Source organism: Zingiber officinale, chromosome 1A (genome assembly GCF_018446385.1).
Source record: "Zingiber officinale cultivar Zhangliang chromosome 1A, Zo_v1.1, whole genome shotgun sequence".
Classification (NCBI taxonomy): Eukaryota; Viridiplantae; Streptophyta; class Magnoliopsida; order Zingiberales; family Zingiberaceae; genus Zingiber; species Zingiber officinale.
This window is the reverse complement of record NC_055987.1, coordinates 5,291,014-5,351,961: the sequence shown is the minus strand read 5'-3', so window position 1 is coordinate 5,351,961 and position 60,948 is coordinate 5,291,014. Positions and strand designations below refer to the sequence as shown.

The window sequence follows — 60,948 nt, the reverse complement described above, 5'->3', positions numbered from 1 at the left end:
TCACAACCTCCAAATAAGTCGGGAAAAATATCTAAAAATTCCCATAAATCATTATAGGTTATTTTGTTTTGCCGTATCTCACATGAATACTAACCATAAATAATTACAACATCCTAACGCATGTTACTAGAACCTGTAACAATAAAGATAATTTATTAATCTCATTTTCTCAATCCAATAAACCACTATAATTTAACAAATTAAAACTTTGATAGTACCCGCTATAGATCCCAAATCAAGTTCATATGTGTCATCAAGACTGATATGATTATTATCTTTAATTGATCTGATAATTAATACATTATCATATAATAAATATAATAAAATAAATTTATTTGCAAAAAAAACATATAAAAAAATGAAAAAAAAATGAATCAACACAGACCCTTGTTGCAAATTGGGACAGTTACGCTTGTCATATGGTACTCCTTGTTGTCCACATCCACGACAAAGCCTAGAATTTGATGTAGATTTCTCCTTTGATGATTTTAATATCTTCCCACATCATTTTATTCTTACTATAGAAGGATCAATAATACCAAAGCTCTCATCAATGGATTTTTTTCTTTGACTTCTATTACTGCATGTTGTACTAATGGGCATCTCTTGAATTTTATTGTAGATACAATCGAATTGTTCATCCAAAAAGGTTGACCTTTCATTACTCAAAGATGCATCATCAACTAACACGGAAGCTTTATAAGATAACCTCGAATGCCTCGACATCAAATACCTTTCTGAATCTGGATCATCAATGACATTTTGCTCCCCTAAAGCATATATTGTTCTAACTTTTGCATCTCGTGTTCATCGTTTGAGTATATACGTATCAGGCAAATGAAATACTTGGTTGATACGAAAAAAAGCTAACATATGTCTGCATGGAATGCCCTCAAACTCAAATTTTGTGCAGCTACATGATATGTAATCCCTTTGTTTGTCATGCGTGAGCACTCTTGATTTTAAAGAACTTTGAAATTTCATCACGTGGTAAATCACTGAGGCAACTCCTGTAAATGACTGTTGCATATAATAACTATGACTCTCGATCATTTCACTTTGAAACTCCAGCCATTTCTTTTTTGTGTACAGCTTAACCATTTGAGTTTCCATTGGCCAGGTTGTATTAACCTTGAGTTGCTTATTCATATCAATATGGTCCGCAACTAACTCATTGTGTCTTTGATGTCTCAATGCTCTATTAAAACGTGTGATAAAATCCATTAATGAGTTCTTATTTGAGACATATTTCTTGAAAAATGCATGTGAGCCTTCAGATCTTTGGCTACTTGACATTTCTGCAAAAAATACATGACTAGAATATGTTGGCACCCATCTGTGTCTCAATTCATATATCAAGGACAACCAATCATTTTTCTCTAAGTTAGTATCCTTGATAGTATCTTCCCATGACTTCTCAAAATCATCAGGTGTTGTAGAATTTACAATGACATTCTTTATGCTGTGATAGTGATTTCGAAAAGTCAAAGGGTCTAATTTATCTGGGAATTTATTCAATATGTGCCACAAACAATATCGATGCACCGTTTGAGGGAAAACTTGTGCAATTGCTTTTGTCATAGCAGGATCCTGATCAGTGATGATAATGTTTGGTGCACCTTTAGGCATGACTTCTGAGAACTTTGTAAGCAACCAAACAAAAGACTCAGTTTTCTCATCACTAAGAAACCCACAACAAAAAAGAATTGTCTGATGATGATGATTAACCCCTACAAATGGTGCCAAAATTAAGCCATATTTGTTGGTGTTATATGTCGTATCAAATACAACTACATCACCAAATATATTGTATGCCCTCCTTGATATATGATCAGTCGAAAAATACCTACTAAATCTGTTATCTGAATCTGTCTCATAATCAAAGAAAAAAGCTGAATTTTTCTCTTGCTCGGATGTAAAAAACTCTATTAGTGTTTCGACATCAATACCCTTTTGTTCATCTCTTAGATTTTTTTTCAAATTTCTAATATCTCTTTTTGTGCAACCGACTCCCTCAGGCCTTCCATACTCTATCTCTAATATTCGCATTTGCTGACAAGTTAGTACATTGGCCTCTGAAAACTGTTTTGTCAATGTTTTCTTTGCTACTGAAACATTACGATGTGAGCGTAGCAAATGCACCTTTGATGGAGTCGAGAGTGGATGATTATGAGTTTCTATGAAGTTACTGACAACCCAATTAGGTCCGGTTTGTTTCTGTGTAAATGCAATATTCGACTTACAACTTGTTCTAACTGCGCCACGTGCTCTTTCCCTTGATACATGATCAACTTTTGCATGTTTATTCCACCGCATTAGATCTGTATGACCCTCTTTAAAGCAAACAATTTGTTTCCACGTCACTTCATTTGTTATCTTATTTTTCTTGCTTGTGTTTATTCTTGAACTAAATCCAGCTTCTCGTGCATATTGGTTATAGAACGACTATGCCTCCTCTAGTGATGAGAATTCCATTCCAATTTTTGGTTTTCTATCATCTGCAACTTGGGGAATGAATTCTTGATCATCAACTCTATTTTCTTCCATTTCTGAGAGTCCTCGCATTATATTTGACACTAGATAAGTAGATAAATAAATAAAAACTATAACTTATTTTTTAGAGTAAAAATGACAAACAATTTGATAGAGAAAAGTCCTAAATTGAATAAGAAGAAATAAATATCCTCTATCTATGTTGCATTGAAAAACTATATAAGTCCTTAAAGATATCCTCTAAGTTAAACACAGCAAAGTATAAGTCCTTAAAGATGTTACCCTAGGTTCAGCTTATCACGACGAAGGAGGAAGCTAAGGCGCCTGTGGGTGTTCCTCTTCTGCAGTTGCGTCGCGACGAAGGAGAAAGGGGCAGAAACCCTAGCTTCGGGCGGCCTGTGGGTGTTCCTCTTCTGCGGTTGCGTCGCGACGAAGGAGGAAGGAGAAATGAGGAAGGAGGAAGGAGAACTTTGTGGAGTTTCCTCGCGGCTGTGGGTGTTCCTCTTCTGCGGCCGCGTCGCGACGAAGGAGGAAGGAGAAAGGAGAAATAAGGAAGGAGAAATTTATGGAGTTTCCTCGCGACTGTGGGTGTTCCTCTTCCGCAACCGCGTCGCGAGGAAGGAGGAAGGAGGAAGGAGAAATCTATGGAGTTTCCTCGCGGCTGTGGGTGTTCTTCTTCTGCAGCGCGTCACGAGGAAGGAGGAAGGAGAAATCTGTGGAGTTTCCTCGCGACTGTGGAGTTTTCTCGCGACTGTGGGTGTTCCTCTTCTGCGACCGCGTCGCGATGAAGGAGGAAGGATGAAGGAGAAGTTAGAGCTGCGGAAAACAGTGGAAAAAAACTAATATACTCTAACAAAAACAAGTGACGCGGACCTGTCACGAGGCCAAGTCCGCAGCAGTCCGGAAGAAACGTTCTATATATATATATATATATATATATATACACCTGGTGGCCGGATTCATATTCAATCATTCATGAATCATGAATGTGTAGAGTAAGGATATCCAAGCTAAAATTCCTCTTTCTCTATATATAACAAGTTGTTAACCTACATATTCACGACGATCGCTTAGTGTAGACACCTCTCATACATGGAGGTGTCTCCCATGATCAAAAGTGCCCCGATATATATCTCATATTACTCAATTCATCTTTATTTTTACATGTTCTTTGAAAATTTAAAACTAGTACAAGTATCTCATCTTAATTGTAACTTTTATTTGTTTTCGTTTATACCCGTTAATGTTGATAATTTATGAAATAGCCCTTACTATTTTTATTTCTTTACTACCATATTTTATCATTCTTTGATCATTTTAAACGAGAAATTTCTTTTAAATTAGCTCATTTAAGCTTCATCTTTACTCACGCGTACTAAAGGCACTATCAGAGACATGATCTGCTATCCATATTTTCCTCTCCTGTCCTACTTAGTTAAAGGATAGAAAATATATGTCATTTTGAATAAAAATAAATAAAATCTCCCTTTAAATTTTAGAATTTAGAGCGTGTAAATAATTTTTCTATCATTACTTTAAGTCGCTTTTAAATTCTAAATTTTAAAGAAATATTTTATTTTCTTTAATTTAAAATAATATTTTTCTCCCCTCGTATAATGGACAGAAAAGAGATTATTGGACAGAACATCCCTCTGGCACTATCAGTCTTTTAAATCATTCCTATTAGTTTATTATTATTTTTCTAATTAATAAAGGAAACAATAAACCACAATCTTAATTTAGCTGATATTTCAAATGAATTAAGGAAAAGACTGACTTTTCACATAAATAAAGATAAAAGCCCAGTTCATACACGGGGAATCCACCAATTACACCTGAGCATGAAGGTGACGTGGAATCTAGCGTTACAGAAAGCGCACTAAACTTTCTTTCAGGCGGAGAAGCTTCTTTACAACAATTAAAACACTCAGTTACAGAACAAGATTGAAAAGAAATGAATTACAAGTGTTGTTATGACATTCTAGGACCAGAGCTATATTGATAGCTTTGGTCGAGGCGCTTGTCAGGGCGCCTAGAAGGGTTCTAGGTACCTGAGAGGGGATAAACTTTTATCCCCGTCGCACCGGAATGTGTCACATCATGTTCCTGATAAAAGCTTGCTCCGGGTGCCCGAACCCAAGTAAACATCATGTTAACTATTTGGTTTGGGTTCTTCCTCTCCGACTCCACTTGCTTGGGTACAGGTCTTTCGCTCCGACTCCGGCTCCGCTTGGGTGATCTTGGCCATTTGGAATAGAGCTCACTCGAACCCAACTTCTGACATTCGAGCAAACTTCCGCTCCGGCTTCTCGTCCCTCGGAAACACCGTGCACCTCCTTCTCGTCCGCCCGAGTACTTTTCCGCAACACTTCATATCTCAGACTCACCTGTTGGAACCCCGAGGTGTTTTGATGTGATCAAACAAGTTAAGCTAGGTCCTGCGTAGTTTAACCCTTGTGTCTAAGTGTGCAGGAACTTAGGAACACAGGAAGTCGAGCGGAAGACGCGGCTAGCGAGAAGGACGGCACGGGAGAGAGCCGACGGGCTCGGTGCGTCCGAGGGACGAGGTGTCCGCGGAAGAGTACACCGGTGGACGAGAAGAACGTGCGCGACGTTCGAGTGACGAGAAACCGGGAAGGAAGGCTGCTCGAGGAGAAGGCCGGAACATGGGTTCGGGTGAGCCCTATTCCGGATGGCCGAGATCACCCAAGCTAGTGGAGCCGGAACAGAAGACCCGGACCGAGACGAGCTGAACCGAAGCGGAGTGACCGGACAGAAAAAGTCAACCAGAGTTGACTTTTGGGGTCCGGGGCGCCCGGAACCATCCGGGGCGCCCGGAACCCTCCGGGGCGCCCGGAACCCTCCGGGGCGCCCGGAATGTGGTTTTTGACCAGATCGAGTCAAACTCGATCTGAACGTTGGGGGTAAAGTTTTATCCCCCCAGGGCGCCCGGAACCCTTCCAGGCGCCCTGACCAAGACTATAAATATAGCCTTGGTCCAGAAGCAAAGCAATTAATCAAGAACAACTACTTGTAATCCAGTGCTTTCATTTGTTATTTCTTTCTGTGCTTTCAACGCTGTAAGAGGCTACTCCGCCCAGAGGAGAATCAATTAGTGTGCCTTCTTTGCCTTGGATTAGCAATCCTCTGATTGCAAACCAAGTAATTCCTCCATGTCTATTTTCTGTTTTAATTAGTCTCTACCCTTTTAATTACAAGTTCTTTTAAGTTAGTTGAATATCCAAGAAAGTTTTTTTTTTGTTTTATCTTGTAGGGCAATTCACCCCTCCCCTCTTGCCGGCCTCCAAAGGGACCAACAAGTGGTATCAGAGCAAGGACGCTTCAGGAAGACTAACCGCCGATCGAAGCAACAAGATGGCCGGACCAAGTATCGTCCTACCAAAATTCGAGGGGAACTTCGCAGACTGGAAGCGTCGTATGAAGGTATTCCTAAAAACAGATTTTGAAATTCGGTTTATTATGAAATATGGTTTTATAGCTCCAGTAGATAAAGATGGAAAAGAAAAAAAAGAGAGCGATTGGACAAAGAAGGAGCAGAATGAGTCGGTAGCAAACAACCGTGCGGAACATCACCTGCTGAGTGTGTTACCGCCTCAAGAGGTCAATCGCATCGGAAACTATGTGTCTGCTAAAGAACTTTGGGAGAAGTTCTTGGAACTCCACGAAGGCACGTCCGAAGCAAAGCTCGCTAGAAGGGACATCCTCCGTAACAAACTGATGAACATCCGTCTGGAAAAAGGTGAGAAAGTAGCCAGTCTACACGCGAAGGTAAAAGAACTAATTACTAGTCTCGAGAACCTCGGAGAAAAGGTATCAAATCGGGATACAATACGCTACGCGCTCAACGCATTTCCTCGAACTCCGGAGTGGACTTCAATCATCGACGCCTACTACATCTCAAAAGATTTGGAGGTAAGTACATTAGAGGAATGTTTTTCTACCCTTGAATTACACGAAACTAGATGTGCAGAGACATCAAAGGACACAACCCAGACTATGGCGCTAAACGCAACCAACAAGGATGAACCCGAGTCAGACTCCGAAGACGACAAAGAAGCATACATGGTAAGAAACTTTAAAAAGTTTTTTAGATCTAATAAATTTAAAATGCAGAATCAAAAGAATCAAAAGGTAGAAGAAAGGTGCGGTGCTACCAGTGTCGGAAGGAGGGACACCTAAGGGAAGACTGCCCAGAACTCAAGAAGGTCAAAATGAAGACACCCAAGAAACACAACCTAAAAGCAACTTGGGACGACACTTCTTCATCCGAATCAGAAGCTCAAGAATATGCTGGGATAGTGCTGATGGCAAGTTACGAAGGGCAAAGTTCGTCAGAACCTAGCATCGATGAAGGGGGAGCGACCTCAGATGAGGCAGCGAAGCAGAGCAAGTCTGATATGGTAAGTGAGGTATGCCTCTTACCCCCTGATCAACTTTACTCTGGCATTAAGGCAATGACTAAATCCATGTATAGATTAGAAAATGAAAATACCAAATTAAAAAATGAAATTCTGGAAACAAAAAGAATTTTAGCAAAATCATGTCTAATAGAGGATTTTGATAAATTGAAAATTCACAATGAAAAACTAAAAGAAGAAATAGAAAGACTGAAAAAATATAAAAGTTCAAATATTTCTACTTTTAGAAATTATAGATGTTTAAATTGGTATTATAGATTTCATCAAAGTCAAATTAGAAATATATCAAAAATCTATGTACCTAGGAAATACTTGGTTAACTCTGTAGGTAGGAACCTCTACTGGGTTCCAAAAACCTGTTTAATTTAACTTAGCATTTTCAGCAAGGAAATTAAACGACTAATTTCATTATGAGGCTTTGTCTAAGGAAGTGGTTGTTGCTCCAATAACCAAGAAGGCCTAGTGCTTCGCCACGACCTGGAAGCCAAGTATCGAAATGAAAAGTTTAATTGACTAACTGAAAAAGTATTAATTTAATTTACCTAATGCTTTAAAAGAGTTATTCAATTTATATATTTAAAATTAATTTATAATAATTTTTTTTGGAAATTAATTTTTTTTAATTGACTTAGAAAATTTCTGAAAATTATTGACTTAGAAATTTTCTGAAAATTGACTTAGAAATTCTTTTTGGAAATTGACTTAAATCTTTTTAAATTAACTTAGATATTTTTTTTAACTTAGGAATTTTTCTATGAATATTGTCTTAGACATTTTCCTTTGGAAATTGCCTTAGAAATCTTTTATAAAAATTCACTTAAAAATTTTCTGAATATTGACTTAGAATTTTTTTTTAAACTAGATATTCTCTTTTGAAACATTGCCTTAGAAATAAATATTAATTGCCTTAGAATTTTTTTTTCACTTAAATTTTTTTTAACCTTAGACTTGTTTAGAGAACCCCTATTTTTTATGTGATCAAAGGGGGAGAAGTATGTTAAGTCTAGGGGGAAGTATACACTTATTAAATTGAAATATCTTTGGACTTAATTGCAAATAAATTGTTTTTATTGCATCTGTATTACCCTAGCTTAACTTGGGTTGCTCACATCAAAAAGGGGGAGATTGTTGGAACCCCGAGGTGTTTTGATGTGATCAAACAAGTTAAGCTAGGTTCTGTTGTGTTTAACCCTTGTCTAAGTGTGCGGGAATTTAGGAACACAGGAAGTTGAGCAAAAGATGCGGCTAGCGAGAAGGACGGCACGGAGAGAGCCGACGGGCTCGGTGCGTCCGAGGGACGAGGTGTGCGGAAGAGTACATCGGCGACAAGAACGAAGCGCGCGGCGTTTCCGAGGGACGAGAAACCAGGAAGTGAAGGTCGCTCGAGAAGGCCGGAACATGGGTTCGGGTGAGCCCTATTCTGGATGGCCGAGATCACCCAAGCTAGTGGAGCCGAAGTGGAAGACCCGGACCGAGGCGAGCGGAACCTGAACGGAGGCCCGGACGGAAAAAGTCAACCAGAGTTGACTTTTGGGGTCCGGGGCGCCCGGAATGTGGTTTTTGACCAGATCGAGTCAAACTCGATCTGAACGTTGGGGGATAAAGTTTTATCCCCCCAGGGCGCCCGGAACCCTTCCAGGCGCCCCGACCAAGGCTATAAATATAGCCTTGGTCCAGAAGCAAAGCAATTAATCAAGAACAACTACTTGTAATCCAGTGCTTTCATTTGTTATTTCTTTTTGTGCTTTCAACGCTGTAAGAGGCTACTCCGCCCAGAGGAGAATCAATTAGTGCGCCTTCTTTGCCTTGGATTAGCAATCCTCTGATTGCAAACCAAGTAATTCCTCTGTGTCTATTTTCTGTTTTAATTAGTCTCTGCCCTTTTAATTACAAGTTCTTTTAAGTTAGTTGAATATCCGAGAAAGGTTTTTTTTTGTTTTATCTTGTAGGGCAATTCACCCCTCCCCTCTTGCCGGCCTCCAAAGGGACCAACACCACCGAGCCCGTTGGCTCTGTCTCATGCTGCCCTTCTCGCTAGTTGCGTCTTTCGCTCGAGTTCCTGTGTTTCTAAGTTCCTGCACACTTAGACACAGAGGTTAAATACCAAAAGGACCTAACTTTATTTGGTTGATCACATCAAAATTATTACGGGGCACTTACAGGAGGCGCTCTTAACACTTTATAAAAGCATTGTTCGGCAGCCGCAAAGGAGAATAAACAAGCTACAACTTTTGATTTCAAATTAAAGCTCAAACGCTTATCGTGCGTCTCCGACTTTCAACTACAACGCTGTGTCAACAACTGCACTGTACATCGAATTTTTGTATTATCAATATAATTTATTTTATGCAAACTTGTAATCATCTTTTTATATGTTTTTTTGTAATTATCGAATTTCTAGTGAATTGCTCAACGAAAATAATCGTCGATTACGGATCTTGAAGTAAGAGTTGCCACAAGCCCTGAACTAAATAAAACTAAAAGTGTTAAACTCTGAGTTTTTGTTAAGAAAAATATGAAAAAAAATATGAGCACTATTCATCACCTATGATACGTTTTATCCAACACCAAGTATTATTTTGGCTATGCCTATGGGGGCAATATCATGACAATCATTGTATCAAATCAGTAACTTAGCGATCCTTAGGATAGTCCCACATATTTTAAAAGAAGTTAAATCACAAAGGACTGATACCACGGCCTTTCGCATGACCAATGAGCATCTAACAATTATAAGCTGATAGCTAACAAGTCATAATTTTATTATCGATTGGTTGGTTTCTATTTAAGACTCCCTAATCATAATTTTTTTCCCTTCCTCTCCATGCTAAAAATTGTATCTATCAACTATAAGGGTGCGTTTGGTTCAAGTTATCATGTATAACCTTGGTTATGTGATTACCAGGTAATCACATAACCAAGGTTATGAGGAATAAAACATAATCAAATGTTGTTTGGTTCAACGTAGGTAATGTAACAAAACTTATTTGTTTGAAGGTTTTAATGAATACCTTAGTTTAATATTTTATCATATTACCCTCAGTTACAAAATCAACTATACATAATATTATTATTATTATTTATTTTCTTATCTTTTTTTTTTACTTTTCTTTTTCTTGTATATTTTTTTACTTTTTTATGTTTTTTTTTATTTTTTTAATGTTTTTATATTTTTTTATATTTATATTTTTTATATTTTTACATTTCTTAAATTTTAATTGTTATTTATTTATTTTATTTTTTAATTTTTTAAATTTTTTTAAATTTTTAAAAATTTAAAATTTTTTATTTTTAAAATTTATATTTTTTAAAAATTTTTATTTTTTAAAATTATTTATTTTTAAAATTTTTAAAATTTTTTAAACATTTTTTTATTTTTTTACATTTTTAATATTTTTTTTACAGTTTTTTCTCTTTTTCCATGTTTTTTCTTATCAGAGGGTATTTTTGGTAAAAAAAAATTCGTTAACCCCGGAATCAAGAAAAACCTTAGTTTTCTAAGGTTTTCCGATTCTGGACTATATGACCCTTTTGTTGACGTGTCGGGCATGGAACATTACTCGGGAATCATCAAATACCTAAACCAAACAAGGTTTTTGTTGATAACCTTGGATGGATAACCAAGATTATCAAGAATAACCCCGAACCAAACGCATCCTAAGTATTTAGAGTTATAAACTTAGTCTATGGATAGTAAATGCTCGCACTTTGGACGACCGTAAGCTTCCTAGAATTTTTTCCAACAATGATTAATTTTTTTTATAAAGAAGATGAGAGAAAATAAAAGATTGTAGGTTTGAAATAAAAAATAATGTAAAGGTGAGATACTTGAGCTAGTTTTAAAATTTAAAGGACATTATAAATATATATATATATACACACTTGGTGTCCGGATTCATATTTAGTCGTCCATGAATATGTAAAATAAGGATATTCAGGTTAAAATTTCCCCCTCTTTCTCTATATAACAAGTTGTTAACCTACATGTTTACGATGACCGTTTACTATAGACACCTCTCATACATGAAGACGTTTCTAATTGTCAAAAGTGCCCAATATATATCAAGTATCTCATCTTAATTGTAACTTTTATTTGTTTTCGTTTATACCCGTTAATGTTCATAATTTATGAAATATCCCTTACCATTTTTATTTCTTTACTACCATATTTTATCATTCTTTGATATTTTAAATGAGAAATTTCTTTTAAATTTGCTCATTTAAGCTTCATTTTTACTCACGCGTAATAAGGGGCACTATCGGAGACATGATCTGCTATCAATAATTTTCCTCTCCTCCTGTCCTACCAGTTAAAGGATAGAAAATATATGTCATTTTGAATATAAATAAATAAAATCTCCCTTTAAAATTTAGAATTTAGAGAGTGTAAATAATTTTTCTATTATTACTTTAAGTCGCTTTTAAATTCTAAATTTTAAAGAAACATTTTATTTTCTTTAATTTAAAATAATATTTTTCTTCCCTCATAGAAAAGATCCCTCTGGCACTATCAGTCCTTTTAAATCATTCCTATTAGTTTATTATTATTTTTCTAATTAATAAAGGAAACAATAAATTACCATCTTAATTTAGCTGATATTTCAAATGAATTAAGGAAAAGACTGACTTTTCACGTACATAAAGATAAAAACCCAGTTCATACACGGGGAATCCACCAATTACACCTGACCATGAAGGTGACGTGGAATGTAGCGTTATTATAAGACGTCTATTTAATGCATCTTATAAGATTATATATTCCACCAACCACTACTAATCATTATTCCATATTTACCCTTACTAAGGACCATCTTGTCCATATTACTCGCTTGAATCAATATAATATCGTAAAATCCATAAGGATAGATCAGGAATATGGAATCTTTTTTCGATATGCTCAATTCACAAAACTCTCGTTGTTGTTTCGTGTACGCATGATCTCGTCGGACAGGAAACAGCAAAATAATCGTATCGCATCGTCACTTGTGTGCTAAAGATCGTTCACATTTCCTATTTGACGGTTTGGTTAAATGTCGTTGGTTAGTAGATATGGACCTTAGTTTGATCCATACATTGGATCTGATAAAGCACCATCTCTCTCCTTCGTTAATACCGAGATACCTTCGCCCGCCCTCGCCTGAGAACTGCCATGGCCGCCGACGCCTCGTTTCTCCGCTTCTCATCGCTTCCGATCCGCACCGTAACTCGCCGTGTACCGAGAGGTGCAAACCTCAGCCGCGATCCTTGCCCCTCCCTTCATCCCTCCCCCCGCCCTCTCTCCACCGGCTCCTTCCCGCTTCTCATCGCTCGCTATGCGAATCCTAACCGATCCTTTACCTCCCCTGACCGATCGGGCGGAGGCCCTGCCTTTCCACCAGATGGACCCGGCAACCACGGTCGCGGCGGAGATGGTGATTCGGACGATGATCGCAACCGCGATGAGCCCGCCTCGTCAGATCTGGGAGGTCCTCTGGGTGTCTTCCTAGAGGGGTGGCGATCTAGAGTTGCCGCCGATCCTCAGTTCCCCTTCAAGGTCCTCATGGAGGAGGTCGTCGGCGTCACTGCGTGCGTCCTCGGCGACATGGCCTCCCGACCCAACTTTGGTCTCGGCGAGCTCGACTTCGTATTTTGCACCCTCGTTGTCGGATCCATCGTCAACTTCGTCCTCATGTACCTCTTGGCGCCCACGGCTGCCTCCGCAGCCGGCGCCTCTGCTCTACCTGGCTTATTTGCCACCTGCCCCGCCAGCCACATGTTTGAGCCGGGGTCTTATTCCCTAATCTCTCGTATGGGCACCTTTGTCTATAAAGGTGTCACCTTTGCCGCTGTCGGCTTCGCTGCGGGCCTTGCAGGGACGGCGATCTCAAATGGGCTGATCGCTCTACGCAAGAAGATGGATTCAGGGTTTGAGCCACCTAACAAGCCCCCGCCGACCGTGTTGAATGCGCTGACCTGGTCGCTGCATATGGGATTGAGCAGCAATTTCCGGTACCAGACCCTTAATGGGATCGAGTACGCAATGGAGAAGGCATTGCCTTCATCTGCTTTCAAGGCATCAGTGGTGGTGCTTAGGTGTTTGAACAATCTGCTTGGAGGAATGTCTTTTGTTATGCTTGCAAGGATTACCGGGTCTCAGAAGGCGACTGCAGATGTAGAGGCGGTAGAAGAAATCAAGGAGAAGTTGGTCAGTGACAAAGCTACAATTCCTGAGAACGGCGATGATGAATGAATGAGCGCAAGGTAAGTAAGGGTTATCTCGTGTTTTTTTCTTCTCGATAGTTGTTGGTAAGATAATGTTAGAAGAAAGAACTGATCTTGGCATTTCAAGGAAGGTAGAGGTGTTGCTTTTTTCAATAATGAGAAATGCTAGTTGGGATGGATGCATCAATAAAGCAGAGTGAGAAGCTTCACATTTCTATAAACTGCTTAGGTTGTCTATTGAATTTGCAGCACTATTAGGATAGTGATTTTTCTCTCAGCTTAATGTTGTTTTTTTCTTTTTTCTAATAATGATTCTGATTGTTGCCTGTTGAATCCTTCGCTTTGCAAGTGCTCCCTCGTTAAACGATCTCTGTTCCATTGCTTTTACTTTTTCTTTTAAAGTATAGATGTAGATACAAATACATGCAAGTGATAGAATATTTTAGTTCTTAGAGAAGCTTTGCAAGGCAGGGAAAACATTCCTCCCACAAGTTTTGATTCCCCATCACTGATTCCTAACGTATTGACAACAGGCCTGCACACTGATTGTACTGATGTGACATCTTGCTGATCGTTATGACTAACTGTTTTGTTATGCTAGTGACAATGCTGATTGTAATGCTATTGACTTGTTTGCATCATTATTGTCAAAAGAAATTGGGTCCTTTTCCTACTTAACCCCGACCTTTTTGCTTAGCAGAGATAATTAGAAGTTTATCACAGCTTTACGTGAAACCTCAAATTCATCACTACATTTAAAGGTTTCTTTACTGTGATAGTTTTAATATAAAAATTTGGTATAATTTAATAATTTATCATACCATATTAATATCGAAATTTAAATATAAATGGTATAAAATTTATAACATATAAAAAATTAATAAATTAAAATTTTAGACTGATCGATATGATAAAAATATGGTTCAAACAAAACCTATCAAAGACTGAATAAAAGTTGATTTATAAGACTCAATTGGAGATAAAATTATCAGAGACAAAATTTAATATTCATAAATGACTAAATTAACACCAACTAAATCATTTTAAAAAAATATTTTTTTTGAATTGCTTAATTAATTTTCTATTTTAAAGTTATGTTTTTTACTAACCTAAATAAGACTCATTTACGAGGTAGAAATTAAAATGGCCTCATATTTACCTTTAAGATATTTAAGTTGAAGAATTTTATGATTTCAAATGCCAAAATAAAATAAATACAAATATTTCTTAATCTTATTACAAATTACAATTTGTATTTTTGAAATACTGGTAGCATTGTACAAAAGCCCGTTGATGTTTCCTAGCAGACAATGAGTGGGAGTCTCTTTCGTAAGTGGAGATAAAATTAGACAAATATTTATTTTCTGGAACACATTTTCCAGCACATACTAAAACTGGAATGCATCATGATATCACTAGAACTCCAGAGTAGAGTTGAAAAAAAGACGAATTTTTGGTAAGTAAAAAATAGGAGTGAGCTAATCGATTTATCAGGTAGATATCAACAACGTAGCCAAATTAAAATGTCTATCTGATATATGCAAGCGAATCCAACTACATCAACAGTTCAAACATTGCCAAGTTCAAAACCTAGCAATAGTATAAACGATGCCAGAGCTGCAGATATCGGTGACAATGAAAGGGCAAACATTATTTTGAGAAACAACCCGTAAGTATTCTACCTTTCAACTCATCAGTTTAATCAATACTCAGCTGAGGAGAACACTTCATTTTAGGCCAAGGAACCTGCATTGTAGAGGGAAAGGTTAGCTTAGATGATCCTCCAAAATGACAAAGAAAAAGAAACGAGGTTTTCGTAACCAAATAGCAATATGAGGCATCAACTTAAACTACATTTTTTTTTAAAAAAAAAATGTAATAATATCAATGCTACATCAACAGTTAGCTTACACTTGACGGCAGTAATAGAAACCACAGAGGACCATAATTTTGAGGCATAATATGTTAGTTTTGCTATGTGTGGTGAAAGCTACTCACCAATGTGCAAAATTGTATTGATCTGAATAAAAGTTTACACTAAAACACTCTTGTTCTGTTGTCACTGTTTTACCAGAATGCATGGTATTGGATGATCAAGTTACTAACATTATTTCCTTCTCTAAATTAATGAAGGAAATGGAGATGGATTGTTTTTACTATTACTCCGGATGAAAGAGAGAGAAAATGTAGATGGGTTGGTTTTAGTATTTACTTCCGATGAAAAAGATAAAGACAATGGAGGATGAAGTAACTTCATCCAAACAATGGAACTGACTTATAAGGTTCAACTAAAAAGATTCTACATTCAATAGGACAAGCTGATTGTTAAGCGTGTAATACAAAAAAGCTAATAATTTATAAAATGACATTTATAGTTGCCTACCTATTTACTTAAGCGATAAAATCATAAAAGGACCATATCTAACTGGCAAAAAGTTACGGTGAAATTGAGTACAATTTTTTTTATTGCAATAACGTGGATGAACCATAATGAATACTTAATTTGATGCTCCATCCAATTAAACTGACAGAGGCAGCTAGCCCCCCAAATTATTAGTACTTCTCTCAATGTACTTCCTCTCCTCTATTCCCTCTCTCCAACATTTCTCCTCATCCACCAATTGCAATGTAGCCAGCACTAAGTGCAAAAACAGCCTCATGAAGTTTTTGATTTCAAACTGCTTTTCTCACTTAACCACTTTAGATCTTGCAGAGTTGCAACCTCTACCACAACTGTCCACAATAAGATATAAGAGTGGGAGAGGAAGAAGGAAAAGAAAATGAGGTAGGGGAGAAAGCAAGAGCAAAAGAGAGAAAGAAAAGAGAAAAATATGAGAGAAATAATTTAAAAAGAAAGGAGGAGAATTAGGGAGGGATAGAGAGAAAAGGAGAAAGAAGGGTTTGTTCTTACACGAAATAAGAAAAGGGAGAAAAGCAAGGGAGAGATTAAAATAGTTAAAAAGATTTAAGAAACAAGCCCATATACTTACAATCAAAATTGTTCTTACAATCATAATTGCTCCAATAATTGTTCTTACACTAAATCAAACAACATAAGTAGCTATCTTATATTAGACACAATTTACGGCACTGGAGATACAAAAAGTTATTTACATTTCATGCAAGTAAGACACACAGAACATAGCAATAGTATAATTGAGTGATTGGCCTTGCTTGCACAATATTTCATGTTCGACCACAATGGTCTCTAAAATGTTGTGGGAAACCCACAAACTAAACCCAAGGGTAATTAAGATAATTAATATCTCTGACTCACATGACAAATCATGCTTGACACTCCAAGTTAAACAAATAGTTATTCAAACTTGTTGCATATTAGAATTACATTACAATCAATAAATGTTCAAGAATAAAATAGTATAATGATGCAAACATAAACAATTTATATCCCTAACCCAAGAATTATGTTCAACAAGACATGGTCACAAAGAATATGGTTCAAAAAAAATTAACCCAACCATTATGAATATTTAGATTAGAAGAATATCTATTCATGTGCTACAAATCACAGTCGTTAGTATCTAGGTTAAATCATGTGATACAAATCTCATGCATGTAAGAGTTACCTTATGTGAGGGAGGGGTGAGGGGAAGCAAAAGTTTAAATAATGATAATGATAATAATAATAATAGCAACAAAGACCTGTACAGACAATGTTTCTAACCAAATATTTATGTTTGTACATGATGCCATAGAATATGCTCTGAGAAATACAATAAACCAAAGCATTATATATCCTAATCAAAAACATGATCTCTAACTATGGACCTGCCCGTCTCTGTATCTTAATATTAATAATATCTCTAATTTTAAAGATACAGATATTGTTCCCTGCGCAAGAAGTTTTGGTTGGTTAAGTTTAAATCTAAATATTGTAGAGCAAATTACCCTTTCCTTTCCTCTTTGTTGATAAGTCCTAATATCAGCATTTTTAATTGCTCATACTTTAGCGATCTGAGCTACCATAAAACTGGTAAAATCACTTTCCTGAAATCTTGTTGATGAAAATACTAATAATATCGTAATCACATGTCAATTAATCAATGGCATGTAGACATCAGATAGTATCTTTTTCCACAATCAACAATTAAAGTATGAATTCTCAGTAAAACCACAGATCAAGACAATGCCATATTCAGTTCACAGAGGCCATAGATTATCTTACCTAGCGCCCAAAGTACGGGGGTAAGCCAGATTGTGAATTTGTCCTGGTTGACGAAGGCAAATAATTGCTATGGTAGGTTCCCAAGCCTTGCAAAGCTGCTTGTGATTGATAGTTGCCAATCACACTGGGACTGAAGCTGTTAACCCCCAACCCACTTCCGCTAAGGCCTAATCCCGCTCCATATGGTGGAGTCGTGCCACTCCTGTTCAAAGACGATGACACTCCTGCAACCCCAACATTCTGCCCTAACAGTCCCACTGCTGGATTCAGACTCTGCCCTACCAACCCGATTACTGGATTGAGACCCATCATTGACTGTGAGGCGTAAGTCAAAGAATGGTCATTTGATGGTAACCCCGCAGGCAAGGAAACTTCTGTTGCCTGGCTCTTCGGTTTCATCCCCTCGACAGCCCTCTGACAGTTCAACTCGCACCCATCAAAATACTTCCTTTGCTCCTCCAGGGCATTCTTGCACCCCTCCTGCGTCTTGTAGACAAAGAATGCAAACCCGCGAAGCTTCCCCGTTGTCTTGTCATACCCAATCGGACCATCCTCAAGCTCCCCGTACTTGGCAAAGAAGGCACGCAAACGCTCAGGATTTACATGGTCGCCGATGTTGTTAACAAAAATCTTACGGCCAGTGGGCTCAACAACAGGACCGTGAGCACCAGGGGGACCAAATGAAGAAAGCTGGCAGGTTGCCATACGGTTACCAATCTTCTTCTGTGGTTCACAAAGGGCCTTTTGAGCGGCGGCTCGAGTGCGGAAAAGGATAAAGGCGTAGCCTTTGCAGCGGCCAGTATTGCGGTCAGTGGGAACCCTGCACTCCTCGATGTCACCGTAAGTAGAGAACACTGCGTTGAGGGTTTCGGAGGTGACATCCCAGCCGAGACCGTAAACAAAGAGCTTGCGCTGGGCGGGGTCAGATTCGGAAACGGTAGTGATGCGCGACAGAAGGGAAGGGTTGCGTAGCGCGGCTTCCTTGAGGAGCTCGACCAGCTGGTCCTTGCCGAAGGGCTCGAGAAGACGTCGGATAGACTCGCGGTCGTCGGGGTCGATTTCCTCTTTCACTTCTACCTCGTCTTTCGTGAGTTTCACAGTCGTCTCTAATTTTACGTTTCCGGCCACTGCTGCTTCTTCTTCTGCTGCTTCCTCTGCTTCCTCTTCCTCTTCCTCCTCCTCTTCCTCTTCTTCAGGATCTTCTTCTTCTTCCTCCTCTTCCCCCTCTTCCTCCTCGATTTCTTCAACCTCTTCTTCTTCCTCTTCCTCCTCCTCCTCGTCGGATGAATAGTAGGATTTTGGATTCTGGACGGCTGGTTTTCGCTTCCTCCCCATTTGCGGCGCTACGAAATGGGAAATTAGGGTTTTGAAGATCTGAGACGGAGAGCTACGATTTAACTTCCCCAGTCGCCTCGCATGATTTATGGTAACCGACCCTGAATGTTAACTCGGGTTCGGATTAATCTTACTCGGGTTGTACGACCAATCATAATAATTTTTATTTTCTTTTATATATATATATATATAATATTTTATTTTATTTATGTGAATAAATGTGCAGAATTCAATGTATTTAACGTCGATCCAGTGGATTAGATTTGACTCGACATTTTAGATACCCGTCCGAACCCAAGCGAACCGGCTCGGACCCAGTGGATTAGAGTCCTTTCGCTGAACCGACAAAGTCCCAGATTACCGGCGGCGGCGGCCCTTTCTTCCGCCGCTGCGATTTATTTCCTTGTTTCGTTTCATCCTCCGCCGCCGTCGCCGTCGCCACCTTCTTCCTTCCTCCGTCACACTCCAGCCGGCCAACATATGATAATATCCCCTTGACATCCTTTAATTCGCCTCTATCCTTACTCAGCTTCGTTCCCTCCACCTTTCGGCAGGAATGCGACCATCTCCGCCACCCAGGTCGCCGCGGATTATAGGGCTTGGATCTTCTGTTGAGATGAGTAAGTTCGCAGATTAACTTTGTTTTCGTTTGAGTTTCGGAACCCCGATGACTCCTGATGAGAAATAGAAGCGAATCACCCTTCGCCTATCTGGACGGATACCTAATTCGAACGAACGCGTAGGAGAACTTGTTTGTTATCACCAACTCCAGCGTTCTTGATCGTACAATTTGGAATTTACAAAATATTAATTCGTCTTATGTTCTGTAGTTGATTAAATCATCGCCGGCGAGTGGTCCTCTTACGTTCTTGCTCATATTTATGCTGTATAGCTATGATTGTCGACATGTTAGGTCAATGTCACACATTGAGTTTTTTTGTCAATGCGAAATATATTGATTGTTCGAATATGATAAATTCCATCAATGCTGGGTTATTGCAAATTAAAATGGATCATGTTTTGTAGATTATGAAGAAGAAGAAGAACACGAGGAACTGAGGCCGAAAAGGCATTGTAGCTCAGGAATGCAGAGGATGATTTTCTTCTGTAATTTCAATAACTAAAAGTTTAGTCTAATCATTGTTTTGTTTATCATGATGTAAACCCGAGAATTGTTGAATGGATAAAAACAAAAAAAAATCTCTTTTTGATCAAGTTTCTGGAGATCTCCATTATTTGTCACGAAATAAAAAGCAACAATTGATTGATTGCCAACAAAAGTTGATGGAAGACATTAAGCAAGACCGTATCAATTTAATGCTAGACACTCTGTGTAAGTGGACACAAGTGTTTCTGTTCTGTGTTTTTTTAGTGCTTGTAATCAACTAAACAACAAATATCCAAGCACTAAGCTAAAACATTTATGATTTCATTAATGCCCTTTGTCTTATCGCAGGTTGCAATTGCAATAGATGGATTTCGATCTGTCCAATAAAAAACGGACAACAAGAACAAATAGGTGAGGCTGTTTGTTGTCTCATTGCAATAAACAAATGATGAGAGTTGTTTTAAACACATTTAATAAAATTCATGTGCGATGTTTAGAATTTAATTTTTTTGATATTGGTATATTTTCTAAAAAAAAAAGGAAATAAATAGATTCTTGTGCAGTTGCTTTTTTAATTATCACTAGGCATTTAACACTGTAAAGATCGATCATGGCGGCAGGGGGTCAGCGGGGAGGAGTAAAATGCTGGTCTCGTTCTCCCACTCAATACGCATGATGGGGAGGAAGACATGGTTGATTGAGCAGTCATTATTAAATTCCTCTGGCGTTGATTCCTATTCTTAGCCATTTGTTTCCTCCCCCTTTCCTTTCTCCACTTCGCTGTCTCGAAATCATCAGTGCGCCGTCCTTTTCCTGCCGCACTGGTTGTTGATCTCCCACATCTGCTGCGCCCTGCCTCTCGCTGCTCTTCCGGCTCCCGATCTTGGTGATTCTTTCCTTTCCCGGCTGAATTTTGTGATTCCTTTTCGCGAAGCCCTAAATTTGGCCACTCGAGATGTGTACTTTCCTTGCATCGGTTGGGTCGTGACTGTGCGCTCGCTGTCTGTGCCCAAAATTAGGTTTTGCCGTCCGAGGCTTTTGATTCGAACTGAAAAAGGTGCGTCTTTTGATTGAGAAACGCGAGGATGAGCAGCAAGAAGGAGGATGAGAGGAACGAAAAGGTCATCAGAGGCCTCCTCAAGCTTCCTCCGAACAGGAAGTGCATCAACTGCAACAGCCTGGTAAGATTGCTTTCTTATGCTGTATTTTTGTTCGCTAGATTACTTTATTGTGCTCTATTTGTTTCGCTAGATCTCTAGATTCGCTCTTTTCTCTATGATTCTTTCAGTGCGTAGCTTATCGAGTTCATTTTTTTTTTATGGCTGTTTGTTTTGTTTCGGCTAATTTGGTCTCTTTTTTATTTTCGTTCCCAGGGTCCCCAGTATGTGTGCATCAATTTTTGGACTTTTATCTGCGTCACTTGCAGTGGCATACAGTATGTGATTCATGGATTCATTTTCTTTTAGTATTTGCTTCTTGCCTTACTGCTTCATTTAGTAATCACCTAATATGTTTGGTCAAAAGAGACATCTTCGGTTCATGGTCTTCAAAATTTTCCAGTTTAACAAGGAGTTTCATAGAAAGATTGATTTGCCAAATTTAGAGCCACTTCCTTCTAATCTAAAACTTCAACTAAATTTGATTGCAAAGAGTAGTGCCAAATTGATTCAAACTAACTTTATACACTAATGGAACAGTCATTTAGAGTTTTTAAGGAATTTGTCTCGAACTTGATTATTAATGGGCAAGTCTTGTTACCATGTAATATATTAAGCTTTAAAAGAATCTCACTTGTCAAATGAGATTCTTATGGAGATTCATGTTGAAGGTTCTTGAGCAATCATTACAAGAAATCAATAAATTCGCTCAACTATGTATGCTTTTTCTTATTTGTAGTTTTTGATTGCATTGCAGTTGGGACTTCCTTGACCATCGATAGTTTATTGACTGTCTCTTCTCTAGGATAACTCTACGCCAGTTCTCATACATTACAATCACCTTTGTTTTCTAGTTTTTTATGCTTAATATATTTTTTTACGTTACAGTCGTGAATTTACTCATCGGGTTAAGTCTATATCTATGTCAAAATTTACTTCTCAAGAGGTTGAGGCTTTACAGAGAGGAGGCAATCAGGTAGCATAAAAAGTTCAGCTACTGTTTGTATGAAATAAGCTATGCACTTTTTACAAACTTTTCTTTCTGTTTTTTTTTTTTTCCTTTTTCAGCGCGCTAGAGAAATCTTCTTAAAGGATTGGGACACTGAGCGAATGAGGCTGCCTGACAGTAGGTAAATAGAGAACCTACTTTACCACGATGAATAGAGAACCTACTTTACGACTATGTTGTGTTTCACATTCTTAATATTTATTTGAATACAAATTACAGCAACCTTGACAAGCTGAGAGAATTCATCAAAAAGGTTTATGTGGATAAGAAATACTCCAGCACGAGATCCTCTGACAAGCCACCTAGAGACGTGCAAGTAATCTACACCCACATTATTTTTCTCTCAGTTTTTCCGTGATATAATGCAATGTTGGTAATTATATTTGTCTTAAAAATTTCTTATTGTTTAACGATATTTTATTGCCTTGTCCTTTTACTACCCTGGACAGAACCAGAAGAACCATGAGGATCACAGAAGAGCTAGTTCTTACCATTCCTTTTCTCAAAGTCCGCCTTATGAAGACCAATATGAAGAAAAATATAGTGGTAGAAAAACTGGAACTCTAACAAGAAAACCTGGCTCAGATCGTGGTCTTTATGAAGGCAAAATCTCTAACTTCATGTACAGTCCTGCTTACCAGGGTAAGCAGCAACAGCAGGACAGACTTGGTAATATGAGTCCAAATTCAAGGAATTCAGACTATTCAGTTACCAGTGGAGCAGATTCATCTATACTCCAGTCTCCAAATATTCAAGATAATGGTCATAGTAGTCCTTTTCGACAAGTAAGGGATATCTTAGTGCAAGATACACAACCCCCTGAATTGAACGCATATTCTGGTTCAAACACTGGGATGAATTCAGATGGTTTCCCATGTTCGCAGGTCATTTTACCATTATGTCTTTGTAGATAATGAACGACTTGTTTCTTTTGATAAGAAACAAATTAGCAATGGAAATATAACTCTATTCTTATTTTGTTGTCCAGAGGACCGCGTCTTCAAGCAGCTTTGGTTCCTTTGACAGCAATTCTGCATCTTTGACACCGTCTAGTTCAAGTAACATAATTGATCTTGTTCTGGAGCCTGATAATTCTTCTCTACCTAAACATTCAGAGATACCAATTCATCCATCTTTGATGCATACTTCTGCTTCAGCACATACTGGGAGTCAGGATCTTTTTAATCCATCGCTTATGGAGCAACCAGTTCCTTCATTGGGTCCATCTACAGATATGTTTGCTTTTAATCGTCAACCTACATCTACAGTCGGTCCAGAAGTAAAAGAATTATCCAAACCATTATCTGAAAGTGTAGGGTGGGCCACGTTTGACTTGCTTCAAGTCAACATGTCTCCTGAACTGAACCTGGACTCAGCTGCAGTTTCTCAGGCAAATGTCCATCCATTTCCAGAAAACACAACTGATAACCTTTTCTTATTTTTTGAAAACCAGAACACCAATATTATGCCATCTGTTACTGTCACAAATTCTCAGGTGAGCATGTTGACAAAAAGCTAGACAAGTACTATTTCATTTAATAATTTTGCTGATTATACATTAACTGTTTCAGCTTATGATACTCTGATCTGTGTTTTTTTTCCTTTTTCAGACTTGGGATGCTTTTGGTTTTTCTGAAGGAAGTTTTCAACCAAAATCGTTTGAGAATATATCACAAATCAGTGAAGCACAAGTTTTTGCAAATGATCTAACTCCGTCTAAGGTTTTATTTGCCAATCTAAAGGATCAAGAATTTTTTTTTTCCAATTATAATGTTCCCTGCAAGCTTATGCCCATCAGAATTGTATGTTTGAAATTTAGTTTCTTACGAGCATATTTAGAAAATTGTCGATATTAGTTGCAAAGTAGGATCATACGAATTTGTTGATCTTAGTGTACAATTAGTTTAATTGTATGATATAGTTCAAGGGAGGAGAAAAATTTAAATATATTGTCAGATTATGGTTGGAAGTATTTAACAATACTGTGGACTAGAATTGCATATAAATGAAAAAACCCTATCCGCAATTATAGTTCCAAATAATCCATGAATTGTGAAACTTGGCAAATGTTACAAAAATCACCATTAAAGCAAACAATTAAGGCTTTTAGAAATCAATAGATCAGTGGTAGATAGTGGAACTCTCACCCACTGTGACATGCCACTTGGATCACAATCCTGTCAGAGATTAGCCTTTGTTCACAAACACAGCCGAGGAGGTTTAAACCAAAGTTATAAACTTCCAATTATTTTGTTGTTGTTGTATAGTGACCCAGGTGCCTTTTGATGGAGCACTTCAACCAAAATAAGAAAACAGAGGTCTTGGTTAATTTGGAAAATAGGGCATGGCAGATCTTTGAGACCGTTCATTATTGAACAAACTTTCATTATGAACAAGCTTTCAACGTATGACAACAATGAGTCTAACCTGCTGAAAAACTTCCCTTTTAGTTAGGTTTACCATCTTGGTCACAATCAATTTGGTTCTATTTTCAGCTCTAAAATATATCAAATATTTAGGCTGTTGATGATTGGAAAGAATATGAAATAGAAAAAAATAAATGAATCATAGCTGACTATTTATAGATAGCCATGATCCTTTTGTAGGCTTCATTCCATGTGGCTTCATTCCATGTGGAGGATGAATCCATTATTTGTTTGCTTCAGTTCTACCTTTGAAGGGCCATTTCAAGTTTTTCTCATCTTTGTTTTATTTATCCAGAATGTCCTTCGACATTCTTGCCTTTTCTGTCAATAAAGATTTGGTAGAATTGCAGCCAAAAAGCTAAACAAAAATTATATTTGTTACCCTGCTATTACCAAGTTGATGAAGCCATCATAAGATCTGCAAGCAGTATGTATTTTTATTGGAAAGGAGGAAATAAATAATCAGAAAAAGTAATGCATATTTGATCTATTGATAACTAGGTTTCTTGTACATGTTATAACATATCTTGTAAAACATATTTTTAGTTTGATACAATTTTAAAAGGAAAAATCTACAAATCCATTTGATGCATTGCGTTTGCTCAACAAAATTGTCAATGTGACTACAGGGAGGGGATATTCAAGTAAGGAGATCTAAAAATCCATTTGATCTTCCATTTGATTCAGAGCCTGATGTGAATGATAAGGTAAGTAAGCACTAAAACTATGTAAAAAAGTTTGTCAGAGCATGACCTTTTTTTTTATAATTTTTTAAATGTTATTTTACCATAAAAAAAATAAAACTTTGAACAAGTTGAGATGGAATCGTGGGAGCAAATTCTGCGAATGAATGCTCAAGGAAAAGTTTTAGATGGCTTGGTGGCAGTTGACTGATGAATTTGGTCCAAACTGTTCTAGTTAACCTATGATCTTGATCTAGAGTCAATAATTGGACATGCACAAAAATGGTTATGCTTCCGGATAAGAAGCTTCGATCATTTATATACGCTTTTAGTTGATTACACAAAGTTAGAACAATCAGTTTTAATTATAAATGATGCCTTACATTACCCTTGCTGCCTTTTTCAGTTTCTGGATCTGAGCCAATTGCAGACTACCTTGCCAGATTCGCTCCTGCACACTGATTTACTTGGATTTCCACAAACATGGTTTCCCCAGAATCCAGATGCTTCATATGCACTGCCTGTAACTCAAGGTAACCTTTCAGTAAAAAGATTGATGATTCTATGCCTCCGATTAAAATTGCCTTTTCCTCTTCAGGAAGCCTTAAATATAATGGAGGGGAAGTGCCCAGCTCTCAGTTGCGGTATGGTTTGGTGAATCCCTTTATTCTGTTATCGTGCTTTTGAAAGTAACTCAATGTAGTGTTGCTACTGCCAGGGACATAACTTCACAAGGTCCTATTGCGTCAGTTGGCAGGAATCCTTTTGCTTAACATTAGTTGAAGCCTATGTTGCTTAAGAGGCGTTACGATCGGTCTGGTCCAACTTCATGCCCCATCTCTGGAGTACATAAAGGGTGCACCTGTGTTGATACTATTTCCATTCGAACCTCATGCCGTAAAATCAAGTCTGAAGGTTGTGTATGAAGGATACCAAGTCTATCTAGTATTCTTGATTGATCAAGTGGAAGTGCCTAAACTTGTTGGAAATTGAAAGATAGCTGATAAGTATGCATATCCAACGCCCGAAAGCTGTTGCATACTGGGCTCTTGTCTTGCCTCGATAAGCACTTACATTTTACTGGGGAATATAATTTAGAGTATGCTGATGCCCAAAACTGGTCTGTCTAATCATGGTGGCTTTGTTTCTTTTTGCTCAGCAAATGTAATAGTAATGCTATTATTTGGTTTTCCTAAATTGAATGCTGGTATGGAAGAATACTATTCAGGTCTGAAACACCATAGCTTAATTACTTGTGCTTGTTGTTTTCAAATGTCTTATCATCTATCCATCTCTTGCGATAAGTCAATGGCTGTGTGCGTCTCTTGTTAATTGTCTGAAGTGTTGAGTTGATGTCTCAGTTTAAATAATAACAATAACAATCAAGATTTTTCTTATTAGATGAGGTCGGTTGTATGAATCCTTTTATGTCATTGAGCTTTATTTCCTATTATATCATCATCTATATTTAAATAAATTTTATTATATTTTATTATTGCTAACTAAGTTTTTTTTGGTCTTTCTCTTTCTCGTTTGATATGTATGTTTATCATAGTTTCACATCGCCCAACTAGAGTATTTATTCGTCGTTTAAGTACATGTTCGTACCATCTTAAACGTCTCTCGGAGTTTTTCCTCAATAGATATAATTCCGATTTTTTTTTAATATTCTCATTTCTTATTTTGTTCATCCTCGTATGTTCATACCTCCACCTTAACATCCTTATCTCTGCAACTCTCATCTTCTGCTCATGTACTCGAGTCATAGTCCAACATTCAACTCCATATAACATAGTAGGTCTAACTGCGGTTTTATAGAACTTACCTTTAAGTTTAAGAGGTAGTTGACGATCACATAAAACACTCGACGCTCCCCTCCATTTCACTCATCCTGCTTGTATTCCATGTAAGACATCTCTCTCAATCCCTCCATCATTTTGCAAAAATAATCCTAAATATTTAAATCTCTCGGTTCCGGACAACTCGTCCTTTCCTATCTTAACAATTGTTTCATTACTTCTAATATTGTTAAACTTAAATTGTATATATTCTGTCTTTAATCTACTAAGCTTAAAATCTTTCCCTTCCAGTGTTTCCCTCCAAGATTCTAGTTTAGCATTTACTCCTTCACGTGTCTCATCTACCAAAATAATATCATCTGTAAACAACATGCACCACGGTACTGTGTCTTGAATGTGCGGAGTGAGTTCATCTATAATTAGTATAAAAAGATGGGACTTAAAGCTAATGCTTGATATAACCCTATCTTTATTGGAAATTCTTCAGTTACTCCACCTAAAGTTTTTACTCTAATTGTTACATCCTCATACATATCCTTAATTAGTTCAATATATGTTATGCTAACACATCTCTTTTCTAAAATTCTTCATATAATTTCTCTTGGGACTCTATTATAAGCTTTTTCTAAGTCAATGAATATCATATGTAGATCTTGTTTTTGCTCCCGATATTTTTCAATTAATTGTTTAAGAAGATGTATAACTTCTATTGTCGACCTTTCAGGCATGAACCCAAATTGATTTTTTGTTACTGTAGTATTATTTTTTAATCTTTTTTCTATTACTTTTTTCCAAAGTTTCATAGTATGACTCATTAGTTTAATACCCCTGTAATTTGCACAATTTTGTACGTCTCCCTTGCTCTTATATAAGGGAACTAGAGTACTTATCCTCTATTAATCAGACATTTTTTTCGTTTTCAATATCATGTTAAATAATTTTGTAAGTCATTCAATACCTTGTTTCCCTAAGCACTTCCATACCTCTATCAAAAAATCATCTGGTCCAACGACTTTTCTATTGTGCATTTCATTTAAAGTTTGTTTTACTTCTGAAGTTTGAATTCTATAATAAAAATTAAAATTTCTATACTCATTTGACCTACTTAAATTACCTAAGTTAAGTTGGTCACCTAAACGTTCATTAAAAAGTTGATGAAAATATCTCTTCCATCGCTCTTTTATTTCTCCATCGTTTACTAATACCCCATTACATTCATCTTTAATACATTTTATTTGGCTAAGATATCTTGTTTTTATTTCTCTCACTTTAGCTATAAATGTCTCTTTCCCCTTCTTTTGTATCCAATTTTTGATATAACTGTTCAAAAGTTTCATTTCTTGCTTCACTCGCTACTTTCTTAACTTCTTTCTTTTATTATATATTTTTTAAAATTTTCCTCGGTCTTACAAATATATAATTTCTTATAAGTTATTCATTTTTCCTTCATTTTTTTTATATTTTCTCATTCCACTACTAAGATTCTTTACTTAGTGGTGCATGCCCCTTTGACTTACCGAGTACACTCTTAGCTACTATTTTCAACTTTGACACAATCTTATTCCATGTTGTATTAGAGTCATAATATATTTCACCTAATACTTGTACTTCTACCTTCTTCTTAAATATATTTTGCTTCCCATCTTTTCACTTCCACCACTTAATTTTAGGAATTGTATATATTTTCCTTCTATTGATACTATGTTTGAGGCGTATATCCAACACTACTATCCTATGTTGGGTAGTTAAGCTTTCTCTAGGATGATTTTGTAATCTTTACAAATCTTTATAGCCTTTTTCTTAATCATAAGAAAGTCAATTTGTGATTTATTATTCTCACTTTTGAATATGACTAAGTGTTCTTCTATTTTCTTAAAAAATGTATTAGCGAATATAAGGTCATATGCTATCGCAAAATCTAATATAGTTTTCCCTTCCTCATTTCTCGTTCCAACTCTCATGTACTCTATAATATTCCTCATTTTTTACTCTGACATGCACATTTAGATTACCTCCTATTAAAATCATTTTATTTGATGGAATATTTTGTAATATTTCATCTAAGTCCTCCCAAAATCTCGATTTGGTAGATTCATTTAATCCTACTTGTGATTCATATAAGCTAATTATATTCATAGTCTTTTCGCTACTATTATCTTAAGAGCTATAATTCTATTCCCTTTTCTAACTACTTCTACAATTTCGTCCTTTTAACAAATTATAATAATACTCATACTCTTTGGCTTTTCTAGAATGTAGCGGGTTTAATGAATTCATGCATTGAAAATTTATCATAATTTGATAATCAACAAGATAGCTCCTAACGAGGATCGAACTCGCGACCTTTCGCTTACGAAGCGAACGCACTACCACTATGCTACAGAAGCAGCTGTTTAAATGAAAAAAAAAATATTTATAACATTGTTATCTTATCGTCATTGAATCATTTGATCCAAACTTAATTGCTCGCCGTGTCAAACAAGAAAACTGTGATTTAAAAGTGATTTGTAAGAAATAGATTGCAATTTCAAATTAAAAAAGATTAAAGTTCGGCTTGGGTGGATAAGAACATGGTGCAATTTTTTTACTTTGCAAAATGCTGATTCGTTATTGTTCTTAAAAACTTATCTGAATTGACAAAAAGGAAATAAAGATGGATAAATAATATTCTCATCCATCCTTTAGCTTCCCAAGTAAGGGAAATTAAATGTTCTCTCCATGAGACTGAGGGCCACAATCAAAGAGGGCAGGCCAAATGATCACATTAAAATGATTTGATTTTATAATTTTCAAAAAATGATTAACTTTTAAAATGATTTGATTTTAGAAAAGGAAAAAGGCAAAAAGAAAAGTCATCCTTATAATTTTCAAAGACCAAAAACTAATATATTTATTAAACAATATAATATATACATCACATGCCATCGCCTAGATCTGATCGTACTGGTGTTAAAAACATATACGACGTGATCTAAAACCACTCATCTCAGCCGTTCAATTATTCTACGATCCAAAGGGTCGGGCCCGCCGGATGCGGCCGCCCCACGTCTCCTCCCCCGCGGTCTCCGCCCGCCGCTGGAGCCCGTCCAACTGCGCCTCCCAGTTCCCGAACCCAAACCCCACCACTCCGTCCCCGCGCCTCCTGCGTCGGGCGGCTCCATCTCGGAAGGCCGGGGCGGCGCCGACGGAGGCCGCCCAGAGGTCGCCGGAGAGAGAGAGGTCGTAGTCTCTGCGGCTGGCGGGGTCGGACAGCACCTCGTAGGCCTCCCGCGCCAGCATGAAGCGCTCGGCGTAGCGGCGCTCGTCGCCGGCTGACCGGCAGGCGTCGGGGTGCCACCGCAGGGCCTGGCGGCGGTAGGCGGCGCGGATCTCGCTGGGCCCTGCAGTGTGGGACACTGACAGAAGGTCGTACATGGATTCCGATGCTGGAGCAGACGCGGAGACGGCTGCGGCGGCGGCGGAGGAGGAGGCAGACACCCTGAGTCGAGGAGCAGCTGCTATTTTTAATTTGGCAGGGATTGGGGAGAAGGAAGATCTGTACAAGGAGTTAGAGGGACAAAGAGCCAAAGCTGCCATTTCCTTTGAGAGAATCTAGTGATCTTGTTGCTATTTGGGGTTCAGAGATGGCAGGGAGATTTATAGAGAGATTGAATTAAGATGGAAAAAAAAAAGAGACAGATAATTAAAAGTAAAAGAGATGAATAAAGACAGCAGAAAAGATGGGCCCATCATAATCTTCTAGAAAATCTTATCAAGGATTGGCTTCTAGACGAAAACCATCAATTCCTATGCACGTATACACTATATATACATATATATATATATACATGTATTTTGTTATTTTATTTTAGAAAGTAAGAAAATCTCATTACGTGAGATCCTGCTACGCGACAACGAGGCAATCTAATTTTAAGATTTAATTATGGAAATTGTCGGCCCCGCTAGCCGTCGGTGGTTGGATGCGGAAGGATCCAACGCCAACGAACATCTTATCCAATCGAACCTTCCATTGCTATTTGCAGGAAACTATGGGCTTAAATGCAATGTGGCAATATTAATAAATAAATAAACGATCCAAGTTACCCTCACTTTGGAGTTTGAACCACGTGGCAGCAGCACATACAAATCAAAGACCTGAAATCTAATAATAATATTATTCTATTTTATCATTTGTTGATTTAGAATTTATTTTAAATTTGCCAGATATTTCTATCTTATTTTCAATTAGAAGCTTCCAGTGTTAGTGAATTTCCAAGCTGGTAGAGATTAGTTGGGGAATAAATTGCTTGCATTGGATCAGTAGTATGGACTAAACGCGTATTAGTTGGGAAAAATAAAATAAAATAAATGATAATAAAAGGCTCTATGAATATTTTACGTGTACAATTATTACATTTGAAAAAAAATAATATTATAATTAATAATATTTGTTCAGCGCGCAAGGAAGTGTTTGGACTAGAAGCATAGATAATTTATAAAATTATGTGTAAGAACGCATTTTTATATAAAAAAATTGAACATCCAAAAAAATGTTTGGATTGGAAGTACAGATGAATGAATGAATGAATTGTGCAAGCTAGTTTGAGCGTTTTTTTAATGTTGTGTTTTAGTTGTTGGCACACTTGAGAAGTTTGATCGAGAGAAAAAAAAAAGATTTATTCCATTCAATTTCAAATAGATGGAAAAAATTAGTTAAAATTGATTCCTGGATGAATTTTATATTATCTTAATTGACACTCGTATAATTTGTTTTTATTGATTTTTTAAAGAAAATAAATAATAAGGAGCAAATTAGTTAAAAGTATACATTTAAGTTTCTCAAATATTTAAATCACTCATTTTCTTTTTCAAATTAATAAATTGTATATACTAATTTTTTATACTTCTCTCTTGTTTTTTTTTTTAGCTTCCCTTAGCTTTAAATTTAAATTTGGTTTCAGTTGGGGAGAGTGGAAGAGTATTTTAGAAATCAGTAGAATGTATAATTTAAGTATTTACAAAACTTAGGGTGCGTTTGGTTTACATATGTTCCATTTTTATTTTCGATAAAATACATATTTTCTAGAAAATAGAAAATGCTATCTATTTTTTTATAAAACAGATATAGAAAATACAAAACCAAATATCATTTTTCAGTAACACGCGTTTTTCAAAAAATAAAAATGAAAAACGTACAAACTAAACACGCCCTTAGTGATCCCATTGGGAAACGATAAAGAGGAATTATCAATGAGTTGGCTTGGGAGTCGACCGTAAAATGTTTTCAAACTCAGAACGCTATGCTTGTAAGCACAAGTAGGTGAAGGAAGAAGATTATCAGGAAACAAATTGGGGTCCTGACGCGACTACTCCAATGATTAAATCAATATTATAAAAAAAATAATAGAATTTTAGAAGAAGGTTAGTGGACTTGCGTACTTACACTAGCCGAAAGGTCCCCTTTTATAATGTTTCTGTGATCTGCGTATTTAATGAGACATCACATCATAATTATACGACATGTCTAATTGTCGCTTATTGCCGTATCAAAGTGGTCCCATTGTATATGTGTGTATGAGTATCTTGTATCTTGACAGAGATATTCTCCAATTTTCTAACAAATCTTCGTGGGGTATTAATTACGAAATGGATCTATGGGCCAGAAGGCTTGATGTGCCGCCAATTGTCAGTCCCATTAGTGGGGAGATGGGCCATAAGCAACAAGCCTAGTTTCTAATTAGGGGTGACAAGGTCGGTGAATAGTTAAGTGGGGAGTTGAACTCCTTGGCGACCTTCAAATAATAGGGAGTTGGACCTTTGGGATGTTCGATCGACATTGGTCGATTGAAGTATGGTGAAAAGTAGAGCCCCATAAAGTAACTAAGTAGGGAGTTGGGTTTTGAGAATATTCAAGTGCGGAGTTAGGCCCAAGACGTTCGATCAACATCAGCCGATCGAAATGTGGTGGAGAGTAGAACCCAGTAACTACGCGGAGAGCTGGTCCTTGATGGCCTCTGAATGGAGAACTAGGTCCCAAGGAGTCCGATTGGAGCATGACGGGGAGTAGAGCCTGTAAGTAACTAAGTGGGAAGTTGGACTCCGAGAATATCCGAGTGGGGAGCTAGGCCCCAAGGATGTCCGATTGGCTGATGTCGATCAGAGTGTGGTGGGGAGCATGACCCCATAACTACGCTGGGAGCATAGCCCCGTAACTATGCGGGAAGCTGCGCCCCGATGACCTTCGAGTGGAGAACAGGAGAACTGAGCCCCAGGGATGTCCGATTAGAGCATAGTGGGATGTAGAGCCCTGTAAGTAACTAAGTGGAGAGCTGAACCCTGAGAATATCCGAGTGGGAAGGTAGGCCCCATGAATGTCTGATTGGCTAATGTCGATCAGAGTGTGGTGGAGCGCAGGACCTTGTAACTATGCGGGGAGTTAGGCCCCAATGACCTCCAAGTGGGGAGTTGGGCCATAAGAATGTCCGATCAATATCAGTCAATTGGAGCGTGGTGGGGAGTAGAGAGCTCCATAAGTAACTAAGTGGGGAGTTGGGTCCCAAAGATTCGTGTGGAGAGTTGGGCCCAGGGATATACGATCGATATTGATTGATTAGAGCGTCGCGGAGAGCAGAATCTCGTAAGTAACTAAGTGGGGGAATTGAGCCCCGAGGATATCCAAGTGGGGAGTTGGGCCTAAGGATATCCGATCATCATCACCCCAGCGGAGCATGGTGGGGGGCAGAGCCTCATGAGTAACTACGTGATGAGCTGGGCTTTGATGGCCTCCGAGTGAGGAGTTGGGCCTCTCGAATGTTCAATCAAAATCAGCCGGTCGAAGCATAGTGGGAAACAGAGCCTCATAAATAACCAAATGAGAAGTTGGACCCCGAGAATATCCAAATGGAGAGCTAGGCCTCGAGGACATTCATTCGACAGTAGCTAATTGAAGCTATCTGATTGGTGTTAAGTTTTACCAAGCTGACCACTCGAGTTGATCCACCTGACTGCCACTTACTCCGGTCCTGTTAACCGTGTACCCTATCCGGGGATCCCTCCCTATTTACCATATCATTTAGGTATTATTATTATTATTATTATTATTAATATATATATATATATATATATATATTTTAGTTAACATCAGTAACTTTACACGATTCGAATCAACTAATTCCCGATGAATCATTAGGTTTGTTGAAGCACAAGAACGGAAATCTACCAGATTTATCAATAGATAATCATGATTCTTGATAGAAATCATCAAAAAAAAAATCCCCTCAGGATATATATACAAAAAAGGAATGGAAAAAAAAAACAAAAAAAAGGTGCCTCCATGGATCAATTGCTGGAATCATAAATTTTACTGTTATAGATTTCGAGATCTTTTTAGATTCCAGCCTTCGCGGTGGACTCGATCCACTACGCGCCGCAGGCCCTCCGCGCGCGGCCGCCCCAGGTCTCCTCCGCGGCGCCGTTCTCCGCCACGGCCGACCGGCGCAGGAGCTCATCCAGCTGCGTCTCCCAGTTCCCGAACCCCGTCACTCCTCCCTCTCGCCGCCGATCGCGCCCCTCGCGGAAGGCCGGGGCGGCACCGACGGCGGCGGCCCAGCGGTCGCCGGAGAGCCCGAGGTCGTAGTTGCGGCGGAGGGCGGGATCGGAGAGAACCTCGTACGCCTCCCGTGCCTGCATGAATCGCTCCGCGTAGCGGCGCTCGTCCCCTGCGGAGCGGCAAGCGTCCGGGTGCCACCGCAGGGCCACACGCCTGTAGGCGGCCCGGATCTCACTGGCCCCGGCGGTGTGGGACACGGAGAGAAGGTCGTACATGGTAGTCGGTGCCGCCGGAGCGGCTACCGCCACGGCAGAGGCGGAGACCCTGATTCGAGGAGCTCTGCTGACGTTGGGAACAGGAGTGAAGGTGGACTTGCCCACCGGAGAAACAGAGGACAGAGCAAAAATCGCCATTAATTTTTGATGTCGTATCAGTGGAAGAGAATCGATTGCACAGATGAAGAGAAACATTTCAGAGATAAAAACGAAGATTTATAGAAGCTGATGAGTGATGAGGAGTTTTTTTCTTCATTCTTGTTTTTCCAACAAAAAACTATTTATTTATTTATCTATTGATTTATTGTGTTGAAAGAAGGAAGGAAGGAAGGATTTGTGAATTAAGACGGCGGCTCACAGTCACCCACAGTTTCTAGTAAAGGGATGGCTTCTAGACGGCAAATTGATTTGAAAATGAAAACCATTGATCATTACGTAATGGCTTGTAGAATGGTCGATGAGACAGCTTGGTCAGTTCAACTTCATGAACCTTTTTCAACAAACCAAACGTATTCATCGTCAGTTTTCTAAAAAGTCCCAAGTGGAAGTCACAAAGTCATCAATTAAATCATTTATTGTTTGTTAACGGAACCTTCTGTTGACAGAATTGGGAAACTTTCATTCTAGAACATTGGTATGGTTTTAAAATTGTAGAGCCGTTTTAATAATTTTACATGCTTTTGATCATTTAAAAATATGGACACCTTTTTTACTTTTTACCCATTTAATTTGGTCGTTTTAAATGCTTTAATCATTTATTAAGTTTTTCACAATTCCCTCTTGATCCTGTCCGAGTGCTGAATCAATGGACGCTAGACACAGGGTGCTCTTCGACTACTGTCATGGATCTTCGACTGGTGGCACGAAGCTACGGCGAACCTGCACAGAAGTCGGGCCGGGAAGGGGTTCCCGGCGACGACCCTCCGACGCTCAAGTCAGGCGAAGCTCAAGAAAGAAACAGTGGCTTCAAAACTCGTAGCATGTGTACCTCCGGCGAAGAATGATGGCCTTTATATAGGGCAGCAAAGAAATGAGTGTACACCTACCGAGGTGTACACGTGTCCATGGCCCATACTCCGGTAAGGACTTGTCAGTGAGCTTCCCTAACCCATACTGCTACAGTCTCAGCATGTCCTCGATGGGACAGCGGAATCCCCTGTCACAAGATTTGGAGCATGACCCACACGTGAAACATACTTGTTGTCAGAAAAAGACGTTCCTTGTCCTTTTCCCCTTTGCTCCAGATCTGGCTTCCGGGCGGACAGCTCCCTCAACATCCGGCCGGACATATGCGGTGGTTTACTTGGGGAGATCTTCCATCACGTGCTTTGTGGAGACTATTAGCAGTTACCTTATGGCTTTGGCCGAGCGAGAAGTCCGCTCGGCCACGCGACCTTTTCCACTGAGCGCCGGAACCCTGATTTCGACAGGGCGCCTTTAACCATCAGCCGAATATCGTCCGGTCGGCCAGCCGCTCGGACCCCTCCCTCTCCGGACGTTCAGTTCCACCGGGCGGCCGGCCGGCCGTCCGGTCGCATCCGGCCCTCTCCGGATGGACAACTGCCACTGTGACTTCCACGTGGCGTTGACTCCACAGGGCGGGGTCCCCTGTGTTAGGATCGATGGTCGCGGCTAGAGAGGGGGGTGTGAATAGCCGACCCCAAATTCGTTCGTTTCTTTCTACAAATTACGGTTAGCGCAGCGGAAATAAACAATAGAAACGACAACGGAGAATAGCAAACCTCAAACTCGTCGATGTAACGAGGTTCGGAGATAAACTCCTACTCCTCGGCGTGTCCGTAAGGTGGACGAGCCCTATCAATCCGTCGGTGGATGAGTCCCCGGAGAACCGGCTAATAAATACTTCTTGTGGGTGGAGAAACCTCGCCACAATCTCTTTGCAACAGCAATAAGGAGTACAACAGTAGAGAAAGCAAACAAGAACAATCGAAATGTAAAACCCTTTGCTTGCCTTCTCGTTGCCGACTGGAATCGATGAAGCGAACTTCTGGATCCAAGCTCACTAGAAAACCGTGAAGCTCACGAAGCTTGGCAAAAGCTCGAGAACTCGGCGGAAGAAGAAGAAGTAAGTATGCTGTACAGGCCCTCGAACTCCTTTTATAACTGCGAAGAAGACATAGAAGAAACTAGCCGTTGCTAACGGCTAGGATGTGGACCGATCGGGCTTTATCCCCGAGTGGAATCTGATCGGTCACAAGACCGATCATGCCCTTCCCTGATCGGTCATGAGGACCGATCAGGTCCTTCCTGATCGGTCCCATGACCGATCAGGATCTTTCCCTCCCGAAGATGATCTCCTTCTGATCGATCACTGATCGGTCTGCTGATCGATCACTGATCGGTCTGCTGACCGATCAGATAACCCAGCGTATCACTAGATCGGTCACCAGACCGATCCAGGTTTAGAGCTCCCAGCCCTAAACCCTACTTGGTCCTGAGAACAAGCTACCGAGCCCTCTCCGACTTCGTCCGGTCCAGAGAACGAGCTACCGAGCCCTCTCCGACCACAGTCCGGAGAACGAGCTACCGAGCCCTCTCCGACTTCGTCCGGTCCAGAGAACGAGCTATCGAGCCCTCTCTGACCACAGTCCGGAGAACGAGCTACCGAGCCCTCTCCGACTTTCCGTGCCAAGTCTCCATCTTGGTCTTCTCCGTGCCAAGTCTCCATACTTGGACTTTTCCCGTGCCAAGCTCCCTGCTTGGACTTTTCACCAGATGTCTGGTCAACCTTGACCCATTTGGATTTCCCTTGCCTGGCTTCACTCACCAGGACTTCCAAACTGCCTAGCTTCACTCACTAGGTCTTTTACCTTGCTTCACTCACCAGGGTTTCCCATCTGCCTGGCTTCACTCACCAGGACTTTCTCCAACTGCCTGGCTTCACTCACCAGGACTTTCACTTTCGCCTAGCTTCACTCACTAGGATTTTCACCTGGCTTCACTCACCAGGATTTCCCGACTGCCTGGCTTCACTCACCAGGACTTTCCGAACTGCCTGGCTTCACTCTCCAGGACTTTCCGAACTGCCTGGTTTCACTCATCAGGACTTTCCAAACTGCCTAACATCCCAGTTAGGACTTCCCAGTCAAGTATCCGGTCAACCTTGACCTACTTGACTCTTCTTCATCCAACCTGATTTCACCTGGCTTCATTCACCAGGACTTTCCGAACTGCCTGGCTTCACTCACCAGGACTTTCCGAACTGCCTGGTTTCACTCACCAGGACTTTCCGAACTGCCTAACATCCCAGTTAGGACTTCCCAGTCAAGTATCCGGTCAACCTTGACCTACTTGACTCTTCTTCATCCAACCTGATCAGACCCTGATCAGTATCTCTCCACATGGACAACTGCACCTGCATTGTCCATGTCTACATGTCTTTCTGTATTGTCAAACATCGAAAACATGACCAAGGTTTACGCTTGGTCAACTAGGTCAACCTTGACCTACTGGAAATTGCACCAACAATCTCCCCCTTTTTGATGTTTGACAATACCTTTAAGTTAGGCTAATCCAATAGCCTCAACTTTCTTCATGCCACTAGGTAATGAAACATAAGTTACAACCTTACATTCTCCTTCTAAGAAGGCAATCTCCTTCTTAGATAATGAAGGCCTAACTTAAACCCTTCATTCTCCCCCTATTGGCACACATCAACAAACTCTCCTCCTGAAGAGTAAGTTATCGTTGTTCACAACTTTACTCGTTGCGATCAACAAACTCTCCCACTAACTCCAATGTTCTTCCTTGAACATTCTCTAGACATTCTCCATTCTCCCCCTTTTTGACACATATCAAAAGGAGTAAATCAAGGTCAAGAGTTTCTTCCTAATGAAAGTCTCATACCTTTCATTGAAACCCTTAATTTCCCCCTTGATACTAATGTCAATAATCAACTTAGTGATAATCCGATATCACTCATCCTCAAAAATTTCAACGAGTAAAAAACTCCCCCTAAAAGTCAACTCCCCTTGACTAATAGGTAAAACTCCCCCTAAAGGTCAACTCCCCCTTGACCATTGCACCAACAATGTCTTGGAGAGTTCCAAACCTTTAGAAACCTAAAACACCAATTCCATAGCTGTAATTTCAGACAAACAGTCGAAAAAACAGCATTGGCACGCCCTGATCGGTCACCAGATCGATCTGGCTCCCTCTGGATCGGTCCAGTGACCGATCCTGGCACCCCTGGACCGATCAGAAACCCATCTGATCAGTCCACAAACCTGATAAAGGTCTGATAAGTTCTGATTTCTCTCCACGAAATTCAGAAACTCCTAGAAAATTTCAGAAAATTCTAAAAATTGTAAAATTTTGAGGATACATTCCTCATAACATATACTATCATGGACAAATAGTTTTCTATGAAAATAACTTCCACTTTTCAATCTTGATACAAAGTTCACAAGTCTTTGAAATAGCTCAAAGTTAAGTCATCTTCGTATCAACTTGTTCAATGATGAAGGCTATTACTAGAAAAGCTTCATCAAGGTTTTTCAAATCAATTTTGAAATGATTTTAAACCCTTTAATTTGGGACCACAATCTTAGGGCTAAATGTACATGACTTGTACACAAGCCTTCCCTATGATCCCCAATTTCGAATTAGGCTCATCTAGGTACAAGAACTATGCACCTTGATCCTAACTCATGATCCTAATATCTCACACACATCTAAGGTGTATCAAACACATCCAAGTCAATTTTGATGTGAGATATGGGTTTAGGTTAGCTTAATCTAAGTTCTCATGCATTTTTCTAAATAACAATTTGATCTCCATATCAAATTGTGTTTTAGTCCTTAAATCAATTTCATTGATCATTAATGCACAAGATGATGACATGACATATAATTGTATCATAAATGGAAACATGTGCCAATGTCATGATGTCATGGCATAAAGTATGAAACTTAAATAAAGCATGACATTTAACTAACCTAAGCATTATCATGACATTTTAAATGATCATAAAATAAATATGATGTCATGACATGGCTTATGGCAAACAATATATGGCAAATAGCACATAAAGGTATAGAAAATACCTAATTCTAGCCTTAGTTGCCATTTTTGATAATTTTGATCATTTTGCCATAGGTTCTATATTCCTAAGTGTAATAGACCTAGCATCTTATACCAAAGATTTTTAGATCACTATGTGCCAATTAGATTAACTCTAGAAAACTCCTCAAATTTGATTGGCACATTCTAATCACCTTAGGAATAATTTTTCATTTCATTTTCAAGGCTTGATCACACCTTGAAAAATCCTAAAGTGCCACCTTTGCCATGATTAGGTTAACTACCTATTCAAGTAAGGTTGGCATACTCTAACTCAATCTAGCGTGATGGAATCACGCTCCTAGGAACCCAATACCTATTTGAGCTCATTGGGTTCACTAAGTATTCACTAGGGATGACTTCCCTAGCAACCCTCCTAATGACCCTCCTAGGCTTTAAAGCCTTGGTCATTTGGGACTCATCAAGATCAACTCTAGGGGTGACTCCCCTTGTGACCTTGGTGATGGTCTTCCTAGCCCTAGATTTTGTTCCATAATCGAATGGAACATCATGGTAAGTGGGCTTGACCACTTGGGACTTAGGTTTGTGACCCAAACCTTTCTTGTCCTTGTACTTGGATTTTTGACCCCTAGACCCTAGAGTCAAATCCTTAAGAGCCTTTTCTAAATTATCAAGTCTTGACCTCAAGACTTGATTTTCCTTCTCTAATACCTCAAGCTTTAATTTATCATTTTTCCTTGAGGTATTCCTAGGCATATGTCTAGTTGTTTTGGGATTCCTACCTAGGTTCTCCTTAACCTTAGATGAGTTAATCCTAGGGTTGGTATTTCTAGTGTTGTCCTTACCTAGACTAACATGCTTAGCACCTAAGCACATGTATTGGTTCCTATAATTAACATGCTTATCATTATTGACAATAGCAACAAAACTACTAGCATGTTTCTTATTATGATTGCAAGAATGAGCCCTAAATGTTACCTTAGGGTTTGCCTTAGCTCCCCCTATCGATGTGCTCGGTCTCTTGTCCTTGTGAGGTTGCCTCCCCCTCGGACATTGACTCCTATAGTATCCCCTTCGCTTGCATTGAAAGCACACCACGTGCTCCTTGCCCTTGCGTATCGGGACTCCGGCTTCCTTGACCTTTGGCGCCGGTGGAGTCTTCCTAACCCTCTTTGGACACTTACTCTTGTAATGCCCAAATTCCCTACACTCAAAGCACATTATATGCAATTTATTTGAACTTAAATTGCTTGAGTTACCTAGGGTTGAGGATGAGCTCTCTCCTTCATTCCTTCCGGAGGTAGAAGCTTCTTCTTCTTGCTCCGATCTTGAAGAAGAACTCTCCTCCTTCTCTTCTTTAGATGTTGAGTGGCCCTCAACTTCTAAATCCATTCCTCCATGAAGTGAGCTACTTGGCTCACTTGACTCCTCTCCATGACTTGAAGTGGAGTTCTCCTCATGAAACTTTGCCAAGTTGTTCCACAACTCCTTGGCATCGTTATATCCACCTATCCTACACAAACATCATTAGGTAAAGAAAATTCAAAAATTTTCAATACCTCATCGTTGACTAGAGATTGGTGGACTTGTTCCTTGGTCCACTCCTTCTTCTCTAGGGTTTCTCCTTTCTTGTCCATCGGAGGCTTGAAACCTAATTGAACACAACTCCAATTTTCAAGGTTAGTCATAAGAAAGTACTTCATTCTTACCTTCCAAAACGCGAAGTCATCGCGATCGTAGAAGGGTGGAATCGTGACATATTCTCCAAATAGATCCATTCTCTAGCTCGTGCTCCCCCGGGTGTTGATCCAACGAAGAGCGACCTGGCTCTGATACCACTTGTTAGGATCGATGGTCGCGGCTAGAGAGGGGGGTGTGAATAGCCGACCCCAAATTCGTTCGTTTCTTTCTACAAATTACGGTTAGCGCAGCGGAAATAAACAATAGAAACGACAACGGAGAATAGCAAACCTCAAACTCGTCGATGTAACGAGGTTCGGAGATAAACTCCTACTCCTCGGCGTGTCCGTAAGGTGGACGAGCCCTATCAATCCGTCGGTGGATGAGTCCCCGGAGAACCGGCTAATAAATACTCCTTGTGGGTGGAGAAACCTCGCCACAATCTCTTTGCAACAGCAATAAGGAGTACAACAGTAGAGAAAGCAAACAAGAACAATCGAAATGTAAAACCCTTTGCTTGCCTTCTCGTTGCCGACTGGAATCCTGATGAAGCAGCAACTTCTCGGATCCAAGCTCAGCTAGAAAACCAGCAGGAAGCTCACCCGAAGCTTCGGCAGCAAAAGCTCAGCAGAACTCAGCAGGAAGAAGAAGAAGTAAGTATGCTGTACAGGCCCTCGAACTCCTTTTATAACCTGCGAAGAAGACATAGAAGAAACTAGCCGTTGCTACGCAACGGCTAGGATGTGGACCGATCAGGCTTTATACTGATCGGTCCACAAGGGTCCTGATCGGTCACAAGACCGATCAGGCCCTTCCCTAATCGGTCATGGAGACCGATCAGGTCCTTCCCTGATCGGTCCCATGACCGATCAGGACCTTTCCCTCCCGAAGGTGATCTCCTTCTGATCGTCTCCTGATCGGTCTACAGACCGATCAGGAACTTCACCGTATGCTACTGATCGATCATTGATCGGTCTGCTAACCGATCAGATAACCCAGCGTATCACTAGATCGGTCACCAGACCGATCCAGGTTTAGAGCTCCCAGCCCTAAACCCTACTTGGTCCTGAGAACGAGCTACCGAGCCCTCTCCGACTTCGTCCGGTCCAGAGAACGAGCTATCGAGCCCTCTTTGACCACAGTCCGGAGAACGAGCTACCGAGCCCTCTCCGACTTTTCGTGCCAAGTCTCCATCTTGGTCTTCTCCGTGCCAAGTCTCCATACTTGGACTTTTCCCGTGCCAAGCTCCCTGCTTGGACTTTTCACCAGATGTCTGGTCAACCTTGACCCATTTGGATTTCCCTTGCACCACTCACCAGGACTTCCAAACCGCCTAGCTTCACTCACTAGGTCTTTACCGCTTCACTCACTAGGTTTTCCCATCTGGCTTCACTCACTGTGACTTTTCCAACTGCCTGCTTCACTCACCAGGATTTCCATTGCCTGGCTTCACTCACCGTGACTTTCCAGGCTGCTTCATCAGGACTTTCCGAACTGCCTGGTTTCACTCACCAGGACTTTCCGAACTGCCTAGCATCCCAGTTAGGACTTCCCAGTCAAGTATCCGGTCAACCTTGACCTACTTGACTCTTCTTCATCCAACCTGATTTCACCTGGCTTCACTCACCAGGATTTCTAGACTGCCTGGCTTCATTCACCAGGACTTTCCGAACTGCCTGGCTTCACTCACCAGGACTTTCCGAACTGCCTGGTTTCACTCACCAGGACTTTCCGAACTGCCTAACATCCCAGTTAGGACTTCCCAGTCAAGTATCCGGTCAACCTTGACCTACTTGACTCTTCTTCATCCAACCTGATCAGACCCTGATCAGTATCTCTCCACATGGACAACTGCACCTGCATTGTCCATGTCTACATGTCTTTCTGTATTGTCAAACATCGAAACCATGACCAAGGTTTACGCTTGGTCAACTAGGTCAACCTTGACCTACTGGAAATTGCACCAACACCCTGTTCTTACTACCGGATCACTTGCCTCCCCTTCAAGTCTAGTCGAAGGAGGCGAATAGTCCGACTGACTGGACTAAGAGGTAGCCTTAGTGTTGGACGCCGGCTCCTCCGCTCGGCCAACCATAGAGGTAGCCTTAAGTGAATCAACAATGGCATTCACCGGATCTCCTCGTGTTCTGCGCCAATCTTCGACATTAAGGTTGAGCATGCTTTCATTAAATGCTCCGAATGATTGAATGCCACGTGGAGCACTGCCATCGGCGTACGACGGCGGTGGCATGGTGTTTTGATGTGATCGAAGCGATTCAAAATGGACGGCTCGATGCATGCTTTGATTCCCGTGACCTGGATCCAACGGTGGAGGCCGCCCGGCCTTCACCCTATAAATTCTTCGTTTCCTTCTCTCCCTCACTTGCCTCCGCAATTTCGACCATTGCCCCCTGCGCTTTGGAGCTCCGGCGATCCTGTTTCTGCTCTCCGACGTTCTCCGGCGCCTTTTCCTTGATCCCTTTCCTCGTAGAAAGGTTTTATATCTTTCCTTCCTCCTTTCCGGTGTTTCCTTCGCATTTCTTTCTCAGTTTCGATCCTTGAAACCTCCTTTCGTTTGCTGTTGTTTATCTCCTGCCTTTTTGCCTTTTGATTCCTTCCGATCGGCCCATAGCTAGCTCTTCCAATCCCGAAGATCAGTCGCTCGGCCCATGGTACACCATCATGCAGTCCCGATTCGAACAGCGGGACTTCGATATTTTGACAGACAATTTCGAAATCCCAGAGGATTTCGAAATTCGCTTAGCTGGTCCTTCCGCTCGGCCTCACAGGCCGTCGCGCGGAGCTTTCTGTGTCTTCCGAGACCAGTTTACCGCCGGTCTTCATTTTCCTGTACACCCTTTCATCATAGATGTCTGTAATTTTTTCGGTGTGCCGCTCGGCAGTTTAGTACCCAATACCTTCCGTCTCCTCTGCGGTGTTGTCGTTTTATTTAAGATTCACAACATCCCCCTCCGACCGGAGGTCTTCTTTTATTTCTATTACCCCAAGCAAGCCGAGCCGGGCACCTTCATGTTCCAAGCTCGGCTCGGCTTGGTCCTTTTCAACAAACTTCCTACTTCCAATAAACATTGGAAGGATTATTTTTTCTACATCCGTATGCCCGATCAGGCCCCCTTCCCGACAAAGTGGCAAGTCAACTTGCCCCCCACTCCCGAGCTGAAGAAGTTCAAGACCCGACCGGACTATCTCCACGCTGCAAATATACTGGCCGGTCTGTGACTTGACATCAACAAACTTCTCCACGAGGGAGTGATGTACATCTTCGGGCTGAGTCCTATACGGACTCCTCTTCCGGCCGGCTTCGGTAAGAACTTTGGTTGGGCATTTGCTTTGATTGCTAACTGATTTCTTTTCCTTTCTTTGCAGCGGACATCGTCATGGATTCGGTCATGGCCAGTGTTTTGAAGAGAAAGGCGGCCGCTCTGGAGGCCGCGGCGGCCAGAGAAATGGAAGCTTTGGGTATCCAGCCGGTCGGATCCCACGAAGGAGAGAGCGGGACTCAGGCTGAGTCGACCGCTCCCGCTTCTCAGCAAAACGTGGCCAGCGGAGCCACCCCTCCTGGAGAACCAACTGCCCCCGAGGAAGGTTCCGCTCGGGAGGAGGAGCAGCCTCTACAAAAGAGGCGCCGAGTGGAGACTCCCCTGCGGTCGGCAACCTCCGCGGTCCAACCATCCGAGCGGGTCACTGCAACCGCTCGAGGCAAGGCGCCAGTGACTGAAACCATTTCGTCTGACCGGACACCTTCTGAATGGGACGAGCCGGCCGCGCCAATTGATGCTATTCCGGTCAGCACTCTCCCGCCCGCTCGTCGACCAGTCCAACGCTCGACCATTCATTCGCAGTTTTCGGTGCCGGCTTCTGATCCCCTCCCGACAGCCGGTCGGGCGACCCCCGGTCATGGTCGTACCATTCGGGTCACTCTTCATCTCCCGACTGAAGAGCTGCTGCCAGAGGCCGATCAACCGACTGCGCCCGAGCACACTATCACCCTGAAGGGGCCTCTCGCTGAGATGTGGGCCGACGCTCGGGCACGCGTCGCCCTGATCCCCATCGGGAATTTGGCTAACAGCCATATGCAGCAGGCCACGGGGGTAAGTTTGTAATCTACCAACTTTTGTGTTCATTCCTTCCGATCGGCCACTAACAGCTTCTAATCTCTCTCGTTAGAGATGGGTAGAGGAAATTGCGGTTTCCAACCGCTTGGCCTTGGTGGATGAAGAGTTGCGACAACTGAAGGCAGCAATTGGTCCGTCCGGCCTTCGGGGCCCTTCATATTCCGATCTGCAGAAGGAGCTGAAGAAAGCTCAAACTCTGCTGGCGGCCGAGCAGAAGAAGACAGCCGACCAGGCCCACGCCTTGGCCGAGTCCGAGCGACAAGTCAAGTCGCTTGACACAAAAATAACCCTGGCCACCACTCGGAAGAATACAGCTATCTCCGATCTGGAGAAGAAGAACGTTGAGGCTCGGGGCCTGGAGCTGAAGATAAAGGAGTTGACAGAGCAACTCGACAGGGAGAAGGCGGGCCGCTCGGCCGACGCGGACAAGCTTCAGAGTCTGAATGAGGCCCTTACTAGCTCCCAGGCGACTTTCAAAGAATATCAAGATGCCGAGCCGAGTCGAATCGCTGCCTTAAGACAGAGCTACATCCGCTTGCCCGAATTCTCGGAGAAAATATGCGAGCGGATGTACACAGCCTTCGACTTGGCTATGACCGCCACCACCACTTATCTGAAGTCTAAGGGTCTTCTTCCGGAGTCTACTACTATTCCGGCCGGCGATCAAGTGGCGCTTCTGAATAACATTCCCAGGGACCTCTATGATTATATTGAGTAGTTTTCTGTAATTCGGCCACTCGCCCGGATATCATCCTTTTTTGTAATTGGGCCGCTCGGCCTAAAGCTTTACCTTTAATGCAACGTTTTCCTTGAATTTGCTGTCTCCTTTCATAGCCAAAATATGTGTTCATCCGCTCTGCCATTATCACCCCTCTGCTATTCGAAAGGGATTTTTACCAAGTGCCTGGCATTGCCCTGCCGTTCGGCTAAACATGTAATATTTCGCCTACTTAATTTTCCGCTCTGATATCAGAGATCCTTCGCTATGTATCGAGCAAGTACTTTTTGGCTCTGGGCCGAGCGGAACGTAGAGACGATTTAATGACATTGAGGGTGAATTTCTGGGGCAATTGTATTCTCTTTATAGGCATTCCCCGCTCGGACGTTTATAGACGCCGGCTCGTCTCTCGATTTTTAACGTCGGAGCTCGACGGTCTTCCGCTCGTACGTTTATAGACGTTGGCTCGTCTCTCGATTTTTAACGTCGGAGCTCGACGGTCTTCCGCTCGGACGTTTATAGACGCCGGCTCGTCTCTCGATATTTAACGTCGGAGCTCGACGGTCTTCCGCTCGGAGGGTTTATAGACGCCGGCTCGTCTCTCGATATTTAACGTCGGAGCTCGACGGTCTTCCTTCGGCGTTTATAGACGCCGGCTCGCCTCTCGATTTTAACGTCGAGCTCGACGGTCTTCCGCCCGGACGTTTATAGACGCCGGCTCGTCTCTCGATTTTAACGTCGGAGCTCGGCGGTCTTCCGCTTCGGGCGTTTATAGACGCCGGCTCCTCTCTACGTCGGAGCTTGACGGTCTTCCGCCGGAGGGTTTATAGACGCCGGCTCGTCTCGATATTTAACGCCTCGGAGCTCGACGGTCTTCCTCTCGGACGTATAGACGCCGGCTCGTCTCGATTTTTAACGTCGGAGCTCGACGGTCTTCCGCTTCGGCTGACGATGCCCGTCATCTCGATATTTAACGCCGGAGCTCGACGGTCTTCCGCTTCGGCGCGATGCCTATACTTCTCGATTTTAACGTCGGGCTCGACGGTCTTCCGCTCGGACGTTTATAGACGGCTCGTCTCTTTCCGCATCGGAGCTCGACGGTCTTCCGCTCGGACGCTTATAGACGCCAGCTCGTCTCTCGATATTTCGCGTCGGCGGTCTTCCGCCGGAGGGTTTATAGACGCCGGCTCGTCTCGATATTTAACGTCGGAGCTCGACGGTCTTCCGCTTCGGCTGCCGATGCCCTACTCTCGATTTTAACGCCGGAGCTCGACGGTCTTCCGCCGGACGGTTATAGACGCCGGCTCGTCTCGATTTTTAACGCCGGAGCTCGGCGGTCTTCCGCTTGGAGGGTTTATAGACGCGGCTCGTCTCTCGATTTTAACGTCGGAGCTCGGCGGTCTTCCGCCCGGAGGGTTTATAATCGCCGACTGCCTCTCGATTTAACGCCGGAGGTCGGCGGTCTTCCGCTCGGAGGGTTTATAGCGGCCGGCTCGTCTCGATTTTTAATGTCGGAGCTCGGCGGTCTTCCGCTTGGAGGGTTTATACGCTCGTCTCTCGATATTTAATGTCGGAGCTCGACGGTCTTCCGCTCGGAGGTTTATAGACGCCGGCTCGTCTCTCGATATTTAACGTCGGAGCTCGACGGTCTTCCGCTCGGACGTTTATATACGCCGGCTCGTCTCTCGATTTTTAACGTCGGAGCTCGACGATCTTCCGCTCGGACGTTTATAGATGTCGGCTCGTCTCTCGATATTTAACGTCGGAGCTCGACGGTCTTCCGCTCGGAGGGTTTATAGACGCCGGCTCGTCTCTCGATATTTAACGTCGGAGCTCGACGGTCTTCCGCTCGGAGGGTTTATAGACGCCGGCTCATCTCTCGATATTTAACGTCGGAGCTCGACGGTCTTCCGCTCGGAGGGTTTATAGATGCCGGCTCGTCTCTCGATTTTTAACGTCGGAGCTCGACGGTCTTCCGCTCGGAGGGTTTATAGACGCCGGCTCGTCTCTCGATTTTTAACGTCGGAGTTCGACGGCCTTTTTAAGGCTAACTTCAATACAGCCGCTCGGCAACGATATCTTTCTCCCAACTCGGATAAAGTACTCCCGGTCGAACGGCTTGGGGCCTTCGTCCTCGAGCGTTTGGCTCGGATACTATACCTCCGGCCGAATGGCTCGGGGCCTTCGTTCTCGAGCGTTTGGCTCGGATACTATACCTCCGGCCGAATGGCTCGGGGCCTTCGTTCTCGAGTGCTTGGCTCGGATACTACATATTAGGGAGATAGGCCGCTCGGCAAACCCATTTCCCATCCTTTGAATTAATTTTGCTTCCTGCATTACAAGGGTACGGGCGACCAAAATATATGCAAAAATAAGTTACATTAGTGCACCTTTCACCCAGCCCGATAAGGCTGGAGATGATTCGCGCTCCACGGCCGGTCCAGTTGACGCCCGTCTTCGTCCTCCAAATAATAAGCGCCCGAGCGGAGCTTTTCAATAACCTTGAAGGGGCCCGCCCATGGTGCCTCTAGCTTGCCGACGTCGCCGACTGGCTTGACTTTCTTCCATACGAGATCGCCGACCTGGAATGATCTGGGGATTACGCGGCGGTTGTAGTTTTGCTTCATCCGCTGCCGGTACGCCATCAGCCGAACGGACGCCTTGACTCTTTCTTCTTCGACCAAATCCAGCTCCATGTTCCTCCCCTCGACATTGTCCTCATCGTAATTTTGGATCCGAGCGGACTCGACGCCGACTTCAACAGGAATGACCGCTTCGCCGCCATACACCAAGTGGAAAGGTGTGACGCCCGTCCCTTCCTTTGGAGTCGTTCGGATGGCCCATAAGACGCCCGACACTTCATCTACCCAACTTCCTCCCAAGTGATCCAGCCGAGCGCGCAGAATGCGAAGAATTTCCCGATTGGCTACCTCGACTTGACCGTTACTTTGGGGATAGACCACGGACGTGAAGTGTTGCTCGATGCCATAGCTTTGGCACCAATCTTCGAGCAACTTTCCTGTGAATTGCCGCCCATTGTCGAAAACCAATCGGTGAGGGATGCCGAACCGACAGATGATGTGTTGCCAGATGAATTTTTTGACCATCTGTTCGGTGATCTTTGCTAGCGGCTCAGCCTCCACCCACTTGGAAAAATAATCGACCGCCACTAGCAAAAACTTCCTCTGCCCGGTCGCCATCAGAAATGGACCAACAATATCCATTCCCCATTGATCGAACAGACATGAAACGGTTGATGCCTTCATTTCCTCTGCCGGTCGGTGGTAGAAGTTATGGTACTTCTGGCACGAAAGGCACATCGACACGGTCCGAGCGACGTCCGCTTGTAAAGTCGGCCAAAAGTACCAGCTAGCAGGATCTTCTTAGCTAGTGATCGTCCGCCCGGATGCCCTCCGCACGATCCTTGATGTACTTCTTGGAGAATGTAAGCCGCGTCTTCCGGGCTCACGCATTTCAGTAACGGGCGGGAGAAAGCCTTCTTGTAGAGCTGATCGCCGATGAGTGTGAACCGACCGGCTCTCCTCCTTAGCAGCTGAGCTTCATTCTGATCGGACGATGTGGCGCCCGAGCGCAGAAACTCCGTGATGGGTGTCCTCCAGTCGCTTGGAAATGCGAGGCCCTCCATCCGATCGACATGCGCCACCAAAGATACTTGTTCAATTGGCTGCTGGATGGCGATCGGCGTCATTGAACTTGCAAGCTTGGCTAACTCATCAGCCGCTTGGTTCTCCGCTCGGGGTATCTTTTGGATGATAACTTCTCGGAAGTCAGTCTTGAGATTCTCGAAGGCTTGAGCGTAAAGCTTGAGCCGAGCGTTGTTGATTTCAAAGGTGCCTGTCAGCTGCTGAGCGGCCAATTGGGCGTCTGAATGGAGTGTTACCCGTCCGACACCTACATGTCGGGCGGCCTGTAAGCCGGTTATGAGGGCCTCATATTCTGCTTCGTTGTTTGTAGCTTTATAATCCAGCCGGACGGATAAGTGCATCTTTTCTTCTTGAGGGGAGAGCAACAGTATCCCAATCCCGCTTCCGAGCCGAGTGGATGATCCGTCCACAAATATTCTCCACATAGCTTCCGGCTCTGAATTCTGAACCTCAGTCACAAAATCCGCCAAGGACTCCGCTTTGATTGCCGAGCGGGGCTGGTATTGAATGTCAAATTCACTTAACTCCGTCGTCCATTTGATGAGCCGCCCGGACGCTTCTGGATTCAACAGCAGCTATTGGTTTTGACAATGATGGTATGCGCCAGGAAATACGGACGAAGGCGCCGAGCGGCGAGGACCAGAGCGAAAGCTAGCTTTTCTAGCTCAGTGTAGCGAGATTCAACATCTTTTAAAATGTGACTAAGGAAATACACAGGCTCCTCTCCGCTCGCCCTCACCAGTGCTGAGCCGATTGCCTGCTCGGTCGAGGATAGATAAATACAAAGTGGCTCACCAATAGTCGGCTTGGCTAATACCGAGAGCCTTTAAATCTTCGAACGCCCGGTCGCATTCTTCGTCCCAGTGAAATTTTGTAGCCTTGAGTAAGATCTTGAAAAAAGGAAGGCTCCGGTCGGCGGTTTTGGAGATGAATCTGGACAGAGCGGTTATCTGACCGGTCAAACGTTGCACTTCCCTTGTATTTCTTGGAGGCGGCATATCTTGTAGAGCTTTCATCTTGCTGGGATTTGCTTCGATGCCCCGCTCGGTCACTATGTACCCCAAGAAACGCCCTCCTTTTGCGCCGAACAGGCACTTCTGGGGATTTAGCTTGACTCCATATTTGCGTAGCGTTTGGAAGGTTTCTTCCATGTCCTTGAAGAGATCGGCCGCTCGGACGGACTTAATGAGAATGTCGTCCACATAAACTTCTAGATTCCGCCCGATCTGCTCTCTGAATACTTTATTCATCAAGCGCTGATATGTGGCCCCCGCATTCTTTAATCCGAACGACATCACATTATAGCAATAAGTGCCATCGGCCGTCACGAAGCTGACTTTTTCTTGATCTTCACGGGTGAGCGGCACTTGGTGATAGCCCTGGTAGGCGTCGAGCATATAGATTAATTCACAGCCGACCGTAGAGTCCACCAGCTGATCTATCCGGGGCAGAGGATAAAAATCTTTTGGGCAAGCTTTGTTGAGATCCCGAAAATCTATGCACACTCTCCACTTGTTGCCTGGCTTGGAGACTAATACTACGTTAGCCAACCAGCTCGGGAACTGCACCTCGCGTATATGGCCGGCCTCTAGAAGTTTTTCCACCTCCGCTCGGATGATGGAATTCTGCTCGACGCTGAAGTCCCTTTTTCTTTGCTTTACTGACCGTGCGTCCGGTCGGACATGTAGCTCATGTTGCGCTATGCTCGGCGAAATTCTAGGCAGCTCATGCGTCGACCAGACGAAGACATCGTGATTCCTTCGGAGACATTGGATCACCTCCTCTTTTTGATTCGCCTCCAGATCAGACGCGATGAAGGTCGTAGCTTCCGATCGGGTCGGGTGTATCCGCACTTCCTCTTTTTCTTCATAAACTAAAGAGGGAGGCTTTTCTGTGATGGCGTTTACCTCAATCTGGGGCATTTTCCGAACGGAATTGGCTTCTGCTCGGACCATCTCGATGTAGTATCGCCGAGCGGCCAGTTGGTCTCCCCGTACCTCTCCTACTTTGTCTTCGACGGGAAACTTGATCTTCTGGTGGAAGGTTGAGACGGCTGCCCGAAACTCGCTGAGCGCCGGTCATCCCAAAATGACGTTGTAGGACGAGGGAGAGTCCACCACCACGAAGTTCACTGTCCTCGTCCTCCTGAGCGGCTCTTCTCCCAGTGAGATGGCTAGCCGGATTTGTCCGACCTGCAGGACTTCGTTGCCCGTGAACCCGTAGAGTGGAGTTGTCATGGTCAGCAGCTCGGCTCGGTCAATTTGCAGCTGATCGAATGCTTTCTTGAAGATGATGTTGACTGAGCTCCCTGTATCAATAAAAACGCGGTGGATAGTATAATTCGCTATTACCGCTTTGATGAGGAGAGCGTCATCATGCGGCACTTCGACCCCTTCCAAGTCTCTGGGCCCGAAGCTTATCTCGGGTCCGCTCGCCCTTTCCTGACTGCAGCCGACCGCATGAATCTGGAGCTGGGCGATTCTCCTGCCTTGGAGAGCGATGCCGATCGGGAGTCTGTTGCTGTCGCCTATCAGCTCGTGCCCGGTCGGCTTCATGAGTTCTTTATCGCTGGTCGACTGAGGGAGACCGTCGGCCACCATTCCGGGGAACGGGATGAGCCACAAAGGGAAGACTGCGACAATCCCTTGTGTTGTACGTGTCCGTCCGGTGGAAAGAGCAGAACATCGGGGTCCATTTCTTCTTTGGCTTCGGCCGGGCGGCAGCTACTTCTTGCACGTGAGACCTGGTATGGGGGGAGCGAATTGCTTCGGCCCTCGGTCCTCTGGGCGGCTGCTGAGCGGCGTGCTATTTCCGCTCGGCAGGAGGAGCCCGCTCGGTTGGAGTTTCTTTTTTCCTAGCCGCTTGCGCTTCCTCCACGTTAATGTATTCGTTGGCCCGGTGTAGCATATGGTCATAATCTTGAGGAGGCTTCCGAACGAGCGAGCGGAAGAAGTCCCCGTCCGCGAGGCCTTGTGTAAAGGCATTCATCATAGTTTCCAAAGTGGCCGTTGGAATGTCCATCGCCACTTTGTTGAACCGCTGGATGTAAGCTCGGAGCGATTCACGGGCTTCTTGCTTGATGGCGAACAGGCTCACGCTCGTTTTCTGGTAGCGCCGATTGCTCGCAAAATGGTGGAGGAAGGCCGTTCGGAAGTCCTTGAAGCTTGTGATGGATCCGTCCGGCAGCCTCCGAAACCACCGTTGAGCCGATCTCGAGAGAGTAGTAAAAAAAACTCGGCATTTTACTCCATCTGTGTATTGATGGAGCGTAGCTGTGTTATCAAACTTACCCAGATGATCATCCGGGTCGGTTGTCCCATTATACTCGCCGATCGTCGGAGGCCTCCGAAAATTGGCGGTTAATTCGCTCGGGCGATGCATCCGCTCGGGGAGCTTTTCCTTTTCTGTCATCCTGTCTAGGCCTTTCATCAGAAGAAGATCCCCGATCTCTGTTAGTTGCTGCAGCTTCGGGGGTGCGGAATAGGGCCCGATGAAATGCAACGGTGGCCGGCGGTGCTTCCGCTCGACCACCAGACGCTGATGTTGCTTACTGCTCCGGCCGCTCGGCCGTGGCTCTCTGTTTTTGCTCCACAAGCTTGGCGGCCCTTATCTCGATCAGAGCGTCAAGTTCCTCCGTGGAAAGCGTCACCGTGTGTTGTCGTCCAGCCTCGTCCATTGTTTCCGGTCGGATGCAAGAGCGTTCCCACAGACGGCGCCAATTTGATCTTGTCCGAATGCTGAATCAATGGACGCTAGGCACGGGGCGCTCTTCGACTGCTGTCGTGGATCTTCGACTGGTGGCACGAAGCTCCGGCGAACCTGCACAGAAGTCGGGCCGGGAAGGGGTTCCCGGCGACGACCCTCCGACGCTCAAGTCAGGCGAAGCTCAAGAAACAAACAGTGGCTTCAAAACTCGTAGAATGCGTACCTCCGGCGAAAAATGAGGGCCTTTATATAGGGCAGCGAAGAAGTGAGTGTACACCTACCGAGGTGTACACGTGTCTATGGCCCATACTCCGGTAAGGACTTGTCAGTGAGCTTCCCTAACCCATACTGCTACCGTCTCAGCATGTCCTCGATGGGACAGCGGAATCCCCTGTTACAAGATTTAGAGCATGACCCACACGTGAAACATACCTGTTGTCAGAAAAAGACGTTCCTTGTCCTTTTCCCCTTTGCTCCAGATTTGGCTTCCGGGCGGACAGCTCCCTCAACATCCGGCCGGACATATGCGGTGGTTTACTTGGGGAGATCTTCCATCACGTGCTTTGTGGAGACTATTAGCAGTTACCTTATGGCTTTGGCCGAGCGGGAAGTCCGCTCGGCCACGCGGCCTTTTCCACTGAGCGCCGGAACCCTGACTTCGACAGGGCGCCTTTAACCATCAGCCGAATATCGTCCGGTCGGCCAGCCGCTCGGACCCCTCCCTCTCCGGATGTTCAGTTCCACCGGGTGGCCGGCCGGCCGTCTGGTCGGACCCGACCCTCTCTGGATGGACAACTGCCACTGTGACTTCCACGTGGCATTGACTCCACAGGGCGGGGTCCCCTGTTCTTACTACCGGATCACCTCTGAAGTTTAATTAATGTTAATATGCTTTTAATATTTTTATTTTGTTGTCAAAACGTCTCTTCGTTCTCAATAAATAAATGATATGATACATAATAATGGGGTCCGATAAAATCAAGTAGTCAGAAGTTAAGGGATGTGACAGTTAGAAATCAAGGGGATATGACAGTCAGAAGTCAAGGAGATGTGACGGTCGGCGGTTAGAGAAAGGAGAAGTAAGACTGTGGGATTACGTCAGCAATATGGTTTCCGATCGAGTTCTCGTAGACCAGGACTCCAGATCAAACACCTTGGTCTAAAAAATGGGGGGTAGTTGGAGTAAAATCTGACCTGGATTCGCTTGGTTGGGTTTTCGCGACTCGGTTATATCCAGGCCTGATTCACTCCGTGAGCTAAATCCCGATCAATCAACCCTCCGGTCAGCTCCTGGATGATCTCACCACACCTCCCGATCCCCTAAGATTTGGGGCAGATGTTATACCCAACAAAACAGCCTGAGCTACCCCATTCGTTTCCGGTCGGGCCAGAAGGTCGGGACATGAGGTGATACACGACAACAAGGTCAGGGAATCGTAACCGCCTGTTAAAGAATAAGTGCTGAATGTCAGGAAATATTCCAATAGTCTACTGTCACCTGTGAATGGAATTTTCTTTCAGTCTATAGGAGGATGCCACGTGTCCTTCATCACCCGACAAGTCTTGACATCTGATATTCTCTGACATCAGGTAGGCTCTAGAAGGTACACACTGTCGTATAAAAAGGGAGGTTCTCTCTCTTGCGCAGGTACGCTCTCTTGCATATTCGTACTTGTTTTCTACTTTTCTTTTTTTTTTCCCTTCGTACACTGTTCTTTTAGGGGAAAAGTACTTGACTTAAGCGTTGGAGGGTCTGTTCCGAGGACTTTTTCTCTGATTTCTGATCTCTAATGTGCTGTGTGTTTGTCTGAGTGTGCGCAGAGCTCAGGTACTACCGATTTAGTCACCGTTATCCGTCAGCACCGCATGAGGATTTGCTCATACGGATACATACAGTAAGAATGTCATAGTCGTTTCTCCGTCAATACCAGTTCATCCGATTTTTATCTGATTTAGATTTTGAAAAAAAAAAAATAATAAATAATTTAGACGATTATTTAAAAAGGCAAAATACTCATTACGAATATCAAATTTAGATACTAAATGGATTTTCTAAAAGAATATTTATAAAAGACCGCAGGAGAACATTTCTCAATCCGATGTCCGTTTTATTTTTCTCTGCGGGCGCAAATTGGCCGCGGTATGAGGTATCGAGTCGGCGCCTCGGCGGATTCATTAAAATCCAACCCGTGACAGTGTCAGCTGGTAAAAAATTCCACAAGTAGATCCACAAAGTAGCTCGCGTGGGAGAGAAATTCGCTGGATCTGGACATAAATGTAAATAAGATATCAAAAGATGCGACCGTCGCGTCTGCGTGAGGACGGCACGTGTAATTGACGGTAACGGTCCTTCCTACCAACTGTTATCTGCCTATTCTTATCCAGATCATCTCCTTGCTTGCGTTGCAAACTTACCAGCTTCGAGTTCCAGAAGCCTTCCGAGTTACAATTCGTGACGTGTCCTCTTCTCCATGATTAGAGGTTGTAGATGACATGTAAGCAGCTCGTGAGTTATCTCCATCTCTCTATAAATCTCCATGACCATCTCTCAAACTACTTCGTCATTTAGATCCCTAAATTGCAACACTAGATTCTCTCAAACAAAATGGCAGCTTTGGCTCTTTCATGTCCCTCTAATTCCTTGTACAGATCTTCCTTCGCCCCAATCCCTGCCAAATCAACAGTGGCCGCTGCTCCTCGACTCAGGGTCTCTGCCTCGGCCACGGACACGATGTACGACCTTCTCTCCGTGTCGCGGACCGCCGGGCCAAGCGAGATCCGCGCGGCGTACCGACGGGTGGCCCTGCGGTGGCACCCGGACGCGTGCCGCTCCGCCGGGGAGGAGCGCCGCTACGCGGAGCGCTTCATGGAGGCGCGAGAGGCCTACGAGGTGCTGTGCGACCCCGTCCGCCGCCGCGATTACGACCTCGCCCTCTCCGGCGACCGCTGGGCTGCCGCCGTCGGCGCCGGCCCGGCCTTCCGCGAGGGGCGCCATCGCCGGCGAGGAGGCGCCGCGGTGTCGTTTGGGAACTGGGAAACGCAGCTGGACGGGCTCCGGCGGCGGTCGGCAGTGGGGGAAGCCGGCGAGGAGGAGGAAACGTGGGGCGGCCGCGTGCGCCGGGCCCGCGGCGCCGCCGTCTAATGGATCGAGCCTTTTGGCGGCGTTTGGCATCGATTGGACGGCTCCGATCGGGTGACTCCTGAATCGATTCGCTGGCGGCGGCTCGATGGAAGGAACGACCTATCTTCGAATCGACAAACAAGATCTCGAAATATTCAATAGATTCAAGAATGACGGCGAAAGGATGGGATCAAGATCACGAATCTTGCGTTGGATATGTGAATGAAAATAAAGGTGGATGGGAATAGCTTGTGTATGAAGATCACAAATGTATAGACAGAAATTAAATTCTCTCTTACACGTCGATGCTGGATTTTACTGAATCATATTGATTCATATGCGAGTATCGAATGTGGACAGATCGGGTAAATTTTGTTTAAGTAAAATAATTAATATTTTGTCACATGAATATACTTTTACTACTACTCAAGTGCTCAACGGATGCATTATCCATTAATGGCGTATCCATGATCTCTCAAATGAAAATGAAATGGTCGACTGACATTTTAATCCGGTAAATAGTCTTCAATCGACCATTTAACATAGCCAAATGGGAATTCAATCTGGTAAATTGTCTTTAATCGACATAGCTAAATGGGAGACGCTCTTAGTGGGAGATGCTCTTATATGAGAAAACTAAATTTAACAAAAAAAACAGAGAAGATAAGCGAAAGCTATAATAAAGAAGACAATCTCCATCCGCTTGTATTTTTCCTCACTTTCATCCTGTCCTAGTAGCAATTTTTATTTAAGGGAAAATTTACATACAGTCTCCATTGATAAATATAATTTTACATGTAGTTTTTATTGGAATAAATTTTTATTTTCACTCTCTAATCAAATATACTTACCTAATTGCTCTTGATATTTTAAGTATAAAAGGTCTAAAAATGAATATAATTCTCTTAAATTCAGTACATTAAACTAGAGTCTAATATATTTTCTATCAAATTGATTATGATTTTTTTTCCACCTCAATTGGATGAAAAATATACTAGATTTTTTTTTAAATGGTACTCAATTGGATAGAAAATATACTAAATTTTCTTGAAATTGTGCTGAATTTAAGAGGAGTTATATTAAGTAGGAAAAAAGTCGTACTCAATTTAATAAAAAATATACTCGATTCTATTTTAAAGTGCTGAATTTTATAGGAATTATACTCATTTTTAGACTATTTATACCAAAAAAATACAAAGGGCAATTTTAATAGAAAATATGTTGGATCGAGACGCGCTAGAGGGGGGGGTGAATAGCGCTCGCGGCTAATTCGTTTGATTCGTAAAACACTCGAGTAATTAAAACGCAGCGGAAAATAAGAAAGCAAGCACACAGAGACAGGAGGATTTACTTCGTTCGGAGCCTTGATCGACTCCTATTCGAAGGCCCGCGATCCTTGATCGCTTTCCGTGGGACAACTTAAGCGTAAACTATCATTATCAATTCTTGAGAAACGACCTTTGACAATTACGTAGAGATGTTATACGCTCATTATCTGTGCTATGCCTTGGGGCATAGATGATTCCATATAGAAGAAGATATTTCAAGTGGTCCGCCTTTATGCCCTTACAAGTTCAGCCGCCAAGGTCAGCCTTGAACCCCAAAATTTATCCCTGTTCCTGCGCTGTGATAACCTCCGCTGACTGCTGCTTATCCTAACCTGAAGGCGCCTTCATCAAAGCTCCAAGGCGCCTTCAATGGTCCAAGGCGCCTTCAATCCCTATGAAGGCGCCTCTAGCTCCACTTCGCAGCCAACTTCAGGTTTTGCACCCGAGGCGCCTCCAAGCTCCATGGAGGCACCTCGGACACTGTTCATCCGAGGGAAAACATCATTATTTTGTACCTACAAGATATGTTAGTCCCAAACAATATCCTGCAATACAAAGTTAGCATAAAACAACAGTATAAATATGATAAATAATATTATGACAGTCTCCGGACTGTCCGGGTCTGAGGTCGACCTGACGCCTACTGTTCCCTCTACGGGGAACGCGTCCTCACCTACTCCACTCAGGAGATTTACCTGCTGCTAGTGCGATCCTCCAGATCGACTAGACTTTTGCTCAGCACTCGATACTTCCGGACTTTCTGCTGGACATCCGCTTCCCGGCTAGTCCAGTCTTTCACCTGGTTCCCGACACCAGGACTTTCCACCTAGGGTTACCACCCCCTAGGACTTTTTGCCTGAAGTCATCGACCTGCCAAGACTTTCCGCATATGGTTACCAACCCCTATGACCTAGGGTTACCACCCCCTAGGGTTTTCCCTTTGCCTAACCACAGCTAGGACTTTTCTCCACCTAGGGTTACCACCCCCTAGGACCTAGGGTTACCACCCCCTAGGGTTTTCACCTGCCTAACCGCAGTTAGGACTTTCCTGAAACACTCATTCAATATGTTAGATGACAGAGAATCTTAACTTTGAATCCCTTTGCCATTATCAAAACTTAGGTTCGATCGTCGGATGCTTCCTGCACCAACAAAATATACTTGAATATACTAGATTTTCTTTAAATGATACTCAATTGGATAGAAAATATACTAGATTTTCTTTAAATGATACTTAATTGGATATAAAATATACTAGTTTTTTTAAATAGTATTGAATTTAGGAGGAATTATATTAAAACGGAAAAAAAACATGCTCAATTCAATAGAAAATATACTCGATTTTAGTGTAAAGTGCTAACTTTAAGAGGAATTATATTCATTTTTGGACCTTTTGTACCTAAAACATCTGAGGAGCAATTAGGTAACAATATTTGCATGAGGAAGTTGAAGCAAATAAAACTTTGCATGCAGGGAGTGGAAACAAAGTTTTTTATGAGTGGGGATTGCCTGTAAACTTCAAGTTGTGATTGAGGATTTTTCTCTACTTTACTCTTTATTTAATAGAATATCTGTAATAATATTCGAGTATCTTTTAATTCGTCACGACCATCAGTACACGGCGAGAATCACAATTTATCATTGTATTTACGATAACTTCGATGCACAACTAGAGGAGGGGTGAATATGTTTTAAGGACACTCGTCATATGTAGGCTTCGACATCATGTCTTCCTGATTCAAGTAATCGAGCGATTTCACTCTCAACTCGGTTGCAACATCCAATGGGGAATACTACCCGAGCACTTGGCACTCAGGTGATAATCAAGAGTCGTCAGGCACATGCAAGGCCGACTCAAGCCTATTTGGGAGCCTAAGCGAAATTTTTTTTTTAGACATTTGACGCTGTTTAAAAAAAAATCCCTCATCTTTTTTCATTTAGACTTGAACCAAAAATCATGATTTAAATTTTTTTAATAAATTAAATATTAATTTTAAAAAATATTTTTTATACAATTTAATTTTCTCACTTTTAGATGTAAAATTATTAATTAAACTTTCATATTCGAGATAACCTAATTAAGAGAAATATAAGTTTTACGATATTAAATAGAGTATTATTATTAGATATAAAAATAGACGTAGTAGTAGAGTCGGAGCAAGAATCGAACGCAATCGGAAGCTCTAATGCATGTGTAATAGCTCGTATGTACTTATATGTAAGTGTCTAGTCGAGACTGCCTTATAAAGGGCTTGGATGACGTCTGCCATAAGTATGGAAGGCACCTTTAATAAGGCAAATCCTATCCCGAGAAAATTGGCACTTATCTGTGATCGATTCCAAAAGTCATCCTGCGGAGGACGCCTTCCATAGCCATGGAAGGTGTCTTCTATGAACAGTACCGAGACACCTTCCATAGCCATGAAAGGCACATTCAGGCATTGTTCACCCGAAGGTAGACTTACTTTCTTGCTTGCCTTGCATAAAATGTGTTAGTCCAAATATCCTGTAAGACAAGTGTTAGTACAAATAATAAATAATAGTAATTAGACTTGTCTCTTCGAGACCAGAATTTAGTCAAGATCTCAGTCTAGGGATGCCAAATAGAACTAAACTGGATCGTCGCCTATTGTCCCTCAACTGGGACACGTCCTCACAGTCACTCTCCTCTAGTACTTACCTTTACTTATCTTTTGCTAGACATTCGGTTAGTTCGTTGACTAGTTTGGACTTCATGCCAGTTATCCAGTCAGCCCGTAGACCTAGCTGGACTTTATGCCAGCTATCTGGTCAGCCCGTTGACCTAGCTGGACTTCGTGCCAACTATCCGGTCGGCCTGTCGACCTAGCTAGACTTCGTACCAACTATCCGGTCGATCCGTCGACATAGCTGAATTTCTCCTGCACACTTAG

General features: G+C 42.5%; 6 protein-coding genes and 1 non-coding gene across 7 annotated transcripts; 3 read left to right on the top strand and 4 right to left on the bottom strand.

Moving 5' to 3' along the window:
- Nucleotides 1-12,050: 12,050 nt before the first annotated feature.
- On the top strand, nt 12,051-13,354 carry LOC122016335 (protein RETICULATA-RELATED 3, chloroplastic-like). The gene has a single exon (XM_042573601.1). It carries the CDS (start codon nt 12,082-12,084, stop codon nt 13,159-13,161), a length of 1,080 nt encoding a protein of 359 aa, XP_042429535.1. The 5' UTR covers nt 12,051-12,081; the 3' UTR covers nt 13,162-13,354.
- Nucleotides 13,355-14,643: 1,289 nt separating this feature from the next.
- LOC122016327 (RNA-binding protein P-like) lies at nt 14,644-18,729 on the bottom strand. The gene is made up of 2 exons (XM_042573589.1): nt 17,320-18,729; nt 14,644-14,879 (listed from the first exon to the last, which is right to left on the bottom strand). The coding sequence occupies exon 1, from the start codon at nt 18,652-18,654 to the stop codon at nt 17,320-17,322; it is 1,335 nt and encodes a 444-aa protein (XP_042429523.1). The 5' UTR covers nt 18,655-18,729; the 3' UTR covers nt 14,644-14,879.
- Nucleotides 18,730-20,350: 1,621 nt separating this feature from the next.
- Nucleotides 20,351-26,289, top strand: LOC122016320 (probable ADP-ribosylation factor GTPase-activating protein AGD14). The gene is made up of 13 exons (XM_042573576.1): nt 20,351-20,648; nt 20,782-20,943; nt 21,136-21,197; nt 21,808-21,895; nt 21,988-22,049; nt 22,148-22,244; nt 22,378-22,812; nt 22,917-23,423; nt 23,539-23,649; nt 24,984-25,061; nt 25,444-25,570; nt 25,636-25,681; nt 25,756-26,289. The coding sequence occupies exons 2-13, from the start codon at nt 20,848-20,850 to the stop codon at nt 25,808-25,810; spliced, it is 1,764 nt and encodes a 587-aa protein (XP_042429510.1). The 5' UTR covers nt 20,351-20,648; nt 20,782-20,847; the 3' UTR covers nt 25,811-26,289.
- A 2,862-nt stretch (nt 26,290-29,151) lies between these two features.
- Nucleotides 29,152-29,223, bottom strand: TRNAT-CGU. The gene has a single exon. It is a non-coding gene; the product is annotated as a tRNA-Thr (tRNA).
- A 616-nt stretch (nt 29,224-29,839) lies between these two features.
- On the bottom strand, nt 29,840-30,412 carry LOC121996171 (chaperone protein dnaJ 20, chloroplastic-like). Its single transcript, XM_042550024.1, has one exon. The coding sequence runs from the start codon at nt 30,410-30,412 to the stop codon at nt 29,840-29,842; it is 573 nt and encodes a 190-aa protein (XP_042405958.1).
- A 3,822-nt stretch (nt 30,413-34,234) lies between these two features.
- Nucleotides 34,235-34,777, bottom strand: LOC121996162 (chaperone protein dnaJ 20, chloroplastic-like). The gene has a single exon (XM_042550014.1). It carries the CDS (start codon nt 34,775-34,777, stop codon nt 34,235-34,237), a length of 543 nt encoding a protein of 180 aa, XP_042405948.1.
- A 21,278-nt stretch (nt 34,778-56,055) lies between these two features.
- LOC121999268 (chaperone protein dnaJ 20, chloroplastic-like) lies at nt 56,056-57,031 on the top strand. The gene has a single exon (XM_042553972.1). It carries the CDS (start codon nt 56,193-56,195, stop codon nt 56,727-56,729), a length of 537 nt encoding a protein of 178 aa, XP_042409906.1. The 5' UTR covers nt 56,056-56,192; the 3' UTR covers nt 56,730-57,031.
- Nucleotides 57,032-60,948: the final 3,917 nt, after the last annotated feature.

Bases quoted from the DNA above. Each gene is read 5' to 3' on its own strand.
- LOC121996171 (XM_042550024.1), bottom strand. From the start codon at position 30,412: ATGGCAGCTTTGGCTCTTTGTCCCTCTAACTCCTTGTACAGATCTTCC.
- LOC122016335 (XM_042573601.1), top strand. From the start codon at position 12,082: ATGGCCGCCGACGCCTCGTTTCTCCGCTTCTCATCGCTTCCGATCCGC.
- LOC121996162 (XM_042550014.1), bottom strand. From the start codon at position 34,777: ATGGCGATTTTTGCTCTGTCCTCTGTTTCTCCGGTGGGCAAGTCCACC.
- LOC121999268 (XM_042553972.1), top strand. From the start codon at position 56,193: ATGGCAGCTTTGGCTCTTTCATGTCCCTCTAATTCCTTGTACAGATCT.
- LOC122016320 (XM_042573576.1), top strand. From the start codon at position 20,848: ATGAGCAGCAAGAAGGAGGATGAGAGGAACGAAAAGGTCATCAGAGGC. The intron at 23,424-23,538 runs GTGAGCATGTTG...TTCCTTTTTCAG, and splicing joins TTACTGTCACAAATTCTCAG to ACTTGGGATGCTTTTGGTTT. The intron at 25,571-25,635 runs GTAACCTTTCAG...TTTCCTCTTCAG, and splicing joins TGCACTGCCTGTAACTCAAG to GAAGCCTTAAATATAATGGA.
- LOC122016327 (XM_042573589.1), bottom strand. From the start codon at position 18,654: ATGGGGAGGAAGCGAAAACCAGCCGTCCAGAATCCAAAATCCTACTAT.